Source organism: Ammospiza nelsoni, chromosome 28, assembly GCF_027579445.1.
Source record: "Ammospiza nelsoni isolate bAmmNel1 chromosome 28, bAmmNel1.pri, whole genome shotgun sequence".
Taxonomy (NCBI): Eukaryota; Metazoa; Chordata; class Aves; order Passeriformes; family Passerellidae; genus Ammospiza; species Ammospiza nelsoni.
In genome coordinates, this window is record NC_080660.1 from 5,522,297 (window position 1) to 5,593,657 (window position 71,361).

The 71,361-nt window shown below is 49.6% G+C and overlaps 2 pseudogenes; both read left to right on the forward strand.

Moving 5' to 3' along the window:
* The first annotated feature begins 18,434 nt into the window (after nucleotides 1–18,434).
* On the forward strand, nucleotides 18,435–23,276 carry LOC132084899 (olfactory receptor 14J1-like; annotated as a pseudogene).
* A 29,717-nt stretch (nucleotides 23,277–52,993) lies between these two features.
* Nucleotides 52,994–53,822, forward strand: LOC132084900 (olfactory receptor 14A16-like; annotated as a pseudogene).
* Nucleotides 53,823–71,361: the final 17,539 nt, after the last annotated feature.

A 71,361-nucleotide genomic window follows, 5' to 3' on the forward strand; every position in this document is an offset into this window, starting at 1 on the left:
GCCCAGCACCACGCTTGGAGCATGCCACGGAGCATCCCTGGCTTCCCTGCCCTTTATTCTCCTGCAGGTGTTCCGGAAATTCCTGCGCATCCGACGACGTAGAAAGTGCGGCACCACAGCAGCTGAGGGCCCAGCCCAGCCTGACTCAGGGCTGACCGAGCTCCAGTCAGAGCCTGATGTCAGCCCAGATTCGGCTGAGTGCTCACAAAACTCTGAGGCTGCAATGAATGAGGACAGGGCAAAGGCGGATAAGGCAGTGACTGAGGATGTGGCCGTCATAAACACCAACACTGCAGAGACTGAGGACATCTCAAATACTGGCACCAGGCCCACTCTCACTGGGATTCATGCTCCCACTAAGAATTTTTTAGAGGAGAATGCTGTTCCTTCTCAGCAGCAGGTAAGCAGCCTGGGGCCAGGCCTGGAGGATTGCCAGGATTGTGTGTCCCCTCAAGGCATGGTCACTGGGCCCCCTCAGCCTTTGAGGCCAGCACAGTGTCGCAGGAAGGGAAGCACTTTTTGGGGGAAGCTGAGCAAGTTGCTCCCAAGGAGAGCACTCAAAATCTACCCCATGCCTCCTCCAGGTGCCAGCCATCGTAAGAAACATCCACCAGACTCTACTGTCCCAGGGCACTGTGGATGCCAGGCTGCAAAGGGACATTGTGAGGCTGGCAGAAGAACAGCCTGCTGACGTGGTGCTCACCCTCCTGCGCTGTGCCCCAACATGTGACAGGTACGGGGCCCACGTGCCTGGAGAGCTCAGGGCTCACCAGCCTTTACGGCCCATGGCCCTGCACAGCCTGTGCTATGGGCTCTGCCAGACACGCACAGAGGTCCAGGACCCTCGGGCCCTTCTGTTTCCCAAGCCTGATGCCAATGCTCCCCTCCTGCCCCTCAGGGCACTGGGGTTCTTTCACCTGCACTCCCACAGCTGCACAGGGCAAGGTACTGTGACTGAGATGCCCCTGACACAGAGATCTGATCCCACAGGGCTGCTGCAATCATATGGAGAACCATTGGCTCGTCACAACTAACAATGGAGAGAGTGCGTCCAACACTGGTCCGTGTAATGGAGGATTGGCCACTGCACAGCGAATGCACCTCTGATGGGGACGACAGCGACGTTTTTGCCCTGGCTGTGAGTTTCTGGGCCCATGCTCACCCCCAGGTCGCCTCTCCAGTAGCTCTCAGTCCTTTCGGTGCCAGAGTCACTGGGCTGAAACCTGGTCTAGGGGCAGGCTCAGGGGGCACCAAGCCTGCTGCCCCTCCTGCATCTGCCGTTGGGCCCTGCCCCATGGATGCCTTGGCACTGAGCGCTGTCTTGGGCTGCTTCTTTTGCAGGCAGCTCTGGTGCTCTGGGTGACTGTCCAGGTGCCTGAGTGCAAAAAGGCCATGATCCCTTATTCTGAGCAACTGTTTGTGGCACTGCTCTTTCATATTGTCATCACTACACAGCAGATGCCACCAGAGGAAGTTGATACCTTCTGGAGAGCATGCCAGGAGGAACACCACCTTCCCATCAAGCTTAACAGGTCCCAGTCCTCCTGTCCTTTCCATGCCCTTGTGGCCAGTGCCAGCGCTCCCAGTGTGACCTGGCCTTTGCTCTGCACACAGGTTTGCAGTGCAGGCCATGAAGGTTCTGCTCTACATGCTGCAGTGTGACCACGTGGTGATGTCTATGGAGCGCAAGTGTGGCTGGGACACGCTGCTGTGTGCTGACACCCAGCACTATGCCATGGGTCTGCTGGCCAGGTGAGACCCCCTTCTCCCCACTGCCCCCGGCATTTGTGCCCTGTGCTCCACACAGTCCCTGCGGTCATGGGCCACGGAGCCTCGTCACTGAGGGACGGCCAAGGAGCCTGAAAAAGGCTGGGAGAGGAGAGTGCCCAGAAGGGGCCACTTCCCAGAGCACCCACTTCCATTCCAGGGATGCGGGGGAAAGACCAGACCTCTCTGAGTCAGTCCTGGGAGAGGTTTGCCCCCCACCTCAGGGTCTCCTTTTTTCCCCCTGCCAGGGAGATGCGTTATGACTTGACCCCCCTGTGTTCCCATGTCGCATATTGCCTTCTCCTGCTGCTCAGCAGTGAAAAGCCAAGGTGGGATCTGCCCTTGCTGGCATTCCTTGTGGAGGTGAGCCTGGCGGCCAGCGCTGCCTCGCTGAGCTGCCTCCCAGCTCTGTGCCCTCTCACAGCCACAGCTGCCTGGGACGGTGCCCATGCCCTGTGCTGCTGCCTGGGCCCGGCCCTGTGCTCCTGCTGGATGGCTCCCCTGTCACTGCCCTGTGCCTTTCAGGTCCTTGAGTGCCTGGACATGAGGGAATGTGCTCGCACTCTTGTGAAGATCATGTCAAGTTGCCTGCAGATGGAGTGCAGGGAGCGGTGTCACCTGGCACTCAGAGGACTCGTGGTGCTCAGCAAGGATCCCGCGATGGTGAGAAGGGGGCTGTGGCTGAAGCTGCGCTGGGGAAAGCAGCCCCTTGGGCGTGCAGGGCTTCAGGAGCTGAGGCAGCTGCTCTCAGCTGTCCTGCCTCACCTGCCCCAGTGCTTGGCATCAGGCCTTTGTGGGCCCTGCAGCAGCAGGGTGGGCTTGCAGTGCCAGGGCAGTGTTGGCGGTGCAGCCCTCCATGGCTTTGCAGCACAGCCTTGTGTTCCACACAGGCCAGCAGAATGTGCAGTCTGTCTCCAAGCCTTCTGGAGCTGCTGGGTGATGCCGATGGAGAGGTGGTCAGCATGTCCATCCATGTGTTCACAAATGTGCTCCAGGCAGACATCCTGGTATCCAGCACCACTGCCCCAAAACTGGCTGAGGCACTGCTGCTGCTCTTTGACCATGTAAGGCTCTGTGTCCCCAGTTGCAGGCGCTGGCTGCTGCCCAGAAACTTTGCCTAGGTGAGCCTGGAGTAATTGTTCTAAAGGCCCCATCCTCTTCCATTCCTCCAGGACAACAGCTATGTGCAAGTGCTCTCCCTTCAGCTCTTCATCAGGGTGATGGACTTGGTAGTGGATGAGGGAAAAAAGCCCCTTGCAAAGATTTTGAGCCAAAGCCTCCTTCCACTCTTCTTCCACTGCCATGATGAGAACCAGTGTGTGGCAAAGGTGAGGTTTTGTGTGATGCTGGTGGATCTCGGGGAGGGGGCTCGGCTGCCTCCTGCCCTGGCACCTCATGGACTGCAGCCTCCTGCAGGACTTGGCACAGGGATGTGGGTCCTGTGCCTTGGCCTGTGGGGCCATCTCTGGGTCTCTGCTGCCCTCCAGGCCTCTTGGGAAACGCTGCTTCGTGTGGCAAGGTTCCTGAAGAGGAGGAAGCTCAAGCAGCTGGTGAAGAAGGGGCAGCTGTCAGAGTTCACCGAGGTCCTGGTAAGGAGGGCAGGAAGCCCCAGGCTCAGCCTGGAGAAGGTCCCTGAGGGCGGTGCTCAGTGTGCGGGGCTGGCAGTTGTGCCCGCTGCTGCACCCAGAGGCCGCGCGGGCTCTTCTCCAGGCTCCCGTGGGCCTGAGTCGGGTGCCCATGGAGCCCCGGCCCGGCGGGGCTGCGGGCCGGCACCGCGGCTCCCCGGGCAGCAGCCGGCCCTCTGCCCCCTCCCTTCGGGAGCCCTTGGCCAGCGGCTGCTGGCCGCGCCTCAGGGCTGTGCGGGCAGGTGAGGCTGGCGATGGGCGCAGGCAGCGCCCGGCCCAGGAGCTGAGCCCGCGCCAACCCTTCCCTCCTGCCGCTCTCTCCAGCTGGCAGAGGACAGGAGCCGAGCGGCCGACCACCTGCGCCGGGCACTGCACTACCTGGATAGCCCACAGGAGCCCCTGCGAGCGGCGGCCGTCAGGATCATGGGTGAGTCCTGAGCCCGGGCTCCTCCCCGGCCCGCCGCAGCTCGGCCCCGGCCCCGCCTGCTGCCCCGGCAGCGCCAGCCCGGCCCGGCGCCGTGGAGCCCCGCCTGGCCTGGGCATTGCTGCTGCCGCCCTCTGGCAGCCGTGCCCTGGGGCGGCAGCGTGCGGCAAGGGCCCGGGCTGAGCCCTGCCTGGCCAGCAGCCCGTGTGGCCACAGCGCCGGCAGCGCCGCTGGCAGGGAGCTGTGCCGCTGGCGCCGTGACAGGCTCTGTGTTCACAGGCATGGCCGGGATGGTCACGATGGGCTGGAAGGAAGAGCTCCAGCTCCTCAATGAGGGTGAGTGCGGGCAGCGGGCTGACAGCGGGGGCTGCCACTGGGGGAACTGCAAGTCCTGCCCTGGCTGCGACAGGCTTAGCTCCCTGTGTGGACAAGCACAGAGAGATCTCAGGGACAGGACCTGTGTGGGGGACATTTGTGGCCAGCACCTTCTGGCTGATCCCATTGTCTCCTGCTGCCTCCTGTCCATGGCAAGATGTGGGAGGTATGGCCCTGGCAGGAAGGCCTCCTTGGCTACCTGCAGATCCAGGCTCTGACTGTGCCTCTGCTCATCTCTCTTCCAGCCCTTCAAGGCCTGAGAAGAGATGACAGTCCTTCCCAAATGAACATAGTCGTTCAGCAGAGAATCACTGAGAGATCTGCAGAACTACGTTTATCTGGTGGCTCAGAAGGACCATTGCTCCTAAAAGTCCTAAAAACACCATGGAAGAGGAGAGCAACTTGAGAGGCCAGAAGAGACAGAAGAGACCAGCTGGAGCTTCAAGCACAGCTGATGATTGGCACAGCTGAGCCTATGGGAAGCTCCAATAGCTCCTGCCTTCTCCCTGCCTGTTGACAACTCCGTGCCTCCCCGCAGCCCTCAGACCCTGCCCGTCCCCTTTCTTCCCTCCCCACTCCTCCCTTTGCTTCGCCTTCCATTAATAAACAGTTTGGCTTCTTCACTTTGCCTGCATCCCTGTGGAGCTGAAGCACATCCGGGGCCCTGGGACACACTGGCCCCTGCTGCCATTCTCTCCCACAGACCCAGAGGAACGAGGGCAGGTCAGGCTGGAAAGGTTCCTGTGCTGAAGGCGCAGCTCCACAGCACTGTGCAGTTCCACAATCTTGTTGAGCACACTAAAGGCCAGCAGAGGGACAAGGAGCCTGTGTGCCAGGACCAAAGTCCTGTCTAAGGCCCTGCCATATTTGGTCCACTGTTGTGCACGTCAACAAGATCATGAAGAGCAGACAATGAAGGAAACTTTATGGTTTAACTGGTGGGAATTTGACTGTAACTGGAAAAACTCCACCCCAGAAGAGGAGATGTCAGGCCTGGTTATGGGCTGGAGGGATGAAAAGGACAAAATGCCCATCCTTTTGATGCAGGGGATGCCCTGAATGTGGGTGGCCAGCCTGCTCCTCCCACTGGAGCACCATGCTGAGATACCCTGAGAGCAGCCCAGTGCTCCTTGCTCCTCTCTGCTGACCCATGAGCATTTGTCAGCTTTCGGGATGGCCCTGGCTGTGTCAGGACTGCTCCGTGGACACGAGACAGCCAGTCCTGTCCTGCTGGGTCCCAGCAGTGCCTGGCAGCAGCCCTGCATCCACATCAGGATGCTGGCCAAGAGAGGCCCCGGAAGCTGGGGCGGCTGATTTGAAGCTTTTGCAGATACACACAGGGGATGGCCAGTGTTCCCTCAGGATTCAGCAGTCCTGAGGGGTCTCCCTAATTCAAAGAAATCAGCAGACAAATGCATTGCCTTGTAAAAGCCCTTTTATTGAGCTAGCAGGAGGGCGGGGGTCTGCACTCCACTAAAATGCTTCTCTGCCACATGCAAATTTCAGTGGGTTGATATAGGAATTATCTCAAAATTACAATCCATCTTTTCTCTTCTGAGGTGATTTTAATAGGCAGCAGGTTAGAAATACATTCTGTCAGATTCCTGTACTTGAATCTAATGTCCAGTGCTGGTCAGGAGCAGTCTCCATGCCGTATAGGAGTCAGTAGTCAGTGTCCAATGACAGGCAAGGACATTGTTCCCTTGGTGCAACAGCAGGATAGGGGAGAACAGCTTTGGCAGAAATATGAAGAAAAGTTTCAATAAAATATCCACAAGAACGCAGAAGTAGGCGTACTTGGCTGATAAGTAACTAACCAATAGTGAGCTCGCCTTTGCAATATGTATGAGCCTCATTAACACCAACATAAAGATGTGTACCTATCAATAAAGTTTGAGATTTGCTGATCACTCATATTGCATACTGCATTTCTCCCGCAACAACATGGTGACCCCAACGACGTGATATCGGTAACGGCGACCACGGGGGATCGGTGAAGGTGTTTGGGTCCTGTCACAGCAAGGACGGTGAAAAAGCACCGCTGAAAACGGGGGAGGTGCCGCTCCCTGAGTGACTTCAAAGGAAAGCCCGGCCGATACGTGCTGCCTCGACCTTGTGGGGCTGCAACAGCGCTGATGTTTAAAATGGAAAGGCAAGCAGCATATGATTTATTTACTTGCTTTTTAAAAAAGCAACAGGTTAAGGGCATAGATTTGCAGAAAGAGCTTCATGGGTTATTAACTTACGGGTATGCACAGGGATTTTTTCAAAATCCTCATACAGTCCATAAATTAAGTGAGTGGCAAAAGTTTGGAGATAAGCTGTGGGAGGTGGTTTTAGATGATGATAAAACTCCAAAGAAGTTAGGAAAGTTATGGCGAGTGGTGCATAATGAGTTAGTACAATATCAGGTAGAAAAGAAGGCTGCACAGCAAGCTACTGCGGCTCATGGTAAGAATAAAAGTTATGGGGAATTGTCAGATCTGCCCATTACCCCCTGCCACATCCACAGTTATCTTGCCACCAACAATGGCTCCTGCTTCAAGCAGCAACTCACCCCCCATAACAGCACCATCCGCACTGCCTGTGCCCTGGCCAGACCCTCCACTCCCTCTCCTAGCAATGAGCCGATCCCTGGGGCAGAGAGGGACCTAGCGGGGGCCATTGCACAAGAGCGGAGGAAGGCATGGGCAGCGGTAGCAAAAGAGATCACGGATTTGGGGGATAGTGAGGCTATGGCAGCAGCTATGGAAGTGGCTTGCCCTGTGGTGTATACTCTTCTGGACGGGGGTGGGTTACAGGCAGCAATTACTGCCCTAGATTGGAAACTGTTGTCACAGTTACGGACCACAGTTAGTCAGTTTGGGGTGACCCCTGAGCCCACAAAGCAAATGTTTGGCTATATTTGGGGGACCCAGGTGTTATTGCCAGCCGATTGTAGAGGAATAGCAACTCTTATTTTTACTCAACATCAGCAGCTTCTGTTTAATGCACATTGGCAAGCACTCTGCCAGGAGTGCATAGCAGTGGTACGGCAACCAGGTGACCCTTTACAGGGGATAACCTTAGATGAATTATTTGGCACAGGGGCTTTTGCTCAAACAGAAGCACAAGCGTTAATCGGTCCTGATAAATGCCGAGAGGCTATGCGACTGGTGAGGCTAGCTATAGACAGGATAAAAGAACCAGGCAGGGTTCCCTCATACATGGTATAAAGCAAGGAAGGGGTGAATCGTTTGGATCTTCTGTAGATAAGGTGGCCGCTGCTATCGAGCGATCTGGAGTGGCAGATTTTATGAAAGGGGCCCTATTGAAGCAGTGTTCGCTTCAAAATAGCAACCAGGCTACGAAAAGTGTGTTAAATAGCCTAGGAGCTAATTGGACTATAGAAGAAGCTTTAGAACGCATGGCAAATGTGCCCGTAGGGACTCAGGTGATGTTAGTAGAAGCTATTAAAGAGCTAGGGACAGGACTGAAGGAGCAGGCAGCGGCATCGCAGAGTCAAGTCCTTGCCAACCTTGCACCCCTACAAGTAGCAGCAACAAGTAGTCCACGATCTTCATCTACTGGCCAATTTAAATGTTACTGGTGCGGAGGCATGGGACATACCCGGTGAGCCTGCCAAGCAGCTGGGATCTGGTGTCACAGCTGTCACCCGGATACCCACAATACCGGAGCCTGCCAACGCCGCTCGGGAACCGGGAGGCCCAGCGCAAACAGCCACCGCACCCAGACACAAGTAGCAGCTGTCAACACCTCAGCCCAGCCCCCCTTCAACCAGCCACCGTCGGGAGCCTCGGGCTGGACGTGGCAGCCTCAGTAGCGGTAACATTGATGACCACCCAACCAGAAAAGGTCCCGACTGGAATAAAGGGACCAATCATCATTGATGGACAGCGTGTGGGAGCTTGTGTTCTGGGGTGATCACCAGCCACCATGATGGGATTATTTGTTTTAACGGAGGTAATAGACGCTGATTTTACTGGGGAAATTTTGTTATGGTACATACTCCTTTTCCACCGATACGAATCAAAAAAGGACAGAGGATAGCTCAATTAGTTCCATTGGAACAAATGACTAAAACATTGCCCCCTCATCAATCACAGTCCAGAGGGGAACGGGCTTTGGCTCCACTGGAGGACTTACTCTGTTAACAATGAATTTAAACAATCGGCCAAAACGTGCTGTATTGATAGAGTATCACGGTGACAGGCAAACCTTTATTAGATACTGGTGCAGACTCCAGCATTATCAGCCCGGATTGCTGGCCCCACAACTGGCCGTTACAGCCAACCACAGTAGCAGTTACCGGGGTTGGAGGCTTAACACTTGGAAGAAAATCACCCATGTTATCAGAAATTATCAACAGAAAAATTTTACGGAGTGTTTTCTCAGTCATGCCTTTGCCCCCTACTGTGCAGTGCCTCACTGATCGGGACATTTTGGCTCAAATGGGGGTAGTGCTGACAAATGAGTACCCTTTGGGCTAATGGCCATTGCATGGACTTTCCCAATCCCACTCATTTGGAACACGGACACACCAGTGTGGGTTAAGCAATGGCCATTAAAAAGGGAAAGTCTGGAACAAGCACATGTACTAGTACAAGAACAATATGAGCAGGGTCATTTACAGTTGTCAGTAAGCCCCTGGAATACCCCTATTTTTGTTATTAAAAAGAAGTCGGGAAAGTATTGTTTACTACAAGATTTACAGGCTGTAAATGAACAAATGGAGCCTATGGGTGCCTTACAAACAGGTTTGCCTAACCCAGTCATGTTGCCAAAGGACTGGCCACTGTTAATTGTGGATCATTAGGACTGCTTTTTTACTATTGCTCTTCACCCTCGAGACACTCGGAGGTTTGCATTTACCTTATCAGCTTTAAATAGGGAAGAAGACTCAGACAAGAGATTTGAATGGCTTACTCTCCCACAGGGCATGCGCAACAGCGCCCCCTTGTGTCAGCTGTATGTTGACAATGCTTTACAACCTTTGCGACAGGCCTGGGCCAAAACGACCATTTATCATTACATGGATGATCTTTTATTTGCGCAGCCGCAACCTTTCACAGGTCAACAAATTCAAGAAATACATAAGGCCCTGGAACTACATGGCTTGGTTGTAGCTCCTGAAAAAATCCAGTTATCTGCACCCTGGAAATATTTGGGATGGACACTTACTGATCAGGTTGTTACCCCCCAGAAATTGCAATTGAATATTAAAATACATACATTGCATGATGCTCAAAAGTTACTTGGTGATCTGCAATGGCTGCGCCCTATTGTGGGCATCCCAAATGAGTTGTTAGATGAACTTCGACCTTTACTAAAAGGGACTGACCCAGCACAACCTGTCCATATAACCTCTGAGTAGGTTAAGACACTTCAGCAGATATTGGACTGTGTGACACAGGGCAGTGCCCGGAGACGAGATCTTAACCTCCCCATACAGCTGACAGTTTGGTGTGGAACTAAATTTTTACTGGGTTCATTTATTCAGAAAAACAGAAAAACGGGGGAGGCGTGGGCCTTAGAATGGGTATGTCCTCCACTTCAACAGCATAAAACCCTTCTTCAAAAAATCAAAATTTTTGCTGACCTGCTAAAGAAGGGTTGTGAACGGGCATTACAGATTACGGGAAAGGAGCCTGATCAGATATGGATACCAATGAAGAAAGATACATTGACCTGGTACCTGATAAACAGTATGGAATTACAAGAGATGCTGCTGGGAGCTGGAAGCGTGATTGCCACTGGTGATATTCCCAATATACCATTGAACTGGGTAGGGCAGTGGGGTTGGATTCAATGCCCAAAAAGATCACAGAAGCCCCTGTCAGATGCTATAACAGCCTACACGGATGCAGGAAGAAAATCAAGAACTGCTGCAGTGACCTGGCAGGAAAAGGGACAATGGCACCATCAGATTCTCCAGGCTTCCGAGTTGGATACTTTACAAACAATGGAGCTATTGGCTGTTCTATGGGCCATGATGCATTTTTTGGGGCCCCTCAACATAGTGACAGATTCTTTGTATGTTGCAGGAGTGTGTGAGCAAATAGAGGATGCCTCTATAAAAGATGTTCAAAACAGGAGGTTACATGAGCTGTTTATTCAATTACAGAGGGCGATTAAGCTGAGAAAACATCCCTTTTCTGTTATCCATATCAGAAGTCACAAATGGGATATTGGTCTACGAGAGGGTAATGCACGAGCAGATAAGCTAGTCTCAGTCACACAAATGACTCCAATTCCCAGACAGACTATGGCCAGAGAGTCACATTCCATGTTTCACCAAAATGCAAAAGGTCTCCATAGAGAATTTCAGATATCTATGAACGAGGCATGGGCAATAGTCAAAACCTGTCCCATATGTAGTCATCATAATGGGGGCTGCAGGTTAGGTCTGGGAGTTAACACAAGAGGGTTGAGTACAAATGAGACCTGGCAAATGGATGTCACACATTGGCCCCCACCGACACGAAAGGACACAAGCACACACCGCTTTCAGGTGAAAGGATAAAAGGGAAGTTTTATTCTCTGACTGCACTATTTATAGTTTTACAAGGGTGACAGTGGATTGGAAGGTGACAGTGACACTTCTGCAATGCCACAGGTCAAACCAACAGTCCATCAAATCTCTCCTCCTCCAAAAAGGAATGAAAAAACAATGAGTTGTTTACAGTAAGTGTGTGGGAAAGTTTACTACAAGAATGTCAACATCAGAAGGCTTAGAAATCCTAGAAAACCAGGGCGACAACACATGTTGCTGAGTTTGATAGGATGAAGTATGTGGGGGTTGGGGGTTGCAATGCCCCAGTGGCGAGGGGGAGGTGACTCCCCGGAGTTCTTCCTCTGATCCCCAGTCCAGAGGGGGTTGAGGTGCTGCCGAGGGGCAGGAAGCAGGAACACTGACATTTGCATTGCAGAGGCAGGGGAACCAGCAGAAAGTGACCATTGCTTGCTTGCTGTGGGGACAAAACATCCCTAGATCTGAGATGACGATTCTTGGGAAATCTTCTCTTCCACAGGTGCTGGTCTCTTCTGGTAGTCAAGGGAGGAGAAAGCGTTTGGTCACTTGTGCTGCCCAGGCATTGGCAGCAGGGTGCTGGGTTGTGAGAACACAGAGGCTGCTTGGTGGGCCAGGTCTGGGCTGTTTGGCTCGGTTCCCTGAGCCAGGGCCACCGCCCGGCCGGCTGTTGGGTTTGGGGGCTTTGCTTCTCCCATCAGGATCTGGGCCGATGTTCTGTGGGCCAGGTCTGGGGTTCCTGATCCTTCCATGTGGGCCAGGGAACCCCAGGGCCTCTCAGGCTCCTCTGCTGCTGCTGCTACTCTTTCCGGGGGAAAAAAATAAAATAAAATAAAATGAGTGGAAAGAGCTAGTAGCAGCTCAAAAGCATTGAAGGGCCAAAGATAAGCCTTAGCTCAAGTGGTTCAATAAAGGGCTGTGGCCAAGACATTCTAGAAATTTTCTCAAAACTGTATGATAACTGCCAATGGATTTTTGATAATCATTGATGATTTTTATTAAGCAGTTCTTTGTTTCAGGATTCTGCAAGCCTGTTTCAGGACCAAAAGAGACTTCCAGAGATGTCAAAGAGGAACATCTTCAGTCCATGGACTTTCTCCTGAAACTCAGCTGTCTAGACTTGGAGCAATGACTTTTCTTTGCATTGTTTTGCATTTTCTTATATTGTAAGATTGCTTTAGTGATATGATAGAATTTTATGTTCTACAGGTGAAGAATTTCCCTGATCATTCCACATCAGCACTTGATTGAGGTTTTGATTGGCAACAAGATTTTCCTCTGCATGGGTACAGCAGACAAAATTACAAACACTTATCTTTTTAATGTAACTAAAATTAAAAAAGGTGACATGTCACAGACATCTTTTATGAAAAATCCTTTCCTTAGGATTTTTCCTCCTGACAAGCTGAGAGGCCTCAGTAACAAAATGCAAACAATGGTTATTTGCTGCTGTGGAATGCAACAGGTGCATGTTTGATTGGCCCACCTTGGACGTTTGTAATTAATGGCCAATCATAGCCCAGCTTGCTTGGACAGAGAGGCAGGCCACAAACCTTTGTTATACTTTCTTTGCTATTCCATTCTTAGCCAGCCTTCTGATGAAACCTTCTCTTTTGTTTTTTTAGTATAGTTTTAATGTAATATATATAATAAAAAAACAAATCAAGCCTGAGTCAGATCCTCGTCTCTTCCCCAGTCCAAAAACTCCTGTGAACACCATCACAGAGGAACATTGACACCCTGCAGGGTACCATGGATCCAAGGGGCCACTGTGACACTGTGGGGCCTTGTGGAACCAAGAACATCTTTGTGGATCTGTTGGGCTGCATGGTCACAAGGGGCCTGTGTGAAGCAGCAGGGCTTTGTCAAACCAAGAGGCCATTGCTGCATTTCAGGGCCTCGTGGAGCCAAAGGGCCGTTGTGATCCTGCAAGGCGCCGTGGATCCATAGAGACCATTGTGGCATTGCAAGGCCCCATGGAGTCAGGGAGACCATTGTGACCCTGCCTCGGGGAAGGAAGGGTCCATTGTGACACTAAGGCAACTTGTGGAACCAAGGGAGTCATTGTTGCACTACTGGGCCCCAATGGAACCAAGGGGCCATTGGACATAGCAAGCCTTCATGGAACAAATAGATCATTATGACACTGTGGGGCCTTGTGGAACCATGGAGACCATTAAGATCCTTAAGGACTTGTGTAATCAAGGGGACATTATGACACCTGAGGGCATCATGGAAGCAAGAGAATCATTGTGGCACTGCAAGGCCTCATGGAAGCAAGAGAACCATTGTGACACTGCAGGCCCCTGTGGAACCAACGGAACACAAAATAGGTGTGGCTGCCTTGGTCTCCCAGGAGTCACCTGACAGGTCTGGCTGATCTTGGAATGTGGAAGGCCACTCCCATCTGCCCCTGAAACACTGGGGCTCTGGGCTTTCCTTTGTATGGAAAAGAACGGTCTACCTTTTCCAGTCATCCATGGCCAAAATTAGGATTCCACCTCCAAATTTCTGTGTATTAAAGGATTGCTGCCAGACAAAAGCTGTCAGGACAGACAAGTCTGGCTGGTCTTTGACTCCTGAGTGCCAGCACTCACCTGTTTTCCAAACACTGGAAAGGGCTCTGTGCTTTTCTTTTTATGGAAAAAAATAATCCCTCTTCTCCAGGCAGAAATGTTTCAAATTAGGACTCTGCATTCATAATTTCAAATATCCAAGGATTGGTTCAAGCAAACATGCCAGGACAGACAGGTCAGGCTTGCCTTGGCCTCTGGTGGCAGCTGTTCATCAGCTCCTGAAACATGGGGCTCCATGGTTTTCTTCCTATGGAGACCAATGTGACACTTGGGAGCCTTGTGAAATGAAGGGGCCATTGTGACACTGCAGAGCACCATGGATCCAAGGCACCATTGTGACACTGTGGAGCCTCATGGAACCCAGGACACCATTGTGGCTCTGTTTGGCCACATGGTCCCAAGGGACCAGAGCAAAGCAGCAATGTGGGAGTCAGCCCAGCTGTAACTCATAGTCAGATTTTACCCAGAAGAACTGGGCATGAGGTTTCAAGCCATTGGAATCATTTGTTTAACTTAGGGGGAGTTTGAGAGTTCCTCCATAAGCCTTTAGTGTTGTTATGATAAGTTGTCCAAGTTCTCCTCCCCTACTGGTTACTTGTTTCCCCTATAGGGTTATTGTTCTAGCTTTCCATCCGCAAGTGTCTATATTGTTCCTTTGCCTTTGTCTCAGGTCTTTGAATCCTACCCCTCATCCTGTGCTCGACTTTTCTATGTTTATTGTTTTCCCTCTGTTACTAAACTTCTTTTTGGGCAACTCCGTTGATCCTGCTTGTAGGAGCTCTGGGGGCTAGGATGGTTGGGATGGACAGAGACAAGAGATGTCTGAAGCCAGGTCTTGGAACTTGTGGTTTATTGCAAAGGGTGTGGGTGCAGGGGCCTTGTTTGAAACTGCCAGCCACAGCTTGGAGCAGGCCCGAAAGAGGAGCTTGAAAGAGGCACCCAAAATGGATGCCTGAAAGAGGAGGGGAGTTCCCTTTACAATACAATAAATCTTCCTCTGTTCTGCATATTCTAATTTTCACTAACCAATCTAGCACAAGATACAAATCTTATAGCATTTATATAAAGTCTATAAGAATCATTACATTAACATACTGTGTTACATTTTAAACCCTAAAAACTACTCTTTGGACCCCTTCTGCCAAGCTAGTAGGGTCTGCTCTGACCCTTGGACTTGTCTGCAAGCAGAGGTTATTGTTTCATCAAAAGAGGATTACCTTCAGCCAGTCATTGTTTTCCATTTGTTCAGTAACTAAGACTTGGTGTCTCAAAGCTTGCTTTCATTTCAATCTCACTTATAGTTTCCATATTCTCAAAATCTTTTGCCAGGCAATCATATTTATGAGGCTTTCCTGTTTCATCTTTCCCAGCATCTGCTCCTTTTCATTTTCACCACCCTTGCCCTGAAGCTGGGGAACCAGAAAGATTTGTCACAGCCACCCTCATTGCGACAATTGGGGCCTGAACAGGGACTCTGACATTCAGTCATGTCAGCTGGGTTAGCTGATGGATAGGCCAGCGCTCCCCGGGATTTTGGATTGTACCAGGCTGGCAGATTCATCATTTCTTCAAGGGACCTCAGCCAGGATCCACAGGGACAACGACAGTTTCACTTGTGTAGCATTGCAGGTGGGTTTGGGGAAGCACAGGACAATTATTGCCTATTTTGCCACTGTGTTTTTACAATATGCTTCCACATCCCATAACTGATTTGGGGTATTCCAGTGGCTGTTCCACCTAAGGAGGAGAAAAAAAAAATGGGCAGCCAGAGGTCCAAAGTAAAAAGGTATGTATATTGATGCTTTAAGTTAATTCTCACTGATCATGACCAAATGTCTTCAAAGAACAAATTAAAATCAATCATGAAGTGGATCATTAAAAATTTTCCAGATACCCCTGACCCTGACCATCCTCCCTCCATCTTGGCTCCTCCACTTCCTTCTACCACAACTATCTCTTCTGCCCTGAATGAAGCTCCAGACTCCACCCCACGACTGCGGGTCATGCCCCGCCTTTCAATCATTCCATCTCCATCCTGGGCCATGCCTCCAGAAGGCCAGCCTGGAAGTCTGGCATCCTAGATAAAGTCCCTTCCTCCCCAACACCTGACAAAATGGCAGTGCCCTTTGCCTCACCCTCCGTCAACAATACACCCCATAATCAAAAACATTAAGCCCAACTGTCACACTATTTCTAATCCAAATGTTTCTGCTCCAAGTTATTCTTCCTCCCCAGAAGACAGTTTGGATTCCCCAGAGCCACCTCACCCCTCAACCCCAGAAGATCCCTTGGAAAGGATCCGAAAAGAAACAGTTAAGGAAGGAGACTGGCAAATAGTCTCGAAATTACACCTGTTATGAAAGAAAGGGGCATAATCCCAGATATAGGCCACTGGTTTGCGGGGAAATCAAGGAGCTGTGTAGGGCAGCTAAAGACCATAGGAAGGACTTACCTTGTTTTAATGGCCTAATGAGGGCCATGTTTACAGCACATGTCTTAACCCCCTATGATTTAAATGTATTATGACCATGTTGTAGTTGACTACAGAATACACCCTGTGCGAAGGGGGATGGAAGTGTTTACTAAATTAATTAATAGAAGACTATGCTAATAATGAGGCAAGGGCAGAACTGACCATCAACCATCCAGCTGGAGAAGGACAACACAGCCTACCAGATGACCAAGCAGCAGGTATGCCCGAAGAAGTATTGGATGATATGAAAGAGATGGCTTTGAAAGCTTTAATCCAGGTATGGGATGGTAGCACCCCCAGTTTGGACTACCTTGGGCGGCTGCAGCTAAAGCTTTAGGACAATTAGACCATCTTGGATGCCTGTTAAGTAAACAAACCAATGCTACCTCCCTCACATTGAGTGGCCTGCTCTCAGACATAGAGTCCATCAGACATGCCACCTTGCAGAACAGCGATAGAGTTTTTACTCTGGGCACATGGACATGGCTGTGTAGACTCTGAGGCATGTGTTGCATGAACCTCTCCAGTCACAGCGAGTCAATCCACAAGAGCATTCAGGTACTGAAGGAAGGGTTCAAGAAGCCTCAAGTGGAACACAAAGACTGGGTCAATAAACTCTTCCAATCCAAAGGACTAAAGGGCTGGATGAGGTCTAACTAAAACCAGACTATTAATTCTCTTAGTGGTGGTTGTTGTATTGTTAATTGTCCCATATTTGTCTGGATGGTTTTAGAAAGTCTTACAAAATTCTTTCAGTTCCATCTTTGTTGCAAAACAGAAAGGGGCAAGATACCCAACACAGGCACCTCATGGACTCATTAGAGGAGAGAACTGGAGGCCAGGATGGCACAAAAACCTCTCAGAGACTCAGTGTGGAAAGGAAAATCCTTAAATTATCTAAAAGAATACTTAAATCCATAAAATACCTTAAAATCCTTGAGTATCTCAAGGAACTAATGAGCCCCACTGAGTGTCAGTACAAAGCTCTCCAGGGACTCATTAAAGAAGATAATTGGGATCATGATTGCACAAAAATCTAATAGAGTCTTTATCAAAACAGAAACACCAATGTTGGAGAATTTTGCTCAGAAATGGCTTATAGAGTTTTGTTCAGACATGCCATAATCATATACAACTGATGGAAAAGTAAAAGGCAGCTGTGAGGAGCAAATTCTCACAGCCTGTTTCTGTAAACAACAAAGTTCTCAGGCACATTTTTATAAACAGCAGGGTTCTCAGGCTGTTTTTCTCTGTCCTTGGCTGTTTTGGGAAAGTAAAAGTGGCAGACAGGGATGCCTTGAGAACCATTCATATCAGGGTGAGAAAGCAAATCTTGGTTTCAATAACAAACTACAGGCATTGAAAACAAAAAGAGGGATTAGTGTTTAATCTGTAGCCTATGATGAGCTTGGGTTTTGCAATATGTATGAGCTTAATTAACACTGTTATAAAATGTGCCTGGTGGATCAATAAATTGGAGTTCGATGCTGATCAGAGGATGGGTCGTCTCCCTTCGCTTTCTACAAATGGTGACACCTGATCGTGATACGGCAATGCACAACGAAGGAGCGAAGAAACAAGTCAGGTCCTAGCAGTGGGACGGCAGTAAACGCGACAAAAGGGATAAAAAAGAAGCTGATATGCGTCATGCCTTGAGGGTCATACAGGCGAGCCCGACTGATACATGCTGCACGGGCCTTGAAGAGGCTGCAATCAGCGCTGACGATTTTAGGTATGGAAAGGCAAGCAGCATATTATTGGAATATGAATCCCAATATTACCAGTTAGATTGTGCCTGGGCCAGTCTGACCCTTGCTGCTGGGCCAAAGGCACCAACTGCGGTGTATCACCCCAGAGATACCTTGGCTTGCTGGAGATTGCAGCCGGGCACTGAACAACAGGCTTGTTAGGAACTCCGTTTACCTCAGGAGAAAGATTTCAGGTGATGGTGAAGAGAAAAAGGAGAGGATTCTGCTGGAGGGTTTAATGTCCAGAGGTTTATTCCATGGTTACAGAGGTCTGAATGTGGGCAACTGCTCCAACAGAATCCCGGCCGCATGGTCTGATTCATCTTTTTAAGCTCAGGGACAGGGGGAGGGGAGGTACAGGTGAGCCACCAACCAGGTGAGAGGGGCAGGGTCTCAGAGGAAGATGACACCCAGACAGGCCAATGACCCCTGGGCCTGAGGGGCATCCTTTGAACTTGACCAACCACACGACGCCTTGCTGGAATGTTAAGCCTGATTGACAGGACTCACTCAGCATGGGGGCAAGGGGGAAGGGAGAGAGGTATAGGCACACCTGGGGAAGTGACCTGGAAGTCTAAAATGGGACATTACAGCACACCACAACAGCATATTTACAAAAAAGGCAGGTTAAGGGGGTAGATTTGCAAAAGGATTTACAAGGACTTTGGACTTACCGCTATGCTAGGGGAGTTTTTATTAACCCCCATAGGGTTTACGAGTTAACGGAGTGGCGTGAATTCGGTGATTTATTATGGGAGGCTACTTTAGAGAGTGATAAAACTGCCAAGAAGTTAAGTAAGCTATGGCGGGTAGTGCACAATAGACTGCTTCAGCATGTCTCTGAGTGCAAGGCAGCAGCCGCAGCTCGGGGCGTCTGCGGGGCTGTGCCGCTCCGAACTCGGCGTGGGCGCTGCGCCATGGAGAGCAGCCGCGGCGAGCGACCGCCTGAAATGCTGCGCTACAGCGGCGGGAGCCGAGCCGCCGCAGGGGGAGCGACCCACGCCGCTGCGGGGGGAGCCACGGGTGCAGTGCACACAGTGAGTCAGCCTGCCGGCGAGTTTTGCAAAACAAAGAGCCCAGTGCGGGGATGTTCGCCCGCTCCGACACACGCGCCGCGGGATTGGAGTGCTTTTCCAGCGCCGGTGTTTCTCCCTCCGTCCCGCGGCTGGCAAAAATCTTCGGTTTTAGACCTAACAGCCGTAATAAATGTGATTCTTGTCAACAAAAAGAAAAGATCCCTACTGCAATTAAGAGACCAGTGATGGTGAACAAGCGACACCAGAGACCATTGCTGTTGGGACGTCTCTCACCTGGGTTGGAGGGACTTTTTGTTCTTCCTAGCAGAGACTGTGAAACAGAAATCAGCAGTGAATGTGTGGGTCAAATTTCGGCCGATTTGGCTCAGCATTCGTTATGCTGTCTTAAAATCACCTGTATTAACAGAGACTTTAGATATCAGAAGCCCAAATAACTCAGTCGGTAGAACATCAGACTCCAAAACTGTACTTTGAAAAATTTAAAAATGTTAAAGATGTTGGAGTGATTGTATGAGTGAGATGTTATGAGTGTGCTTTTTGGTATAAATGCTGCAGCAAACACATGAAAAAAGTTGTTTTAGCTTAGTATTTTAGAATCAGGCCTGTAAGTAAGTTATAGTAAATGCTATATTCTATTTTTATAGTAAGTTTAATTTGTTATTAAGTAGCTTAAGTTAAATTATCTATAAGGTATTATTAAGTTTAAGTGAAGTTAGATTCTGTTCAGATTAAATTATATTTGGTTTAAGTTATGTAGAATTTAAAGTCAGTTAAGTTCTGTTAAAGTTAAGTTTGGGTGATGTTGAGTTCTGTTAAGTTTAAATATTTTAAGTGCTTTAAGTTTGGGTGCTGTTGGGTTTGAGTGATGTTAGATGGATTTATGCTAAATGTTTATTTTATGATCTGCATTTGTTGGGACTATTTGTTTTGCCTGGCATCATTGATATGGACCATATGGTGATGGCATATACCCCTTTTTCTCCCACTTCATTTGAGCCAAATGACTAAGGGATTACAGACTGTAAAAGGACAAGAGAGGGGGAAATGGCTTTGAATCCACCGGAGGACTTACCTTACTGACTTTGAACTTTTCTGAGAAACCCAAGAAAAGGGTGGACGTGGAATTTCAAGGGCAGAAGGATAATTTTCAAGCTTGTTGGACACTGGGGTTGATTCCAGCATTATTAGCCCTAGCTGTTCGCCTCCTCTCCGGGTTCCCATGAATGACAAAAACTAACAGCCTTCTTTTCTTAGTCCAATTACCACCTACCTTGCAATGCCTGATAAGGGAGGACATTATGGTTCAGTTGGGGGTGGTTTTAACCCTTTGGGGTAAAAACCATTGCTCGGACTGTGGCTGGGGAACCTTATAGAGATACTGAGTGTGCTTTTAAATGCTTTTGCTTGTTTTGCCTTGTGCTTTTGATTGTGTTCAAGATATGGTCAGTAGAATAATAGAAAAACCCTAGCAGACTAACCTCCATAAAAATAAAAAGGGGAAATTTGTTGGAGAATTTTGCTCAGAAATGGCTTATAGAGTTTTGTTCAGACATGCCATAATCATATACAACTGATGGAAAAGTAAAAGGCAGCTGTGAGGAGCAAATTCTCACAGCCTGTTTCTGTAAACAACAAAGTTCTCAGGCACATTTTTATAAACAGCAGGGTTCTCAGGCTGTTTTTCTCTGTCCTTGGCTGTTTTGGGAAAGTAAAAGTGGCAGACAGGGATGCCTTGAGAACCATTCATATCAGGGTGAGAAAGCAAATCTTGGTTTCAATAACAAACTACAGGTATTGAAAACAAAAGGAGGGATTAGTGTTTAATCTGTAGCCTATGATGAGCTTGGGTTTTGCAATATGTATGAGCTTAATTAACACTGTTATAAAATGTGCCTGGTGGATCAATAAATTGGAGTTCGATGCTGATCAGAGGATGGGTCATCTCCCTTTGCTTTCTTCACACCAAGTACCAAAAATAACTGAAGTACCTTGAAGCATTAATGAGCCCCACTAAGTGTTGTTACTGACAAAGCCTCTCCAGGGACTAATTAAAGCAGATAATTGGAGGCCATGATTACACAAACCTCTCAGAGACTCCAAGGCAAAAGCAAAACCCAAAGTCCTTTGAAAAACCTGCAGTCCCTGCAGGGAGCATGAAGGAGCCCCCAGGGCCATTCCTGACCAAGGCTCCCCAGGGACTCCTTCCAGCAGATCCTTGAGGCCACTGGGCTGTGGGCTAGGGGGGGATGCTGAGGGCAGGACAAGGGGCTGACAGTGCCCAGCCTGGCTGGGGCTGTGCCAGGAGGCTCCAGTGCCTCAGGACAAGGTGTCTCCTCACAGCCCTTGGTGGCACAGACCCTGCTGTGGCCCAGAGCACCAAGACTTGGCTTCTCTTTGTCCCCACCTGTCATCACTGCCTGCAGTTCTCTGCTCTGCCTGGGGCCTGGGGACACTTTCTCAGTGGTGTCCCTCAGTGGTGTCCCTCAGTGGGACCCATTAAAAGTCCAAGAAACTTTGGAGTTGGATTCTGACTTGGAGTTCTGGAGAGGTTTCTTCAGCTCCCTCTCAGGGACTGATGTTCAGGCCTCAGCACAAAGCCCCAGAGGGTCATTAAAGTCCTTGTGCTGTGTCTGTGCTGATGAGATGGGCTGGGCACCTGGCACAGAGGCAGCTCCCGGTAGCCAAGCAAAGCTTCAAAAGCACATTTCTCTTGATGAGCAGCTCTTCTGCCAGCCCAGCAGGGCTGGGGCACTGCCTGCAGCCACCCCGGGCACAGCACAGAGGCACAGAGAGTTTCACTCAGTCAGGGCTGGGAAGGTGCTGAGAAGTGCCTGGGGCAGAATCACTGCCAACCCTTGGCACAGGAACCTCTGGCTGCAGGACAATGCAGCTGCAGCTCCTGGAGTGATCTCCTACAGCTGGAACATCCCAATGCCTACAGACCCTGTGAGTACGTTCTCTGATTGTCTCCTGGGCAGATCAGCCAGGAGTGCCCAGGGCTGTCCTGCAGAGCAGGGTCCTGCAGCCCAGGGCGCTGTGCTGGGGCAGGGACTCTGCTGCCTGCCAGGGACAGCTCTCAGCCAGCCCTGGCAGCTGCTCCCAGCACTGGGGGACAAGATCTGGGTGGGAGGAGACAGCTGGTAAGGCTCAGAAGTGTTCTCGTTGTGTGGTGCGGATGTTGCATTGTTCAGGACTGCTCCCAGCATGGCATTTAACTGCAGAACATTTCCAAGTAGATCATACAGGGAGCAGAGATAGGCAGGGGTTTCATAAATGGGAAAATCCTGGTTTTTTATTCTACTGCTCTGTTTTGCCTGAATGGGAAATTGCATATAGATATTCATCTCTCAGTTCAGGTGAAGAATAAATAAAAAAAAAAAACCTATAGACCTGAATAAACCAGGCAGTGACAGAAATCAGCACAGGGCCCCTCAGAGGGCGGCATCTTTGTTGCTTTTCCAGCCTCCTCAGGGTTGCTCTGACTTTGACATCAGAGCCTGCAGAGCCAGAGCACTGTCCCTGGGCAGTGCCTGAGCTGGGAGGGGTCTGCAGGGCAGAGCTGAGCCCCCAGGGCTGGGCAGGGCTCTGGCAGCACTGGCAGGGCCCAGCCCTGGGCACAGGGAAGCAGCTGCTGGCAGGACAGTTCCAGGCAGCAGAGGCCTGGGCAGGCAGTGAGGGGAAAGTTCCCTCAAGCTGTGCTGGGATATTTGAGGTCCAAACCCAGCTATTCCATGATTACTTTTCTTACAGATCTCCATGCCAAGACATTGCAAATGTCCAACAGCAGCTCCATCAGTCACTTCCTCCTGCTGGCACTGGCAGACACGCGGCAGCTGCAGCTCCTGCACTTCTGCCTCTTGCTGGGCATCTCCCTGGCTGCCCTCCTGGGCAACGGCCTCATCATCAGTGCTGTAGCCTGCGGCCACCACCTGCACACACCCATGTTCTTCTTCCTGCTCAACCTGGCCCTCAGCGACCTGGGCTCCATCTGCACCACTGTCCCCAAAGCCATGCACAATTCCCTCTGGGACACCAGCAACATCTCCTACTCAGGATGTGCTACACAGGTCTTTTTCTTTCTCTTCTTTATTGTAGCAGAGCTTTCCCTTTTGACCATCATGTGCTACGACCACTACGTGTCCATCTGCAAACCCCTGCAGATGGACACGTAGAAACTACGGGACCGTCCTGGGCAGCAGAGCTTGTGCCCACATGGCAGCAGCTGCCTGGGCCAGTGCCTTTCTCTATTCACTGCTGCACACAGCCAATACATTTTCCCTGCCCCTGTGCCATGGCAATGCCCTGGACCAGTTCTTTTGTGAAATCCCCCAGATCCTCAAGCTCTCCTGCTCCCACTCCAACCTCAGGGAACTTTGCCTCATTGCTGTCAGTGCCCATTTAGCATTTGGCTGTTTTGTGTTCATTGTTTTCTCGTATGGGCAGATCTTCAGGGCTGTGCTGAGGATCCCCTCTGAGCAGGGACAGCACAAAGCCTTTTCCACCTGCCTCCCTCACCTGGCTGTCGTCTCTCTGTTCATCAGCACAGCAGTGTTTGCCTACCTGAAGCCTCCCTCTATCTCCTTCCCATCCCTGGATCTGGCCCTGTCAGTTCTTTACTCAGTGGTGCCTCCAGCCCTTAACCCCCTCATCTACAGCCTGAGGAACCAGGAGCTCAAGGTTGCAGTGAGGAGACTGATGATTGGATGGTATCAGAAACATTAAACTGCTGGCCAATTTCTACAAATCACTTGTAATAGAAGTTATCTTTGTGAATTCTTGTTTTTTTCATTTTGAAAGTTTTTTTCTGTGTTTTAGTTTCTTCATCTTCTCCACAAAAATATCTCATTTTTTGTGCCATTTCTCATTTTGCTTCCCTCCACCTCTCCTGTGGCCACAGACTGTCTCAATGAGGGACTGCGCTCTTTGTGGCTTTAAAGGAAATAAAGGATCTCCCAGCAAAGTTTTAACCAGAGTTCCCCCTCTTGTTGCCCTCTCTGAAGCTGCAGCAGCAATGTCTGCAGACAGAGCTGGGGCAGATCAGTGCTGGCCCAGCAGCTGTGCCCAGCAGCAGCAGCACTTGGTGTTGCCAGTGCTGCTGCCCTGGCCCTGCCCTGCTGCCCTGGTGGCCCTGGTGTTGCTGCAGGGCCTGAGTGCTCTCAGGGCCGGGCACAGCCCTGGGGGTGGCAGTGCCGGGGCTGCAGCAGGGACAGGCCATGGGCACTGCTGGGGCAGCGCTGACGCCTCAGGCCAGGGCCTGGGGGCTCCAGGCTCCTTGCCCAGGCTCTCTCCAGAACACGGCCAGGCCAATGCTCAGCACAGAAAACCCCCATGAGCAGCCTCAGGCTGGCCGTGGGCAGGCTGGCGGCAAACAGCATGGCTGGGGCTCTGCAAGGGCCCTGGGGCAGACGGGAAGGAGCAGCAGAGCAGGGGCTGATCCATCCCCAGTGCGCTGGACAGCCCAGGGCAGCGTCCCAGAGCATCCTGATGGAGCTGTGTGGTAGCTAGGGAAGAGGCGCTGCGGAAGATGACCGGATGTGACGGAAAGGCAGGACCCTCGGTTTCCCGTAGATAAGACCCCCAGGTACTCATAGATAAGAAACTAACAATAGGAATGTGGCCCCAACTAACAATAAGAGCGCTGTCCCACTGAAGTCAGCAACTTTCTATCCCTTACCCAGCACTTTTCCACTCCTTATCCAGTACTTTTCCACTCCTTATCCAGTACTTTTCCATTCCCTACTAACCATAGATAAGAAAGACAAACCCCTTTTTGACGTAGAGACCCCCAAGACTATAAGATCCCAGAAGAAGAAGTAATAAACGCCATTTGACCGTCCACCACATTGGTGTCTGCGTGTGTCATTGGCCCGAATGGCCCTAGAGAGAGAGGGCTGTCGAGCTGTACCTCAGAACCAGGTCGCCTGCCTTGGAATAGAAGGCAACAGAGCTGCCAACCACATCACCTCTCTGCAGCCCTGGCCTCTCCCCCAGCTCACACAGGTGCCCCATCCTTGCAGGCACAGCCACGGCAGCACTGGCTCAGCAGCCCCTGTTTGCATTGCACACAGCAGGCAGGAGCACCCCATGCTGGTGCTGTGGGGACATGAACCTGAGGGAGCACAAATGCCATCAGCCCCTGGGGCCAGCAAGGGCTGGGGGACACCAGGGAAACCACTCAGCTTTGTCCTGGCCTCTGCACTCAGCCAGAAAGTTTGTTCCCATCAGCTGGGAGTTTCCTGTGCCACTGCAGACGCTGTTGCTCAGAGCCAGGGCTGCCTGGCAGCCACCCCTAACCTGCCCTGAGCAATTCCTTGGCTTCAGCTTTGCTTTCTTTACTCTCCCTGCTACAAATTTCTTTCTATTGCCCACCCAAGGGGGCCTAGAATCGGACAGCACTCGAGGTGCTGAGCACAGGGGAAGATTCACTGCCCTGCTCCTGCTGGCCACACTATTCTTGATCCATAGGAATGCCAGGGGTTGGATGAGGGAAATGGTGGAGCGGGGGTAGGGACAAAGTCTGATTGATTGTCAGCCATGAAGAAGTTTGATTTTCCTATCTCTTCAGGCTGCGTTAGAAGGTGCTGGGGTCAATATCAATTGGACATTGCTGATATCAATCTATAAACAGGAAAATAAAGAGGACAAAACAGTTCTCTTTGCATTGTTCTCAATAGTGTATATTCACTTTGAATACACTTCTGAAATTTTTTTAGTTAACCACAGTAGAATTGAACATTTAGATTACTCCTTGGGGCTTTTATTCTTCGGGTGTTTTAGAACAAACGTTTATGACCCTTTTTTACTGAATTCCATAACTGAAGATCTCAAGAAAGAAGAGGCCTCTAGAGTATTAAAATTCATCATCAACCTCCAAGTGGCTGAGGATCCATCCCCATCAGAGCAGCAATTTACAGAAATGGGCACAGCTTTGTGGCTGCCCCAGCTTTGGCATGGGCCCTGGGCCTGGAGCAGGAGCAGCTCTTGAGGGCCCCAAGGCCGGAGCTCTTGTGCTGCCCTGGGCAGATGGGATGGCAGCAGGGGCTGTAGAGCTCTCAGCACCTCAGCCCGAGGGGACCAGGGCAGCCAGGGAGCCTCCTTTGGCCTTGGCCAAGCACCTTCCCCCATGGCTGGGGCTGAATGGGGCTTCCCCCATTGCTGTGGCAGCTGCAGCTGCTGCTGTGCCCTTGCCAGGGGCTGAGGCTGTGGGGCAGTGCCCAGAGCAGCCTGGCCTGAGCAGAGCTGTGGGGCCAGAGGTGGCTGGGCTGGGCTGGGCTGGGGAGAGGCCCTTGGTGCTGCCCAGAGCTCAGGGCAGCTGGCAGAGCTTGCAGGGAGCTGGGCTGGGCTCAGAGAGGCTGGCCCAGAAACCATCAGTGTCCATCTCAGCCTGGCTGAGTGTGCCGGGGCAGGACTCAGGCCAGGCCTTGTGGGGCAGGGCCAGCGCATGTGCAAGGCATTGCAAACAGGCAAGTGGCCCAGAGAGGAGGCTGCTCTGTGCCCTTGGTGGCATGGACAGAGCAGGGAGGGGGCCCAGGACATTTGTCACTGCCAGCCTCTGTGCCCAGTCCTTGGCAGCTCTGGCTGCTGAGCCCAGCTTTGTCCTGGGCTGAGTTTGGCTGTGGCCCAGCTCCATCCTCCTGCAGGGCTCAGGGCCTGTTCCTGGCCATGGCCAGCCCTGGCTGCCTCTCTGCTGGCCCAGGGGCCGGCAGAGCCCGGGGCAGGGCTGTCTGTGCAGCCCCACAGGTGCCCTGGGCTCTGCAGGAGCTGGCAGAGGCTGCCCAGCAGGGAGGCCATGGGGCACAGAGCCCCAAGGCTGTCGTGGGCACCACGGCACAGGGGCCGTTCCCAGCCACAATGCTCCTGGCCTGGGCTGGGCCTGCACAGGGGCTGGGCCACCATGGCTGGGCCAGCACAGGGCCACAAAGGGGCCCCGCAGCCGCTGCCGGGGCTGACAGCAAGGCCAGGCACACACAGGGAATTGCTGAGCAGGGCCTGTGCTGGCCAGGCCTGACTGTGCCAAAGGCAGAGCTCAGCTGCCCTTGGGGGCTGCAGGAACAGTCCAGAGCCCAAAGAGCCTCCATGGCTGTGCTGGAGACCAAGGCTGCAGGAGGGAAATGCAGCGCTGCTGCGGGATGGGGAGGGCATTGAATTCCAGCACACACCTCAGCTCTCTGATGATCCCAGCACCATGCTGGGCCCTGTTTCAGACTGGAGCAGAGCAGATGCTGATGGGACAGGAGCCCTGCGGGGCTGTCAGGGACCTGCAGCTTGCAAGGTGCTCTGCTCTCCCTCAGGTGCCCTCAGAGAGATCCAATCCCAGCTGGGCACCTCAGGGCACAAGTGGCACTGCCTGTTAATGGGCACACAACTGATGTCTGCCTGGAAATGGCCTAGGTGCTAATCCTTGGTAGTTTCATAATATATAAGCAAGTCATTATTACCTAGGTCATTTGAGTGCTTTCAAGAAATGACGGAATTTTCCTGCAGGAACAGGAATTTCTGCATGTACTGGATTCTTCTACTGATGGTAGGAGAAGAATACTGATCTTCCTCTCTACCATTCCCACCAACATTAAGTCTAATATTTCATGACCCTCTTCTTTCAGGTGTTTCCAGCTCTCCTGTTTAAATGGCTGTCTCAGGATGTGTCTTTATTTAGACCAGCTGGATCTATGTCCTTCCCCCTCCTCCCAGATTTCCTCTGGTTCAGCTTTTCTCTGGTCATTGCAATGAGTCTCCCATGAGTGGCTTCATGCTTTGACTTCAGGGAGTTTCCAAATCTTTTAGAAGATTCAATAAAATCTTTGTCAGCATTTTACTTTTACTTTTACCTTATATATCACCTCTTCTTAAGTATTTGTCTAAAATTCTTCCTGTATGGCTATCTCTTGTGGATGGTGGACATGTCAGATGTTGCTGGGATGTCACAAGGAGCTCAGTGAAGTGTTTTGATGTTTATTAAATCTAATCATTTCACATTTTTTATGTGTGACGTGAAGAGAATCCTTTCTGTGCCTCTGAGTCTCACCAGTTCCTGGTCCCTTAAAGGACACAAACCTGATGAGTTGTGGCTCCCGCTCCAGTGGCTGCACTTGGACCTCCCTCCATAGCCAGAGCAGAGCTCCCTTGTCCCACAAAGTCCCTGACAAAGGAGGGATAAAGGAAACAGGACAGGTGTGGAGATCAGGGCAGGGCAGGGCCCGGGAGAAGAATGACTTTTGCATTGATGGAGCTGTGCCTTCCCTTGGCTTTGTTGGCTGACAAGAAATGAACATCCCTCTGTGTCTCGGGCAGCTCCTTCTCCAAAGAAAGCAGGTGGGAGTTGGAGCCAAGGAGCTGAAAGCTGCAGGTGCAGCCTGGGCTGGAGGGGGCTCAGGTTTGCACAAGGCTGCTCTGAGTGCCAGGGCTTGGATGGGGGAAATGGTGGAGTGGGGGTAGGGACAGAGTCTGATTGATTGTCAGCCATGAAGGATCTTGATTTTCCTATCTCTTCAAACTGCATGAGGAGGTACTTGGATTCAGTGTCAATTGGAGATTGCATATATAATTGAATTAACAGGAAAAAGAAATCTAAACAGGACCTAAAAAATCTTTTCTCGCTCTCTTTTTAAATAGTATACATTCAGTTTGAACACACTTCTGAAATCTGTCAAATTAACCACAGATTATTTGGAAACTGAAATCAAATTATTCCCACAGGCTTAGCTTGTTGAGGTGTTCAGGATGTTAATGAGCCCTGGGACACTGAATTCCTGCACTGAAGAGCTGAAGGCTGAACAAGCCTCTGGAGCAGTAAAATTCAGCAGCAGCCTCCAAGCTGCAGCCCAGGGCTGGGACAGGAGCACTCTGTGCTGGGCCCAGAACTGGCTGGATGGGCCCAGAGAGTGGTGGTGAGCAGTGCTGCATCCAGCTGGCAGCCAGGCACCAGGGGTGTCCCCAGGGCTCTGTGCTGGGGCCAGCTCTGTTCAATATTTTTATTGATGACATGGATGAGGGGATTGAGCCCTTCATTTGTAAATCTGCAGATGACACTAAGCTGAGAGCGTGTGTCCGTCTGCTAGAAGATAGGAGGGCTCTGCAGGGAGACCTGGAATGGTTGGATGGATGGGCAGATTCCAATAAGATGAAGTTTATTCAGTCCAAGTGTCAAGTCCTGCATTTTGGCCACAATAACCCCCTGCAGAGATGTAGGCTGCAGCCTGTGTGGCTGGACAGTGCTCAGGCAGAAAGGGACCTTGGAGTACTGGTCAACAGCAGCTGAACATGAGGCAGCAGTGTGCCCTTGTGGCCAAGCAGGCCAAGGGCTCCTGGCCTGGATCAGGAATGGTGTGGCCAGCAGGAGCAGGGAGGTCATTCTTCCCTTGCACTTGGAACTGGTGTACCTGGCATTCTTCCCCTGTATTGTATCTTGAGTGCTGTGTCCAGTTCTGGGCCCCCCAATTTGGGAGGGAAACTGAGGGGCTGGAGCGTGTCCAGAGAAGAGCAACAAAGCTGGTGAGGGGTCTGGAGCACAAGTCCTGTGAGGAGTGGCTGGGGGAGCTGGGGTTAATTAGCCTGGAGAAAAGGAGACTCAGAGGTGACCTTATCCCTCTCTACAACTTCCTGAAAGGTGGTTGTAGCCAAGTGGCGGTCGGTCTCTTTCTCCAGGTAACAACTGACAGAACAAGAGGACAGAATTTTAAGTTGTGCCAAAGGAAATTTAGGTTGTACATTAGGAAAAAGTTTTCAACACAAAGGGTGATAAAGTATTAGATTGGTTTGCCTGGGGAGATGGTAGAGTCACCATCCCTGGATGTGTTTAAAAAAAGACAGGATGTGGCACTGGGTGCCATGGTCTAGTTGAGCTGGTGTTGGGGCTGGGTTGGACTTGATCATATTGAAGGTCTCTTCTAACCCAGTAATTCTGTGATTCTGTGACTCAATGATTGTAATGGGTCCCTCCCTACTCAGCCCCTCCTGCAATTCTCACCCTTTGGCTCAGCCTTTGAGTCCCCTCGAGGTGCTGGCAGAGCTGTTGGGGACACGGCAGGAGCGAGGCAGCCCCAGAGTTCCCCTGTGTGTGACACCCCAGTGGTGACAGCCCCAGTGTTCCCTGTGTGTGACACCCCAGCAGTGACAGCCCCATTGTTGCCCTGTGTGTGACACCCCAGCGGTGACAGCCCCATTGTTGCCCTGTGTGTGACACCCCAGCGGTGACAGCCCCATTGTTGCCCTGTGTGTGACACCCCAGCAGTGACAGCCCCATTGTTGCCCTGTGTGTGACACCCCAGCAGTGACAGCCCCAGTGTCTCCTGTGTGTGACACCCCAGCAGTGACAGCCCCATTGTTGCCCTGTGTGTGACACCCCAGTGGTGACAGCCCCAGCATTCCCCGTCTGTGTGTGACACCCCAGCGGTGACAGCCCCAGTGTCTCCTGTGTGTGACACCCCAGCAGTGACAGCCCCATTGTTGCCCTGTGTGTGACACCCCAGCAGTGACAGCCCCAGCACTGCCCTGTGTGTGACACCCCAGTCGTGACAGCCCCAGTGTCCCCTGTGTGTGACACCCCAACGGTGACAGCCCCAGTGTTCTTTCCCTGCCGTCGCTCCAAGGGAAGTGTCCAGAGCTGCGTCCAGTCCATGGAACTGAGAGGCCACTGCCCACCCTGGCCTGGGCTGATGTGAATTCTGTTATAAATGAGACTAGGCCAATATTCAAGCAGCAATCAATTCATTAATTAATATGGTAAAGTATGAGCAATACAGTGCTGGGTACAGTGGGGGAAGTTTTCCCTCCAACTGCACACTGATAGTTGAGGCTTACAGGTATTTATAGGGGTACTCATCAGCTTTCTCAGCAGTTTCTATTCCCAATTTTTATTCATCAGCAGTTTCTATTCACAATTTTGATGTCACAATTCTATTCACTACTGTGATTTAGTTTTTCTCAGGATGTATCCCAGAAATGAGTATCCCCAGACGCCGATGGTTTGGTTTCTAAAAGAAGGAAAAAATCTCCCAGATGGTGTGGTCCAGAATCCAGATGTGGGTCCACCTTTTAATTGCAGAGACTATAAATCTCATAACAGTGATGTCCAGCTTCCCTTGGTCAAAACTAATAATCCTTGAGTTGATGTTCATCTTCCTTTCTCAAGCTGCTTTTCACTGTTTTGTTAAGGTGTGAGATAAGCACGTTTCCATTATATATATTCTAAAGCTATAGTTTCAAAGATCCTTACTACAAGCAATATTCTAAAATTATACTTCAAAAGGTTATTATTGCAAAACTCTTTAAGGCTTAGCTACAAGCAGAAAGTTCCTGTCAAAAAGCAACATCCTTAAAGCTTTAATTCAAAAGCTCCTAAATAAACTTAAGACTTATAAAGGTTAATTATGAACAAAGGATAGGTTTTACTTTACTTTACTTTCCTCAATAATTATTAGAATTCATCTTTATAACTGTCCCATGGTCGGTTTCCACACATATCACAATCACAAATACACACGTTACCTGTATGTACCTGACACGAAACACAGCTTTGTATTTCACAGGGGGGCACAGGGATGGCTCCTGTTAGAAGCTGCTGGAAGCTTCCACCGTCTCTGGCACAGCCAATTCCTGGTGGCTTCAAAGATGGACCTGCTGCTGGCAAAGGCTGGGCCAGTTACAAATGGTGGCAATGCCTCTGCGATAACACATTTAAAAATAAATCAAAATAGAGATTGTGGTGCAGTTTTAACTCCACTCAGAGGAGAGCAGAGGGAGAACATGTGAGAAGAACAACTCTGCAGACATCCAGGTCAGTGCAGATGGAGGGGCAGGAGGTGCTCCAGGCCCTGGAGACCCAGGCACCCTGCAGGAGAGCCATGGAGAGAGGGGCCCTGCTCCCAGGCTGGAGCAGCCTGTCCCTGGAGGAATGCACCCCCTGGAAGAGTGACCCATGCTGCAGCAGTTTGGGAAGGACTGTTGTCCCTGGCATGGACTCACACTGCAGCAGTTTGCAGAGGGCTGCTGCCCCTGAAATGGACTCATGTTGGAGAAGCTTCTGCAGAACTGTCTCCCTTGGGAGGGACCCACGGTGCAGCAGGGGAACCACTCCTCTCCCTGAGCAGGGGCAGAAGCCATGGGTGATGAACTGACCATAACCCCCATTCCCTGTCTCCCTGCACTGCTGGGGTAGGAGGTAGAGCTGGAAGGAGGGAGGTGAGTGGCTTATTTTATTTCCCCTTTTCCTGCTCTGACCTTGTTAGTAATAAATGAATTTCACATCTCTAAGCTAAGCCTGTTTCTCCAGGACAATATTCGATGAGTGACCTCGCCCAGTCCTTATCTCAACCCATGAACCCTTTATTAAATTCTCTTTGTCCAGCTGCAGAGGGGAGTGAGTGAGCAGCCCACATGGATGCCTGGCATTTGGCCTGGGTCAACCCACGACACCTTCGTACCACAGGGTCACACTGGACCCATGGTTCTACGGGGTCTCATTGGTTCCATCAGGGCCTGCAGGGCCACTTAATTCAACAAGGCCCCAAAGTTTCACAGTGGTCTCCAGGAGTCCATGAGGCCCTGAAATGTCAAAATGGACCTTTGGATCCATGAGGGCCCACAGTGTCACAATGGGCTCTTTTGGTTCTACAGCTTCACAATGGCCCCTCGGTTCCATGTGTCCTGCATTGTTCCATGAATCCTTAGTTCCATGGGGTCCTGTAGGGTCACAATGTTCTCCTTGGTTTCATGGTGCCACAGTTGCCATAATTTCCATGGTATCACAACTGCCCTTGGATCCCAAGAGGCCCCAGAGTGTGACAATGGCCCCTTGCTTGCATGACGCCCTGTAGTGTCACCATGGTGCCCATGATTCCATCAGGCCCTGCAGTGTCACCGTGGACAGTTGGTTCAGTGACACTCCACAATGTCACCACGGCCCCTTGGTTCCACAGAGCCCCACTGTGTCACTGTGGTCCCTTTGCTTCCAAGGCTCAGAAGTGCCAGAATGACCCTTTGGTTCCATCAGGCCTTGAAGTTTCAAAATGGTTTCTATGGTTTCATGAGCACCTTCCCCTGTGTCACAAGAGACTCTTGGTTCCCTGAAGTTCTTCAGTGCCACAATGGGCCCTTGGTTCCATGAGGTTTGGTAGAGTCACAATTGACTCCTTGGTTCCATGAAGCCCTGCTGTGTCACAATGCCCATGGTTCCATGAGTGTCCATGGTGTCACCATGGTCTCCTTGGCACCATCCAGACCTTGTAACAAGAGAGAGGGAGCCATTTTGTGCCTTAGATGAAAGGCTGCAGAACTCATGGTTGTGAGGCTGTGTCACTGATAAGAAACAAAAACCACCTGAATCTGAACATGAAATATCATCTCATGTACCTTCAATCCCAGCCTCGACAGAGGTAGAAAATACAAACAGAGATTCCACAGTAAATCAAAAACAGGGACCATATTTTGAATGCAGGCAAAATGCATTCAGTGCATTCAAATGCACTCGATATGCTGGGGAGGTGATGATCCCCTATTCCAAGAGTGAACTTAAGAAGGGCTGACTATTGAAGGAACTGCACAGAACCACAATATAAGAAAAGCCGGTGGCAAAGGTGATTCTGGGATAGGCAGACCAGAAAGCAAGAGCAGATGAAGCAGTGCAGTCCCCACCAAGAAGATCACATTCACACGCTGTGGGCAGCAACCCCCTCAGGCCGTGTCACCATCCCCTGGTACAAGGGCAGTCACGATGGTTCATTTCACTGATCTCAGGGTGCAAGGACACACAGCAGGGCACTTTCAGTATTAACCAAAACAAATGCACCTTTTATTGAGTGCCCACAGCAGATGCAACAGAAGCATTAGAAAGGAGATGAAGGATAGAGAGACAGAGAAAAGGAGGGGGGGAATAGCTGCCAACAGAGAGATGAAATCCTCGTGGTCCGGCCAATAGATCCATCTGGTCACGTCGGGGAGAGTCTCAAAGCCTTTGGTTAACTCAGGGCTCTTTTATAATCTACCACCGGGAGGGGAGCAGGATGACACATGGAGGGAACAGTGGAGAATAAATCCATTGGGAACAGGTACAGACAGTCCAGTTCTGAACAGCACAAACCGGTGCCAGCAGTGAGCGGGGCCCGTTGTTTCAGGACTGGTTCCTATGGGAAACATCCCGCTTCCCATGGCAGACATCCCGCTCCAGTCAGGCCAGCACCCCTGGGTTAGAATTTGAAGGGTCTCAGTCTCAGTCCTTGGGGAGGGCTCCAATCTCCGTCCTTGATGGCGGTTGTGAGGCAGATGAGGGATCTTTGGACCGTCTCTTACAGACTGACATCCCAAAACATAAAAATAATTATGCACTTCCCCTTAAAAATGAAATTTACCGAATAATTACATTTATAATTATTTTTCTTATTTATAAAATAATTATTCTATATTTGTATTACCAAATTTTAATATTTATATTATAAAGTCCATACCTTTTTAGCAGGCAACAAATTTATTGGTCATTAGTTCTAAGTAACACAATTCCCAATATTAATTCATTGAGCAGTGTGGCTATTGATTTCCCCTTCTTTATGCTAATTAGTCCTATTTTCAATCCTTTTGTCATCTTTTTCATCATTTTCACAGACAGGGTAAAAGGGGTCACTTCGGGGTCCCTGGAGAACTTTCTGGGGCACATTTGGGGCAGTTCTGGGTCTGGGGAGGGAATTCAGAGAGAACTTGAGGGTCTGGAGGACACTTGGGGAGCCAGGTGGGCACTTGGAGGGGCACTCAGGGATTCCGAGGGACAGTTCGGGGTCCGGGGCAGCACTTGGGGGTCCAGGGGGGCCCTTGGAGGTCAGGGAGGGGAATTTGGGGCCCTTCGGGGTCTGGGCGGGCCCTTGAGGGGCTCTGACTGGGCTCTCTGGGGCGCGGGGGGTGATGGGAGTTGTAGGCGCGAGGCTTATCCAGTTTAACATGGCTACGGGGCATCACGGGACTTCGAGGCACAGCTGCAATGGCTCTCAGTGGGGCGTGGGGCATGACGGGAGATGAAGTCCCGACTAGAACAGCACTGGACATGCGCCGCGGAGCATGATGGGAGCTGTAGTCCCGGAAGTGGCTCGAACGCTTTGTTTGGGGGTCCGGGGAGGCTCCTGGGGAACAGTTCTGCGTCCGAGCCGCGACTTGAGGTCCTCGGGGGAACGTAAACGGTTCGGGAGAACTTGTGAGGGGCACTAATCGGGCTCTTTAGGGCAGGGGCATGGCAGGAGTTTTAGGCGCAGGACTGTTCTGAGGGGCTCTGTGGCAGCGGAGGATGAGAGGAGATGAACTCCCAGAAGTGGCTGTACCGGGAAACTGTGGGGTTGGGAGCACTCAGGGGGTCCGGGGACGCTTTTAGGGGGTCTCGAATGGGCGCTGAAGGGGCACTGAGGGATCCTGGAGGGTCTGAGGGACACTTAAGGGACAAAGAGGGGGCGGATCCCGGGGTTCTGTGGAGCGCGGGGCATGACGGGCGTCGTGGCTACCATAGGCACCGGCCCCGGGTCTCCGATCTCTGGCGCTGATTGGCTTCAGGCGGTGATGGGCGGGAGTCTCGGCAAATGGGGTGCGGCGGAGGCGGGAACAGCCCATTCAACCTCTCCAGTCCCTCCCAGTACAGCCCAGTTCATCCCCAGTACAGACCAGTTCATCCCCAGTACAGACCAGTTCATCCCAAGTAGAACCCAGTTCAACCCCAGTGCCCCTACAGACTCTTCCCAGTACAGCCCAGTCCCTTCCAATTACCCTGAGTTTACTCCCAGTCCCTTCCAATTCCCCCCAGTGTCATCCATACGATGCCCCAGTGTCCCCAGTCTTCCCTGCAATATCCCAGTGTCCCCAGTATGTCCCAGTCCTCCCCAGTGTCACTCCCAGTATGTCCCAGTGTCTCCCACAGTGTTCCCAGTGTTCCCAGTATGTCCCAGTCCTCCGCAGTGTTTCCAAGGACAGTTTAATTTCTCACGGTGGCCGTGGCAGCCAAACCCAGCAGTGGGGTCAGTGCAGTGCCCATGGCCACAGCCCCTTGCAGGGGCCCAGTGCAGCTTGGGCTGATGATCCACCCTTACAGCTGGCCCAGGGCAGCTCTGCAGTGCCTTTGGTGGCACCTGGGCTGGCACACACCTGAGCAGTGTGTCTGTTTGCATTGGGGAAACTCAGCAGTTTGAGATGGCTGCAAAAAGTACAGAAAGGGAAAACCCCTCAGGCTGGGTGCAGCCAGCTCTGCAAGCACAGCAGGGCCCAGGGGAGTGAGGACAGACAGGACGGGGCTGGGCTATGTGGAGCAAGGTTGTCCACGCTGGGTCAGAGCTCAAGGTGCAGCTTCTGTGAGCAGGGCAGAGCTGCTGAGGAGAGACCCTGGGTCAATATCAATCACAGACTGCTGCAATCACCTCTGTTCTACAGGGAAATTTAATAACAGACACCCTTTAAAACAGGAATGTATCTTTTATTACTGCTCTTTGAAATCTTTCTGCATAACTGGACTAGGAAAACTTTAATGACCCTCTCAGGGCTTTGGTGTTGTTTACATCAGACTCAGTCCTTGAGAGTATCTTCAAAAATCTTCTCAAGCACTCAAAGTAAAATTTAGACTCCAAATTTTCTTGAAGTTTTAATGGGTCCCATTGAGGGACACGACTGAGAAAATGTCCCCAGGTTCCAGTTAGAGCAGAACACTGGAGGCAGTGATGCCAGGGGGGGATAAACAAGGCCAAGGTGTCTCTGGTGCTGAGCACACCTGGATGTGTTTGAGGAATGCAAAGGGCCAAGCCCTGAGCCCCAGCCCCTGGCCAGGCAGATCCTGTCCCTCCCTCCTTGCTCAGGGCTCTTCCCGGGATGGGCACTGGCATGTGGGGATGTGCAATGCCAGGGACAGGAGCATGGGGCGGCCCCTGCCAGGCTGCTGAGCAGGGACAAGGAGGCAATGAGGCCCCAGCCCTGCAAGGGTCACTTGTCCCCTCGTGGCCTCAGGCCCAGGCCCAGCAGCCACGGCCAAAGTGCTGCCCAAGGTGGCTCTGGCAGGGCTGTCTTGCAGCTGCTGCCCATCCCTGTGCCCTGTGCAGCCCAGGCTGTCCCACGGTGTCCCTGCCCTGCGCCTCTGTCCCTGCAGGCTGTCGGCATCCCCCGGCTGCTCCACCTGGCTGGGCCCTTCGTTTGCTGACAGCTCTGCCTCCTGCCTGCCTCTGCCTGCCCACACAGAGCCTGGGGCTGATACCAAAAGGGTTCATTCCATTTTTCCCCTGCCTGTGATCTTTTCAGCGCAGGAACAAGGCATGCAGGGGCTGCTTTCCCAGCAAGGATGGTTGGAAGATAAGACATCTGGCTCAAGGGTGCAGGGATTGAGAAAACAAGGAGTGAATCTGGGAACTTGGGGTGGGTTTTATGGAAATGGGTAAATTGTAATTCACATTTAGTGACTGGATAAAAGCAACACACTGGAAGAATTACATGTCCACATAAGGTTAGGAGTTATCCCCTGTTGGACCTTAAGCCTGAATAAATGATTCTCTCTGAAATAGAAAATGAGTGTTAAGGAGCCTTATTCTGATATATCAGAGATTTGGTGACAGCAGGGCCTCACAGAACCAAGGAGTCAGCTGTGACACTGTGCAAACTCATGGAACAAAGGGTCCATGGTGACCCAGTAGAACCCCATGGGGCCAAAATTCATTTTGGCACATTGGGACCACATTGAACCAATGCTCCATTGTGATAGTGCAGATCCAAGGAGACCATGGTGACCCTGAGAAACCTCTTGGAACCAAGGGGCCATTGTGACACAGCAAGGCCTGGTGGAACCATGGGTCCATTGTGACACTGCAGAACCTCACGGAACCAAGGTGACCGTGTTCTACTGTGGAACCTCATGGAACAAAGGGACCATGGTGACACTGTGTCATGATTTTAGCCTGGCACAGAGCCAGTGCCCCATGAGAATACCCTCTCCCTGGTGTCTGCTCTGAGATGTGACCAGGAATAAGCAAAGCAGGCTCCAGCTTGGAAATAAAGAAAACTTTATTAACTAAACTACAAGAAAAGAAGGGAAAAACTACAAGGGGAAAATTGAAAACCTTACAAAAAGCACTTTCCTCCTCCTCCCCACCAAATTTTCTGATGTAATACATTCCCCCAAATCACCAACTCTCAGTCCAGCACCCTTCAGAATACTCAATCTTCAGTTCATGAAGAGGAGAGGAGTCCTTCTTGCACCATAGGCTTCCCCTGGAAACACGCTGAAACCTCGCATGCTTCCATGTCACTCAGCACTGCCCGGAAAGTACTTTGCCATTATGACATCTTTCCTTCCATGCCCAGTGCTCTCACCACTGTGCATGGACCAGAGCTGCTTTTAGGGTTGTCTTTTAAGGATGCCTTGTCTCACTCCAAAAGAGGCACAGTCTCTCCTTCGGGAAATCTGTCCCCCCCATTTTTTCACCCCCTGGGGCCGAGGCGTGCCCACAATGAACCCTCCCGGTTCTGAGGCACTGCCTCCCCCTAAATGCAGTCTCTGTGTCACAGGAATAAAAAATGGTTCAGTCTATGGCCACACATGGAAAGTCCAGCCAAAAGGCCACTCCATCTCTTCCCTCACTCAGCCAATCTTCTCCACTTTCCTCGGGCCTAGTCCTCGTTATCTCTTATCTCTCTTCTTATTCAGCTCCAAGGAGGATCAGCATTTTTGCAAGGTCCCAATCATGTAAGAAAAGGGTTAAAAATTTCTCTGCCTGTCCCAGAGCTCCGGCACTCCCACGCTGCTCTGGCCCTTGCTCTGGCCGGGCACTTTCTTGCCGCACTCCCTCCTTCTCCTCCTCGGCTGGCTGCTATCACATTCTGTCGCCAGCTCTCCCTCTCTCTCTCTTGGGGGGGGTGGGGTGGCTCAATGGCTCTTAGTGCTTCCACCCTTCCATCCTCAAGGGCCTCCTCACCCCCCACCTCTGTCCAGGCCCAGGCCCCTCCCCCGCCCAGCAGCAGCAGCGGGACGGAGGAGGGAGATCCGACCTCTTTGCCTCAAAGTCCCAAGAGAGAACTCCCAGGGCCGAAGCTCTGGTTTTTAACCCCTGTGTGATCTCAGGGGTGTGTCCAAACCCCACTGGCCACATCAGGTACCAGTACCAAAATCTGAGCACCCATTGGTTTGACCACAGCATCCCAGAATTCCCACTTCTTCCTGGTCAAACCAGCACACACTGCAGAACCAAGGAGACTGCTGCTGGCAGCGTGAGAGCTCATGGAACCAGAAGTCCATTGTGACACAGGATGGCCTGATGTACACCAAGGGTCCCTTGTTAAACTGTGTGGCCTCATGGAACCATGAGCCATTGTGACACAGCAGGGCCTCATAGAACCTGGAGGCCATTATTAAAATTGGTGGCCTTGAGAAACCAAAGGGCCTTTGTGGCACTTCAGAGCCTTGTGGAGCCAAGGGAACACTGTGACACTGTGAGGCTCCATGAAACCAATGGCCTGTTGTGACACTGCAAGGCCTTATGGGATCATGGAGACCATTGTGACGCTGCAGGGCCCCATGGAACTAAGGATCCATAAACAGTACAGGACCCCATGGAACCAAAGGTCCATTGTGACATTGCGGGGCCTCATGGAATCCTGGAGGCCATGATGACACTTGGAGGCCTTGTTGGATCAAGGGGCTCTGCAGGGCCTCATGGAGCCAAGGAGACCCTTCTGACATTGTGAGTCCCCATGGAACCAAATGTCCATTGTGACACTGCAGCACCAAGGAGACCCCTGTGACACTGCAAGGCCTCATGGAAGCAAGGGACCATGTGACACTGGAGCCCCATGGAAACAAGAGGCCAGTGTGAGACATCTGGGCCTGATGAAACCAAGGATCCAATATGACAACACCACTGTGACACTGCAGGGCCCCATGGATCCCAGGGAACAGGGAACAGGCCTGCTTGGCTTGGCCTGACTGGTCCAACTGCCCTTGGCATGTCGAGGGTCTCTTCTCATGTACCCCTGAAACCCTGGGGTCTGGGCTTTCCTTCAATTGGAAAAGAGCTGCCTTTCTCATTCAAGCATCTATGGCCAAAATGGGATTCCCCCTCCAAATTTCCCAATATCCAGGGATTTCTCCCACATAAAAGCTTCCATTACCAACACGTCTGGCTGACCTTGTCTTCCTGAGGGCTGGCTCTCACCTGCCTTCAAACAGTGAGGCTCTGTGCTTTCCTTCCTATGGAAAAGAACTGTCCCTCCTGCACAGGCACCCATGGCCAAAACTGGTACTTGTCCTCCAAAATTCCTACATTCAAGGGTTTTTTCTCCCAGACAAGATCTCCCAGTACAGACAGGTTGTGCTGGCCTTGCCTTCTGGTGGTTGCCTGAATTCTGCCCTGAAACACTGGGGCTCTGCCCTTTCTTTTCCTTTCCAAGGGAAAAGAACCATCCTTCTTCTCCAGGTGCCCATGGTCAAAATTGGGATTCCGCCTTCAAAAGTCCTATGTCCAATGATGGCTCCTACACAAAAGCTGCCATTACAGACAGGTCTGGCTGGCCTTGGTCTCTGGTGCCTGCAGTTCATCAGCCCCTGAAGCACTGGGGTTCTGTGCTTTCCTTCCTATGGAAAAGAATCTTCTTATTCCTCAACGGCCAAAATTGCTACTCCTCCTAAAATATTCACGATATGAAGGGTTTCTCCCAGACAAAACCTGCCAGCTCTCTCTGGCACTGTGGGCTCTGATGGCCACCTGTCATCTACCCCGGAAACACTGGGGCTCTCTGCCTTCCTTGTGATGGAAGTAGAACAGTCTCCTCGTCCAGGGGCTGTGGCCAAATTTGAGATTTGGCCCCTAAATTTCATATATCCAAGGATAGGTCCCAAGCAAAAGCTGCCAGGAGAGATGAGTTTGGCTGGCTTGGCCTCCCAGGGGCTGCTTCTCATCTACCATCAAACTCTGGGGCTCTCTGCTTTCCTTCAGATGGAAAAGAAATGGCCTTTTCATCAAGGGACCAGTGGCCAAAAGTTGTATTCTACCTTCAAAATTATGTGTATCCAAGGATTTCTCTCAGGCACAAGCTGCAATTCCAGAAAGGTCTGGCTCACCTTGGCCCTTGGTGGCTGCTGCTCATCTGCCCCTGAAACACTGGGCCTCTGTTTTCCTTCCAATGGAAGAGAATCGTTGTTCACATCAAAGTGCCCATGGGCAAAACTGAAATTCGGCCTAAAAAATTCGATCTATCCAAGGATTGCTCCAAGGCAAAAGTAGCCAGGACACACAGGTCTGACTGGTGTTGTCCTGAGGTGATTTTCTTAGACTATGAGCAGAATGATTTCATTTGCCAATACCTTGGACAGGGCCCAGATATCTCCCAAGGTGGGGTTTGGAGGCCTCAAGCACATGAGCACTGTACAGGGACAGAGGAGCTCTGTGCTCAGTTGAGTGGGGTCTGAGGACAGCAGAGGTGAGCCCTGGAAGGGACTGAACGGTGGTGGATCTTTTTTACATAGTAGAGAACAGACAGAGAAAGAAAGAATTAATGCAAAGGACAGATAGGGAGGGCCAGACAGAACCCAAAGAGAAAGGAATTTCCCTCTCAGAGCAGGATTGTGGTGCAACATGGCCCCCAGAAGGGGTCTGGGTCATCCCTAGGCTCTGTGTGGGCAGGCAGAGGCAGGCGGGAGGCAGAGCTGTCAGCAAAGGAAGGGCCCAGCCAGGTGGGGCAGCCGGGGGATGCTGACAGCCTGCAGGGACAGAGGCGCAGGGCAGGGACACCGTGGGACAGCCTGGGCTGCACAGGGCACAGGGATGGGCAGCAGCTGCAAGACAGCCCTGCCAGAGCCAACTTGGGCAGCACTTTGGCCATGGCTGCTGGGCCTGGGCCTGAGGCCACGAGGAGGGGACAAGTGACCCTTGCAGGGCTGGGGCCTCATTGCCTCCTTGTCCCTGCTCAGCAGCCTGGCAGGGGCCGCCCCATGCTCCTGTCCCTGGCATTGCACATCCCCACATGCCAGTGCCCATCCCGGGAAGAGCCCTGAGCAAGGAGGGAGGGACAGGATCTGCCTGGCCAGGGGCTGGGGCTCAGGCCTCGGCCCTTGGCATTCCTCAAACACATCCAGGTGTGCTCAGCAGCAGAGACACCTTGGCCTTGTTTGTCCCCAGCTGCCATCACTGCCTCCAGTGTTCTGCTCTAACCGGAACTAACTGGGGACACTTTCTCAGTCATGTCCCTTAGTGGGAACCATAAAACCTTCAAGAAACTTCAGACTTTCAATTTAAGTTTGAATTCTTGAGAACTTTTTGGAACACTCTCTCAGGGACTGAGTTTGATGTAAACAACACCAAAGCCCCAGAGGCTCATTAAAGTCCTTGTGCTGTGTCTGTGCTGCTGAGTTGGGCTGGGCTCCTGGCACAGAAGCAGCTCCTGGCAAACCAAGAAGACCTTCAAAAAGACATTTCTCCTGAGGAGCAGCTCCTCTCCCAGCCCAGCAGGGCTGGGGCACTGCCTGCAGCTGTCGAAGGAAGGAGACCCAGACATCCGTTGATCATCATAGGCCCAATTTTATTGATCAGTACGGCGGGTTAAATACAGTTAATAATAAGCTTCATACATATTGCAAAAGTTGAGCTCAGGATTGGTCAGCTTACATATCAGCATCTACGCCTACTTCTACATTCCTATGGTTCTACTTTTGATACTTTCTACATATTCTCAGGATATATTCAGGAATATCTCTACTCCCTTTCCTCATGTTGCAGCAAGGTCACTGCTGACCTTTCCTTTTAGCTTGCTGACTGCTGGCTTTTCTCTTTCAGCTTAACCAGCGGCATTATTTCAGCGTGGCCTTTCTCAGCTAACCAATTATTAATAAATCTCTCCACATTTCCCCCGTTTTCTTCTTGCGCAAGGAGATTAGTTTGCCATGTTTTTGCTATTGTACGGCTGACCATGTTTTGAATACAGTTAAAGATACAAGGCAAAATAAGCAAAAACAGTAAGATTACACCCAGCAGGCCTATAGCACAGATCACAAGGTTCCTCAGCCACGGTCCAAGTCCTAAGCCTTTAAGCCATTCGTCAATTCCTAAACCGTCTTCTTCCTTAAGTTTGTGAAGTCCCTGTTGCAATTCTTTTATCTTAGTGTGAATGGACACCGAATGATCAGACAGATTCATGCAACACATTCCCTCAAACTCTTCACATCCATGCCCTTGTGCTAAGAGCAAAAAATCTACAGCAGCTCTATTCTGCAAAACAGCATGGTTAACACTTTGCACATCTGCAGTTAACATGTCTAGAATTTGTGATGTCTTGTTCAACTCATCCCTTGCCCAGCATCCTAATTGTTTTGCTAAATTCATGGCTTTATTGGCAGATCCTCCTGGCAAGATAGTTGAAACCACCACCTGTTTGAATGTGCCCCAAAACCGTGGATCTCCTATCTTGCTGCAGTCTAAGTCATGTATGCTGCGTTTTTTCCTGTTTGAATTTTGACTCAGCTGCATTAGCAAGGACACATTAGGATGAAACAGTGACAATTTTCCCAAATAACAGGGTCCACCCTGTGGTTTAGCTGGTATACCATTCCATGCCCTGTCTCCACAAATCAAAAATATTCCTGTGGGTAATTTCATTGGTGCTGTGATATTTGTGCCGTTACATTGATTGTAATGCTGTGGAGAGAATTCACTCACATTCAGGGATGAATCTAGGGTGGCCCATGTTTCTTTAGGTTGGTTTAAATTCTGAGCACCCAAAAGTCTGAAGCTAAACCATCCACCAGCTGTAGTGTCAGATATGCTGGCATTTGTACTTCCAAAAAGATCCAGTTCCTCAGGAGGAGAATGCAAAGAGGTGTTAAGTGATTGGATTAGTAAGCATTGACGATAGCCATCACTCTGACCTGCAGTATACCCTTGTTGCACTGGCAATGTGATGTTTGACATGTTAGACATACATAAGGTTTGGTTGTTTATCAAACTGCAAAATTCTCCAGGAGACCACACCGGAAATCCCACCAGGCATGTTCGAAATGGGTTAGTGACTCCTCCAAGACTAAGACAAAGTGATGATTGGTTAGTTTGATTAGCAAGTGTCACCCATAAATTTTCCCTTGGTTGACTAAAGTGTGTTATTCCTACTGCTTCACTTGCTACAGCATTGAGCAGTATAACAAGAACAAACCTCATTTTTCTTTCTGCTTGCTTTGCTTCTCCCTTTCTTCCTTCTGCTTGCGTTGTTTTTCCTTTCTTCGCTGTCTTTTCCCTGGTTTGTTAGATTGTCTATTGTAAGGCTGAGTTAATTTTTGAATATACTGATCTAATTCTAAATCAGCATCCTTGCTCACAGGTATAGCATGAGATAAGTTTGAAGGCAAATCAGCTTTACAGCGAGCTGCTATGATGCGTGAGGCTTTAGTAATTTCAAATACTCTAAGGTTTTCCTGCAACTTCCACCTAAGATATGCTATAATCACTTGTTCTGCGCTCTCAAAAAGCTGTAATCCTGTCCGTCCTGGCAGGCCAGTACTTTGTTCAAGAGCTCTAACCCAGAAATAATTTCGAATCCACTTTCCAGAACAAGGTTTACACCATAAATAATCTACTGACCTCTGTGAATACCAATAAACCTGATTACAATCTGCACAATGCAAAGCTACCCACGCATAGCATTTATCATTATCCCTTTTGCAAACGTAACAAGGAAGTGAATATAAGTAAGGACCAGTATGAAATTGTGGTTCTTCAATCCAAAGCAACCAATTCAATGGTGGTGATCGCAAAGCCTCTTCTGCCTTTTTACTGTATGAGGCTAACAGCTCAAGGTCTCTCTTTAACACAAGGTGTATCTTATTTCGTAATCGTAGTTCTTGTTCCGTTATCCTCCTCAACAACTATATCTTCCCGAGGGTCCCACAATTGTAGAAGTGTTCTAATCATAGAAAATTAATTAGCAATCACTGATACCCTTATTCAAATGAGACCCTTCCCCTTTTGCCTTCTTTTTCTTATCTGTCTTTAATCTTGCTGCTCCTGATCTCACTGGTCCTGCCACTTGCAAACTCAATTTTTGCAATTTGTCAATGCAGCAATCTAATGCTCTATCAGGATCCCCTTTGAAGGGTCCTACAATTGAATGCTGTGTTAAAGGCACTAATTTCCTACACCTTATAGAAACTATACGTGATTTACTTTGAACCTTAATTCTATTTACAATACATTGTAGTTCCCATCGATAATAAGCAAGAATTTTCTGTTCAGGAGACTCATAAAGATTTAAAGCTATATATGCATTTTGCCCTGTTTGTCTCCTTAATTCATCTTGCCAACTTTTACCCCACGTGTGCTCTTGTTCACAAGTATGACACCACAAATCCCACAATAGTGATTGTTCTATCCAAAAAGTTCTTTCACAACCCCCACAACGTAGAGCTATCCAGGCAGCACAATGTGGATTGTAACAGTCAAGACAATGTAGTTTCGCTGGATTCGTTAAATGAAAAGTTGATAATGAGTCAATAAAACCAATCAGCTCCTGGGCTGTCCAATAGTGACGTGTCAGTGCTCTGTCCACCGCTTCCGAGTACCCCTTCAATTGTAACAGTAGTGGTTGTAGGACTAGAAGCAGTTTCTTCCCCAGTCGCTCCCTGTCCTCCTCCGTGAGGCGATCCACCAGAGGCTGCATCAAAAACAGGTTTAGTCCACTTAGCAGGCACCCACAAAGGCCCTGTAGGTGAGGAAACACAAAGATACCCCCGACCCCAATATAATACTTTTGCAGGTTTTTCCCATAATCCTGTACTCGGGTTCTTATACTTAACCCAGACCTCTGTTTCCTTAGTATTTTCCTGACCTGACCTCGGATGATGTTTCATTGCAGGGGGGGTATCATCTTCCCCAAAAATGCATAAATGGTTAATCACATACAAAACCTTAGACAAACATGCCTGTGGATCTGCCAAATCTTGATGTTTTTCAATATACTGCTTAAGGGTACCGTTTGCTCTTTCCACTATTGCCTGTCCAGTAGGAGAGTGTGGAATATCTGTCACGTGCTTAACAGACCACTGATTCAAAAATTTCCGAACCCTAGCACTTACATAAGCTGGACCATTATCGGTTTTAATACTCTTTGGAACTCCCATAACAGCGAAACAACTTAACAGGTGTCTGATAACATGTGTAGCTTTCTCTCCTGCCTGAGCCGTAGCCCATATGTAATGACTATATGTATCTATGGTGACGTGCACATGCTTGACTTTACCAAATCTGGCTATGTGTGTAACATCCATTTGCCATTTCTCATTTATTTCTATACCTCGAGGATTAACCCCGATGCCTAGACCTATCCCACCATTATGATAACTACATGTTGGACATGCTCTGACAATGGCCTTGGCTTCTGACAAACTCAGCTCAAAGTGTTTTGCTAAACCTCTTGCATTTTGATGATATCTACTATGTGCTTCTCTGGCCAATGTGTGCTTGTCAATAGGACAAGAATTATCAATGGGTAGGGTAACCAATTTATCTGCACGTTCATTCCCTTCTCCTAAACCTTCAGACCATTTATGACTCCTAATATGAATCACAGAATATGCTGCATTTCTTTCTCGTAAAGCCTTCCTTAACTGTATCAGTAACTCATACAATCGTTTATTATTCACTTCCTTAATTGTTGCTTCCTCTATTCGTTTGGCTACTCCTGCAACATACATAGAGTCTGTGACCACATTTAAAGGGTCCTGTAAGTTGGATACCGCCCATACTACTGCTAGCAATTCCAAAGTTTGTAAGCTATCTGCAGGGTCTGCTGTGAGGAGTTGATGCTTCCATTGTCCCTTTTCTTGCCAGGTAACAGCAGCACGCCTTGATTTCTTTCCTGCATCTGTAAAAGCTGTAATAGCTCCTTCTATGGGGCATTCTTCTCTCAAAGGTCGAGTAATCCAGTTCCATTCTGTCATCCATTGCAAAACTCTAGGCACTAATTTACTAGTCTCTACTTTAGCAGATGACATCAATAATGCTTCTTGTAAATTCTTTGAATTAATCAGGTACCAGTCCAAGGTTTCTTTTTCCATAGGCAATCTAATAGTAGCAGGTTCTCTACCATCCACTTCAAGAATTCTGAGACGCCCCTTTTTGATTAATGCAGCCAATTGTTCAATTTTTGAAGATATTGTTTTCTTATGCTGTAGTGGTGGTGATAACCATTCCAACACCCGTATCTCCCCCGTTTTCTTTTGCAACTGAGAGAGAGCACCAAGCAAGTGGCAAGGGCTATTCCAGATAGTAAGGTCAATGGGGTGGTCGAGTTGTCGACGAGACACATACCCTTGCTGTACACAGTTACTAATTTGCTGCAAGGCAAGATGATGCTCCTTTGTCAGGTGTACAGGAGTAGTAGGGTCCACGCCTTTTAACAAAGGCCGTAGGGCTTCTAGTAAATGATTTGGTATTCGCACAATAGGCTTCAGCCACTGTAAGTCTCCCAGCAACTTCTGTGCATCATGTAAAGTTTTAATGTCCAATTGTAATTCCAATTTTTGTGGTATTACTATTTGATCCATCAGAGTCCATCCCAAATATTTCCAGGGCTTTGTAGCCTGAATTTTCTCTGTAGCAATAACAAGTGAATATGCAGCAAGAGTATTTTTAATGGTTTCAATCTGTAAAGAGGAGAATGGCTGTTGCTGTGCAAACAAAATATCGTCCATGTAATGATATATTATAGTTGCTGGCCATTTGCGACGTAGTGGCTGTAAAGCAGCATCAACATAAAGCTGACATAAAGTGGGAGAGTTGCGCATGCCCTGCGGAAGAGACATCCATTCAAATCTTTTATCCGGTTCTCCACGATTTATTGCTGGTAAAGTGAAAGCAAATCTCTTCATGTCATCAGGATGTAGGCCAATAGTGAAAAAACAATCCTTTAGGTCAATAATTAAAAGTGGCCAGTGTTCTGGAATCATAGCTGGATTTGGAAGACCAGGCTGTAAAGCTCCCATTGGTTCCATTTGGTCATTCACAGCCCTCAAATCGTGTATCAAACGATATTTCCCTGATTTCTTTTTGATTACAAAAATAGGTGTATTCCAAGGGCTTGTAGATAGTCGTAGGTGCCCTTTTGTATATTGTTCCTGTACCAGTTCATGGGCATGCATAAGACTCTCCCCTTTTAATGGCCATTGCTTAACCATCACCGGTGTATCTGTTTTCCAGGTGAGTGGAATGGGGAAAGTCCAAGCAATGGCAATTACCCCAAAGGGTGTTGATTAGTTAACACCACTCCCAATTGTGTTAAAACGTCCCTTCCAATTAAACAAGAAACTGTAGGAGGCAGTTGAACAATTGAAAACACAGCAGATATTTGTTGATTCTCAACACACACAGACAAAGACGGTGACCTGCTTGCCAGTGTAAATCCTCCCACTCCTGTGAGCATGTTTGATGAGGGAAATAGAGGCCAGTGTTGTGGCCATGCTTCTGGAGAAATGATGCTAGTATCTGCTCCTGTATCCAATAATCCATAAAGGGTAATGCTTTGATGCCCATAAGTAATTCCAACCTTTTGCTTTGGTCTATTTTGTAAATCCACAGTTAAAAGTGTAACACCAGTAGAGCCAAAACCTTTTTCATCCCGTGTTTGTCCAGTAAGTGATTGTATTCCTGATGTCATTTGTGACAGTGGTACCAATTGTGCAATGCGTTGTCCTTTTGTAATTTTAATCGGAGGATAAAGGGTGTAAGCCATGATTTGTATTTCCCCAGTAAAGTCTGCATCGATAACACCAGGCAAAACAAATAATCCCAACATAGTTATAGAAGAACGTCCCAGCAATAATGCTCCACATGTTTGTCCATTTAATATAAGAGGGCCCTTTACTCCAGTGGGTATCCTCTCAGGCCGGTTCGTCCTTAGTGTGACGTCTACTGATGCTGATAAGTCCAAGCCGAGGCTCCCTGTTGTTGCGGGTTGCAGACAGGAGGTAGTAACGATGTTACGGCAGCAGCTGGTGTCTCCGATGACACGGCGGCAACTTGTGTCTGTCCCTCATTGCCGCATCGGTAACCCTTGATGAATGGTCTCGAGCCTCCTTACGTGACCACCAGAGAGCCGCTTCGGAGAGGAGCAAGAGCAGCTAACACCTGATTTTGAGTAGACTATGCTTTTGCAACCCTAATCCTAATTCCTTTTTAAGGCTTCTACTATAAATGCCTGTGAAGCTGTTGGCATTAATGCCATTCACTCTAATGCTTCCTCAATAGCCCAATTTGCCCCTAAAGTAGCTAGCACTCTTTGGGTTGCTGGATTGCTATTTTGCAAGGCACACTACTTCAATAGGGCCCTGCAACACCAGCCCGATCTATAGCAGTAGCTGCTCTATCGATAAAATTTCCAAATGATTCTTCTCTACCTTGTTTAATGCCCATATAAACCGGTAACCCTCCTGGCTCTTTAACCATGTCAATTGCAGCACTCACTAACCACATAGACTCCCTAAGTTTATCTTCTCCCGATATCATCTGTGCCTCTGTACGTAAAAATGCCTCTAAGCCCATCAGCTCCTTTACTGTTACTCCATGTAATGGGTCATGTGCATTAAACAATAACTGCTGATGCTGAGTGAATATCAACCGAACTATTCCTCTTAAATCATTAGGACATAAAACCTGAGTATTAAAAAGATAATCTAGCATTTGCTTAACAGGTTCACTTTTTACTCCAAACTGACTAACCGTAGAACGTAGCTGAGTTAACAGCTTCCAATCTAAGGGAGTATATTCTGCTATATTATGCGTAAGGTTCCCCTGTGCATCATAGTGTGGTGTGTATGTAACTGGGCATGCAAGACTAGAAGCTATTTCCAGCGCCTCACCATCCCCCATTTGCATTACTTCTTTCGCCAAAGCAGCCCAAGCTTCCCTCCTCTGTTTAGCCATCTCCCCCCATGGATCACGGTGTGCCCCTGGGATGGGATCTGGCTCTTTAAGGGTGCTATGCTGCTGGCGCTTCGGTGCAGACACCGAGTTTTCGCACGGGGAAGGCAGTGAAGCAGAGGCTGGCTCGCGCGGGGGAAGCAGGGGAAGCAGCCCCCCCGCTGGAGCTGACAGTGAAACCGGAGCCGGCTCAGGCTGAGACGGCTCGCGCGGGGGATGCAGCCCCCCCGCCGAAGCTGTAACCGGAGCCGGCTCATTGAGGGGAAGCGGCGGAGGCAAGGCTGATGGCGGAGGCGAAGCTGGCTCGCTCCCACTCCCACCGTCCGACCCGCCCGAAGCCGGTAGCGGAGGCAAAGCTGGTTTGCTCTTACCCCCACCATCCGACTCGCCCGAAGCCGGTAGCGGAGGCAAAGCTGGTTTGCTCTTACCCCCACCATCCGACTCGCCCTCCCCCTCAGACAGGAAAGGTGCAGACGGTTCCACTGCGCCTATAGGAAAATCTTCCACACGACTTTCCTGGGGACCCTTAGGCATAAGTATCTTAGTTACAGAAGGTGCCAGGGGATCATCCTCACGACCATACCCTATATTCCTCCTATGAGCTTCTGTTGCCCTTTCTGCTGCCTTTCTCTCAGAGACCTGCTGCAGTAACGTGTTATACACCACCCGCCATAACTTCCCAAATTTCTTTGCTGACTTATCATCGTCCAACACTGTATCCCACAATATTTCCCCAAACTTCTTCCACTCTGCTAGCTCATGAACTGTATGAGGGTTAGAAAAAATACCCTTAGCATGGCCATAGGCTAATAACCCTGGTAACTCCTTTTTTAAATCTATCCCCTTTATCCCACGCCGCTCTAAATAGGCGGTAAATAAATCATATGCCGCTTGCCTATCCATACCTATTAATCAGCGCGCGCTGTTGCAGCTCTCCAGGCTCCCGCGGCACGTATTGGCTTAAGTCCACCGTTGTGAACCTTAAGGGTGCTTCAAATTCCGGCACCATCCCTGCTGCAGGGGGACCCAAACCCAACTTCCCGACCGTGGCGTAATCCCTTTTTCTTTTAATCCGAGAAAAAGGGTAGAGATTCGGTTATGCCCGCATTCTCCACCATTTGTCGAAGGAAGGAGACCCAGACATCCGTTGATCATCATAGGCCCAATTTTATTGATCAGTACGGCGGGTTAAATACAGTTAATAATAAGCTTCATACATATTGCAAAAGTTGAGCTCAGGATTGGTCAGCTTACATATCAGCATCTACGCCTACTTCTACATTCCTATGGTTCTACTTTTGATACTTTCTACATATTCTCAGGATATATTCAGGAATATCTCTACTCCCTTTCCTCATGTTGCAGCAAGGTCACTGCTGACCTTTCCTTTTAGCTTGCTGACTGCTGGCTTTTCTCTTTCAGCTTAACCAGCGGCATTATTTCAGCGTGGCCTTTCTCAGCTAACCAATTATTAATAAATCTCTCCACATGCAGCCACCCCGGGCACAGCACAGAGGCACAGAGAGCTTCAATCAGTCAGGGCTAGGAAGGTGCTGAGAAGTGCCTGGGGCAGAATCACTGCCAGCATTTGCCACAGGAACCTCTGGCTGCAGGACAGTGCAGCTGCAGCTCCTGGAGTGATCTCCTACACCTGGAACATCTCAATGTCTACAGACCCTGTGAGTACAACTCTGAGTATTTCTGGTGCAGGGGAGGTGAAATGCTCATGAAGCTTTGACATGCTGAGAAATGCTGGTCAGTCATAAAATATTTCCAATACAAGGATTTCATTAAAAATTAGGACATTTCCAAAGACTTCAGATTCCTAATATCGGAGAATGGCAGGGAGTGGGGGGATTAATATTAAAGATTGATTATGAATTTTTAATTACAAAATTTTAAAAGTTCCTGAGACATTGGAACTGTTATTTTTGTGTTCTGTAGATTCACAGGAGATCCCTAATGTACTTTCAGCCACTCTGCCCATGAACAGCACCAGCATCCCCTTTGCTGAACCTATCTGAGCTGTCCTTTGTCCCATCTGCAAACAGAACCTGCCCCAGCCAGTGCCCTGCAAACAGGCATGGTTCTGTCAGGCCAAGGAGAGTGCACAGAGATTTGGGGTCTGTGAGTGCTGGCAGGGAGAGATCAGGCACTGGGAAACACCTGCAGGAGGGAAATCTGCAGGAAGCAGAGAGAAGATCAGGGAATGAGAGAAAACAAAACCCAGCAATGCTGTGGCAGGGAGAGTTTAGAGATGTCCACAGGAGCCCCTCCAGTGCAGCCCCTCCCTCTGAACAAGCCTCCTCCCTCCTGTTCCCCAGCCCAGCCTCTGCCCTCAGGGCTGGGGCTCCAAGGCGTGCAGCCCCTCCTGTGCAGGCAGAGCTGCAGCAGAGCCGTGGGGCAGCTCTGCAGCCCCGGGCCCAGTTCCCTCTGCAGAGCACAGGGCTGGGCGCAGCTGCCCAGCACTGGGGGCTCTGGAGGGGGCACAGCTGGCTCAGGGTGACGCTGTCCCCAGTGCCCGGCTCTGGGCAATGCTGTCAGTGCAGCCAGGGAAGGAGCTGCATCTCCCTTCATCCAATGCCATCATAAGGACACCTGGAATCTCCCTGAGATTTCCGTCCAAGCTTTGAACTTCCCTCCAGGATACAAACCTGTCCTGTAGCATCTCTGTGTTATCTAAAACCCCCACAGTGAGACACAGAAGGTCTATGATGAGAAAATGCTGTTGGATTGGTGAAATGAGCCCTGTCCTGGGTACAAATGTGGGGCTGAGACCTTGAAAAGGGGATGGATATTTGGTGGACTGTGGGGATCCATCTGCTCTCAGCAATGTCAAGATGGTTTTTAAGGGAAACATGGGAAGGTGATCCTCCTCTGTCTGGGAAAGGTGAAAGCCCAGAGAATCCTGGAACTGGACAGGGTGACAGACGTCCTCCCCTTCTTCTCCACTTACCACCTTGCCTCAGAGAACTCACTGTTCTCCCTGAGGGCAGCAGAAATGCAGAGAGTTTCTGTCATCCAAAAATAATCAGCAGGGGAGATGAAGAAAAGCTGTAAATAACACTAGTACATTTAAACAGACTTTACCATTCCTGTTCTCTGGCAGTGAGAGGGCAGATGCTGACAGGGCTGTCTGTGTTAACAGAGACTCAGAGAGGAACATGAGGACAGCTCCCTGTCCCTCTCCTATATCTGCACAGCAAGGCTGAACTATAAAAACCTCTGTGTGTACCTGCCCTGAACCTGAAGTCCCAGTCAGGCAGCACCAGCCAGGGATCCAAACTTGGAGCTGAAGAAAAATCTTCTGGAAATTGAAAAGGGTGTCAGAGTGTTACAGGAGAAGGGTCTATTGAAAAAGGCTTTGATTTTGCTGGAAGAAGTTTCTCCTAACCGGTCACTGACTTTTCTCTATGAACAGCTCCCAAAGGCCAGTGAAATCAAATGTCCAACAGCAGCTCCATCAGGCACTTCCTCCTGCTGGCATTGGCAGACACACGGCAGCTGCAGCTCCTGCACTTCTGCCTCTTGCTGGGCATCTCCCTGGCTGCCCTCCTGGGCAACGGCCTCATCATCAGCGCCGTAGCCTGCGGCCACCACCTGCACACGCCCATGTTCTTCTTCCTGCTCAACCTGGCCCTCAGTGACCTGGGCTCCATCTGCACCACTGTCCCCAAAGCCATGCACAATTCCCTCTGGGACACCAGCAACATCTCCTACTCAGGATGTGCTACACAGCTCTTTTTTTTTTGTGTTTTTCATGTCATTAGAGGTTTCCCTTTTGACCATCATGTGCTATGACCGCTACGTGTCCATCTGCAAACCCCTGCACTATGGGACCCTCCTGGGCAGCAGAGCTTGTGCCCACATGGCAGCAGCTGCCTGGGGCAGTGCCTTTCTCTATTCACTGCTGCACACAGCCAATACATTTTCCCTGCCCCTGTGCCATGGCAATGCCCAGGGCCAGTTCTTTTGTGAAATCCCCCAGATCCTCAAGCTCTCCTGCTCCAATTCCTACCTCAGGGAACTTGGGCTTCTTGCTGTAAGTGTCTTTGTAGCCTCAAGCTGCTTTGTGTTCATTGTTTTCTCCTATGTGCAGATCTTCAGGGCTGTGCTGAGGATCCCCTCTGAGCAGGGACGGCACAAAGCCTTTTCCACCTGCCTCCCTCACCTGGCTGTTGTCTCCCTGTTTCTCAGCACTGGCTTTTTTGCCTACCTGAAGCCCCCCTCCATCTCCTCCCCATCCCTTGATCTGGCCCTGTCAGTTCTGTACTCAGTGGTGCCTCCGGCCCTGAACCCCCTCATCTACAGCCTGAGGAACCAAGAGCTCAAGGCTGCAGTGTGGAGATTGGTGACTGGACAATATCAGAAACATTAAACTGCTGGCCAATTTCTGCAAATCACTTGAAATCAATGTAATCTTTCATTGTTCTTGTTGGGTATGGTGGTTGGTTTATTATTCTCATTCTTTTTATTTTGTTTTAGTATTGTCCAAATGAAATGCTACTGGTTTTGCCATTTCTCATTTCGTTTGTCTCCACATTTGCTGTGGCCCAGACTGTGTCAATGAGGAGCTGTGCTCTCAGTGGCTCTAAAGGAGCTAAAGGATCTCCAAGCAAAGTTTTAACCAGAGTTCCCCCTCTTGTTGCCCTCTCTGAAGCTGCAGCAGCAATGTCTGCAGACAGAGCTGGGGGCAGATCAGTGCTGGCCCAGCAGCTGTGCCCAACAGCAGCAGCACTTGGTGTTCCCAGTGCTGCTGCCATAGCCCTGCCCCGCTGCCCTGGTGGCCCTGGTGTTGCTGCAGGGCCTGAGTGCTCTCAGGGCCGGGCACAGCCCTGGGGGTGGCAGTGCCGGGGCTGCAGCAGGGACAGGCCATGGGCACTGCTGGGGCAGCGCTGACGCCTCAGGCCAGGGCCTGGGGGCTCCAGGCTCCTTGCCCAGGTTCTCTCAAGAACACGCCCAGGCCAATGCTCAGCACAGAAAAGCCCTGTGAGGAGTCCCAGGCTGGCCGTGGGCAGGCTGGGGGCAAACAGCATGGCTGGGGCTCTGCAAAGGCCCTGGGGCAGACGGGAAGGAGCAGCAGAGCAGGGGCTGATCCATCCCCAGTGCGCTGGACAGCCCAGGGCAGCGTCCCAGAGCGTCCTCATGGAGCTGCCAACAACATCTGCAGCCCTGGCCTCTCCCCCAGCTCACACAGGTGCCCCATCCTTGCAGGCACAGCCACGGCAGCACTGGCTCAGCAGCCCCTGTTTGCATTGCACACAGCAGGCAGGAGCACCCCATGCTGGTGCTGTGGGGACATGAACCTGATGGAGCACAAATGCCATCAGCCCCTGGGGCCAGCAAGGGCTGGGGGACACCAGGGAAACCACTCAGCTTTGTCCTGGCCTCTGCACTCAGCCAGAAAGTTTGTTCCCATCAGCTGGGAGTTTCCTGTGCCCCTGCAGACGCTGTTGCTCAGAGCCAGGGCTGCCTGGCAGCCACCCCTAACCTGCCCTGAGCATTTTCTGAGCTTCACCTTTGCTTTCCTTCCTCTTTCCTGATCCAGATTTCCTCCAATTGCCCATTGCTGTTCCCTCCCCTGCAAACAGCCCTTCCCTATTTGCCCTTTCCTCTCTGGCCCCACTTCCCACTGCAGTTCCTGACTTGGCACCATGGGAACATCCCTTGGGCAGCAGGATCATCCTACAAGTGCTGCAGGAATTGTCTGCAGGCTCCTGCAGTGCCTGGTGCTGCTCCCTTGCCAGAGGCACCACAGGCCAGGGGGGCACATCTGGGCTGCTGTGTCTGGCTCTGGGGCTCCCTGTTCTGGGCAGTGAGGAGGGGCTGCAGAGGCTCTGCAGGACTGACAGGATGGGCTTTGGGGCTGGCAGGAGAAGCTGAGGGACCTGGGCTGCTGGAGCTTCTGAAGAGGAGGCCCAGGGCTCCTCCTGCAACTGCTCCAAGGGTGCTTTCAGAGAATCCCAGAATCAGCGAGGTTGGAACAGGCCATGGAGATCATCAATTCCAACCTGTGCCCCGACACTGCCTTGTGTCCCCTGGGCCTCCTCTCCTCCAGGATAAACAACCCCAGCTCCCTCAGCTGTGCTCCAGACCCCTCCCAGCATTGTGTCCCTTCTGTGGACACGCTCCAGCCCCTCCATGTCCTTCCTGAATTGGGGGCCCCAGAACTGCAAACAGCACTCGAGGTGCTGCCCAAGCAGTGCTGAGCACAGGGGAAGAATCCCTGCCCTGCTCCTGCTGGCCACACCATTCCTGATCCAGGCCAGGAGCCATTGGCCTGCTTGGCCACCTGGGCACACTGCTGGCTCATGTCCAGCCTGCTGTCCATCAGTCCCTGCAGGTCCCTTTCTGCCTGGCTGCTCTCCAGCCACTCTGTCCCCAGCCTGTAGAGCTGCAGGGGTTGTTGTGGCCAAAGTGCAGGACCCAGCACTTGGACTTGTTAAACCTCACCTTGTTGGGTTTGGCCCCTGCATCCATCCTGTCCAGGAGCCCTGCTCCCAGCATGAGCCCAGTTGTCGGCCCTGTGTGCTTCCAGTTTACTTGTCACTCCCAGGATGATCCTGCTCACTTCCCCTCACTCCTGGCAGGATCCCTCTTCTTCCCAGTATGAGCCCAGGCACTCCCAGCCATTCCTCATTATGATGCAATTTATACCCAACGCAGTCCCATTTGCTCCCAGTTGCTCCCACTTTCATCCAGTGTGTTCCCTATTCTCCCAGTTGGCCCTAGTATAGTCCCAGAAACTCCCAGTATGATCCCAGTCTCTCCCAGCAGGGCCCCACTCACTCACACTTGCCCCCAGTTCCCCCAGTATGATCCCAGTCACCCCCAGCACATTCCCAGTGGCTCCCAGTGTTGTCCCAGTCACCACCTGCATGGTCTCAGGCGCTCCCAGTATATCCCAGTTGCCCTGAACATTCTCGTAGTCATTGCCAGGCACTTCCAGTTACCTCAGAGTGGTTCAGCTGCCCCCAGTTTCATCCCAGTCACTGCCAGGACATCCCAGTTGTCACCAGCATGCATCCTGTCATTCCCAGTTTTTCCCAGTTCCTCCCAGTGTGTGCGCAGGCAGCTCCCAGCATGGGCCTGGTAGCTCTCAGGAACCCCAGTCAGGGTCTATTGACACCCACTATAATCCCAGTGTGATCCCAGTCACTCCCAGTATGATGCCAGTGACCCCCAGTGGGATCCCAGTTGTTCCCTGTCAATGCCAGCAGGACCCCAGTAGCCTCCAGTGTGATCCTCATGACTCCCAGTCTCTCCCAGTATATCCCAGTCACACTCAGCATGCTCCCAGTCACTGCCACTTCCTCCCAGTGGCTTTCAGCAGGATTCCAGTTGCTCACAGCCCCTCCCAGTCAATCCCAGTATGATTCCAGTCACCCTCATTGAGATCCCAGTCTCAGCCAACATGGACCCAGCTGCTCCCACTGTGATCCCAGTATGATCCCAGATGCTGCCAGAATAGTCCCAGTTGTTCCCAGTTCCTCCCAGTATGATCCCAGTTGTCCCTTGAATAGTCCCAGTCCCTCTCAGCATGGTCCCACTCACTGCCAGTTGCCCCCAGCATGGTCCCAGCTGTTTGCAGTGTGGTTCCAGTCCACCCGGTATGGTCACAGACACTCCCAGTATATCCCAGTGTGCCCAGTAATGTTCTGGTTAGCACAGAATTATCCCTGTCTTTCCCAGTTCCTCCCAGTTTCTTCCAGTATGATTTCAGTTTCTGGCAGTTTCCTGAAGTAAGGTCCTAGTTGCTCCAAATATAATCCCAGTTATAGTCTCAGTCCCCTCAGCATGGTTTCAGTACCTTCCAGATGATCCCAGTTGCTCCCACTGTGCCACATTTTCCTCCCAGCATGGGCCCAGTAGCTCCCAGTACCCCTCAGTTAGGATCCATTCTCATCTGCAGTAATCTCAGTGGTTCCCAGGATGATCCCAGTTGCACCCAGTCACTCCCAGTATGGTTACAACCACCCCAGTATGATCCCAGTCACTCCCAGATCCTCCCAGTGTTATTCCAGTCATGCCCAGAGTGACTCCCTGTCACTCCCAGTGTGGGCCCAGTTGCTCCCAGTCACCTCCAGCATGGTTCCAGTCACAGCCAGCACCTTTCCAGTCACTCCCAGTTTGGTTCCAATATGAACCCAGCCACTCTCAGATACTCCCAGTACTATTCCTGTCAATCCCAGTATGATGCCTGTCAGTTCCAGTATCACCCCAGCATGGGCACAGCTGCTCCCATTATCATCCAGTGTGGTTCCAGTTGCTCCCATTTACCCCAGTGTGGTTTCAGTCTCTCCCAGTGTCTCCCAGTTGTCCCCACTATGTTCCCAGTTAGTCCCAGTTGTCCTCAGTTGCTTCCAGCCTGATGCCAGTTGCTCACAGCCTCAAAAGAGCCTCAAAATTTACCAAAAATTACAAAAAATGACCAAAATTGACCCAAAATTTTAAAAAATTACCCCAAACTGAGCGTTTGTGCTGCGATTGCTTTATTGAGCTGCGTGAGGTGGTGAGAGGCCTGAAACCTCCCCAAAATTCCCTAAAAAAACCCCAAAAAACCCCCCAAAATCCAAAATTTTCCCCAAAAGACTCCCACAATTTTCTCAAAAAAAATCCAAAAAACGCCCCAAAAATTCCCTCACCAAAACCCCAAAATTTTCTAAAAAAAATTGAAAAAATTCCCAAAATTCTCCCCCCAAATTTTGTAAAATAAAAATCTCCACAATTCCCTCGCAAAAAAACCCAAAAAACCCCAAAATTTTCCCCCCAAAAAACCCAAAATTTTTCTAAAAAACCAAATTTCCAAATCCCCAAAATTTCCCCTCCAAACACCAAAAAATAATTCCCAAAACCCCAAATTTCACCCCAAAATTTTCTAAAAAAATCCCCAAAATTTCTTCACAAAAAAGCCCCAAAATTTTGCCCCCACAAAACCAAAAAGAACCCAGAAAAATCCCCAAAAATTCCCCAAATCCCCCAAATTTGCCAGATTTTGGGGGGAATTTTAGGATTTTTTTTTTTTTAAATATTTTTTCCTTTTTACCCCCTTTGTTTTTTCCGTTCTTTTGCTCCTTTATTTTTTTGCAATTTTTGCCGTTTTCTATCCAATTCAGGATTTTTTTCCTTTTACTTTTGTAATTTTTTCCCCTTTTTTTCTGTGATTTTTGTCTTTTTTCCCACCTTTCCCTTGGCAATTTTGGGGAGAATTTCAGGGATTTTGTTGCTTTTTAAAATTTTTTTCCCTTTTTACCCCTTTTTTATATTTTTAGGGGAAATTTCAGGAATTTTTCCCTTTTTCCCCCCTTTTTTTTGCATTTTTTCCCATTTCCAGGGATTTTTTGGGCAGAATTTGAGGATTTTGGGGCTCCGCCCCCTTTCTATGAATGACGTCATTGTGTTGGTTTAGCCCCGCCCCCAGGCTGGCCCCTCCTCCCGGAAGTGACGCCGGCAGACCGGAGCCCCGCGGGAAGGAGCAGTTGCAATCCTGAGGGGAAAACCGGAAAATTTGGTTAAAAATGGGGAAAAAATGAGAAAATTTAGGTAAAAATGGGAAATTTGGGGTTAAAAAAAGAAATTGGGAGAAACTTGGGGAAAAAATGAGGAAATTCTGGTTCAAAATGCCCCAAAATACGTCCAGAAATCTCATTTTAAAAGTGCAAAAATGCCCCACAATTTGGGGCAAAAATGAGAAAAATTGGGAAAATTGGGGTTGAAAATGGGAGAATTGGAGAAAAAATGGAAAATGGGAAAATTTGGGGGGAAAAAATGAAATGTTGGGGAAATTTGGGTTGAAAATGGGAAAATTGGAGAATAAAATTGAGAATTTTGCGTAAAAAGAAAGGAATTTTTGGACTTTTAAAATGGGATGTTTGGTGGAGTTTTTGGGATATTTTAGGATGATTTTGGGTTTTTTGGGGGGGTTTTTTAGGGCATTTTTGGACCTTGTTTGAATGGGATTTTTGGGCCATTTTGGGGGGCATTTTTTGGGGCATTTTTAACTTATTTGAATGGGATTTTTGGGGATGTTTTTGACTTTTCAATGGGAGTTTTTGGGACGTTTTGGGGACATTTTTGGCCATTTTTGGGCCTTCTTTGGACTTTTTAATTGGAATTTTTGGGGGCATTTTTTGACTTTTTAATGGGATTTTTTGGGTATTTTTGGGCACATTTTGGGCCATTTTTGGGGTGATTTTGGGGGTATGTTTGGGGCATATTCTGACTTTTAAAATGGGATTTTTGGGGTGGTTTGGGGCCACTTTGGGCCATTTTGGGGCAGTTTTATGGGGGTGTTTTGGGATTTTTGGGGGCATTTTTGGACTATTTAAATGGCATTTTTGGGGGTAGTTTTTGAATTTTTAAATTAGATATTTTTGGGGTTTTTAAATGGGATTTTGGGGGATTTTTGAGGACATTTTTTGACTTTTAAATGGGATTTTTTGGGGCATTTTTTGACTATTTAAATGGGATTCTTTGGGCCATTTTGTGGTGGTTTTGGGCCATTTTTTGGAGCGATTTTGGACTTTTTTTAATGGGATTTTTTGGGATCTATTTAGGGACATTTTTCGACTTTTTAATGGGATTTTTTGGGACATTTTTGAGTGTTTTTGGGAGTATTTTTGGACTATTTAAATGGGATGTTTTGGGGACATTTTTTGACTTTTGGAATGGGATTTTTGGTGGGGTTTTTGGAGTATTTTTAGGATGTTTTTGGAGCATATTTGGGGGTTTTTGGGTGGTTTTGGGGATTTTTTTAGGGCATTTTTGGACCTTTTTTGAATGGGATTTTTGGGCCATTTTGGGGTGGTTTTGGGGCATTTTTGGGGCATTTTTGGGGCATTTCTGAGCAATTTTTTGACATTTTAAATGGGATTTTTTTATTTTGAGGATTTTGGGGGGAATTTTCTGATTTTTAGGATATTTTTGGGGCAGTTTTAGACATTCTAATGGGATTTTTGGGCTGATTTTTGGGGCATTTTGGGGGTATTAACTCCAATTTTTGCCCTTTTTTGTGGGATTTTTTTTATTTTGGGGATTTTCTGGGGGAGTTTTTACATTTTTGGGATATTTTGGGGTTCTCACCTGGCAGACGAAGCACAGGGGGTGCCAGAGCCCCCCCAGGGCCACCACGAATTCCTCGAGCACGGGGCCAAAAAGGGAATTTTGGGGGCGGTTTTGGGGCATTTTTTGACTTTTTCATTGGAATTTTTGGGGGCATTTTTTGACTTTTTAATGGGATTTTTTGGATGCATTTTTGGACTATTGAAATGGGATTTTTGAGGGTGTTTTTGGGCCATTTCTGGGGACCTTTTGGGCCATTTTTTGGATGTTTTTGGGGAGATTTTGATTCATTTTAATGTGATTTTTGGGGTGTCTTTGGGGCAGTTTTTGGGGCAGTTTTTGACTTTTTAATGGGAGTTTTTGGGGCGGTTTTGGGACATTTTTGGGGGCTATTTTGGGGGGTATTTTTGGGGCATTTCTGGACTTTTTAAATGGGAGGTTTTGGGGCATTTTTGGGGCATTTTTGGGTTTTTTTGGGATGGTTTTTGGGGTGGTTTTGGGACCATTTTGGACTTTTCAAATGGGATTATTTGGGACATTAATTGACTTTTTTAAAACGGGATTTTTTGGGGCCACTTTTGACGTTTCTAATGGGACTTTTGGATGAGGTTTTGGGCTGGTTTGGGGCATTTTTGAGACATTTTGGGGGCATTTCTGCCCCATTTTTTGGCCTTTTATGATGGGATTTTTTTTCTTTTGGGGATTTTTTGGTGATTTTGGGATATTTTGGGTTTCTCACCCGGAAAGGGAATTTTGGGGGCATTTTTGGGCCATTTCTGAACCAATTTTTGCCCTTTTCTTACAGAATTTTTGGGGACATTTTTGGGGCATTTTTGGACTTTTTAATTGGGATTCTGGGGGTGTTTTTGGGGCATTTTTGGACGTTTAAAATGGGACTTTTTGGGGTGTTTCAGGCTGGTTTTGGGGCATTTTTGAGGGTATTTTTGGGGCATTTTTGGGGGCGTTTTTGGTCTTTTAAAATGCGATTTTCAGAAGTATTTCGGGGGCATTTTGGGGGCATTTTTAGGTGGTTTTTGGGGTGTTTTTTGTGGCATTTTTAGAGTTTTTTTTAATGGGAGTTTTTGGGAAATCTTTGGAGCATTTTTGACTTTTGAAATGGAATTTTGGGGGCGTTTTTGGGGCATTTCTGCCCCATTTTTGGGCCTCTTTTAATGGGATTTTTTTTTCTTTTTTGGGATTTTTTTGGGGATTTTTACGTTTTTGCCCTTTTTTGTGGGATTTTTTTTATTTTGGGGATTTTCTGGGGGAGTTTTTACATTTTTGGGATATTTTGGGGTTCTCACCTGGCAGACGAAGCACCGGGGGTGCCACAGCCCCCCCAGGGCCGACACAAAGGCCTCGAGCGCGGGGCCAAAAAGGGAATTTTGGGGCCTTTTTGGGACACTTTTGGGGCATTTTTGGGACATTTTTGGGGTGGTTTTTGGGTGGTTTTGGGGATATTTTTGGGATGTTTTTGGGGTTTCTTTGGGGGTATTTTTGGGGTGGATTTTAGGGCTTTTCTTGACTTTAAAATGGGATTTTTGGGGATATTTTTGGAGCGTTTTTGGGGCGGTTTTGGGACATTTTTCAACTTTTTAAAATGGGAGTTTTGGGACATTAATTGACTTTTAAAATGGAATTTTGGGGGATATTTTGGGGTCAGTTTTTGGCATTTTTAGTGGGATTTTTGGGCTGTTTTGGGGACATTTTTGGGGCGTTTCTCAGCCATTTTTTGCCCCCTTTTAACGGGATTTTTTAATATTTTTTGGGATATTTTGGTGATTTTGGGATATTTTGGGGTTCTCACCTGGCAGACGAAGCACCGGGGTGCCACAGCCCCCCCAGGGCCGACACAAAGGCCTCGAGCGCGGGGTCCCCCGAGCAGCGCCCCGAAATCCCGGCGGCAGAAGGGGCGCCCGGCCCGCTCCAGGAGCCTGACATTGGGAAATTTTGGGGGTTTTGGGAAAATTGGGGAAATTTGGGGGTTTTTTGGGGGGATTTTGGAAAAAAATTGGGATTTTTTTGGGGGGGATTTTGGGGGTATTTGAGGAAAAAAATGGGGGTTTTTGGGATTTTTTGGGGAACAAAGGGAGTTTTGGGAGAAATTTGGAATTTTGGGCATTTTTTAGGGGTATTTTGGGGTTTTGGGGGGAATTTTGGGTTTTTTTGGGCAAAAATTCAGGATTTTTGGGGAGATTTTTGGGAAAAAATGGGAAGGTTTTGGAGGGAAATCCGGGAGAATTTGGGGATTTTTGGTGGGATTTTGGGGGTGTTTGGGGAAAAAAATTGGGATTTTCTGGGGAATTTTTGGGGTTTTTTTTCCGGATATTTGGGGTAAAAGGGAGTTTTGGGAGAAATTTGGGGGAATTTGGGAATTTTGGGGGTTTTTTTAGGGGGAATTTTTGGGGGTTTTGGGCAAAATTTGGGATTTTGGGGGGAGAATTTTGGGGAAAAAATGGGAAAGTTTTGGAAGGAAATTCGGGAGAGTTTGGGGAGTTTTGGGGTTTTTTGGGGGAAATTTTGGGATTTTGGGGGGAATTTTTGGGATTTTTTGGGGAGAATTTTGGGGGGCAATTTTGGGAAGTTTTTGGGGGAAAATTTTGGGGGGATTTTTTGGGGAACATTTTAGGGAATGTTAGGAGGAATTTTTGGGGAATTTTTGGGAGAATTTTGAGGGATATTTGGGGGGAATTTAGGGAAAATTTGGGGATTTTGGGGGGAATTTTTTGAGGAAATTTGGGGGGAATTTTTTGTGAATTTTTGGGGGAATTTTTTTGAATTTTGGGGAATTTTTTTGGGTTGATTTTGCTGTATTTTGGGGCTCACCCTGGTCCCCCAGCATGTCCCCACAGTGGGAGCAGCAGAAATGCTCCGGGTGCCACGTCTGGCCTGGGGACAACAAAAACCAAAAAATTTAACCCAAAATCGCCTTTTTTCAACCCACAATTCCCTTTTCCCCCTTAAAATTCCCTTCCCCCCCAAAAATTCCCATTTTTCCATCCCAAATTCCCTTTTTCCACCCCAAAAATCCCATTTATTTCCCCCCAAATTCCCATTTTTCTCCATTTTTTCCCCCAAAATCTCTTCCTTCCCCATTTCTCCCCAAAAATCCCAATTTTTTTCCCCATTTTTTTCCTAAAATCCCCATTTTTTCATCCAAAAATCCCTTTCTTTATCTTTTCTCCCCAAACCCCAATTCCACACCCCAAAATTCCCCATTTTCCCCCCACCAAAAATCCCATTTTCCTCCCACTTTCCCCCCAAAAATCCCTTTTTTTCCCCATTTCTCCCCCAAAAATCCCATTTTCCCCCTAAAAATCCCATTTTTTCCCCGTTTTTTCCAAAATCCCCATTTTTTCACCCCAAACCCAAACTCCCTTCCAGACCCCAATTTCCCCCCCTAAAAAATCACATTTTTTCCCCATTTTCCCCCCTGCGAATCCCATTTTGTCATGTAAAAACTCCATTTTTTCACCTAAAAATCCCATTTTTTCCCCAAAATCCCCATTTTTCTCCCCAAACCTCACCCCCATGATGGGTTTTTGGCATTGTTGGCATTTTGGGGCGCAGCAGGGGGGGCACAGGGGGACCCCGAACCCCAAATATCCCCATTTTAACCCCCCAAAAAATCCCAATTTTTTCCCTGTTTTCTTAACCCCAAATTCCCATTTTTTCACGCAAAATCCCTTTTTGATTTTCCCCCCATTTTCCTCCCAAAAATCCCAATTTTTCTCCCCGTTTCTTCACCAAAACCCCCATTTTTTTCTCCCCAAAATCCCATTTTTCCCCAAAAAATCCCTATTTTTTCCCCCAAAAATCCCTTTTTTTTTGGCATTTTTTCACCCAAAATCTTTTCCCCCAAGACCCCATTTCCCCCCCCCCACCAAAAATCCCCATTTTCCCCCATTTCTGCCCCTAAACCCCCCAGGTTTCCCCAAAGCCCCGCTGTCCTCCCCAGCCCTCACCCCCAACGCTGCCGCTCGGGCACAGGGGGGGCACAGGGGGGGGCACAGGGGGGCACAGGGGGGCACAGGGGGGCACAGGGGGCACGGGGGGCACAGGGGGGGGCACAGGGGGGGCACAGGGGGCACAGGGGGCACAGGGGGCACAGGGGGGCACGGGGGGGCACAGGGGGGGCACAGGGGGCACGGGGGGCACAGGGGGCACAGGGGGGCACAGGGGGGGCACAGGGGGGGCACGGGGGGCACAGGGGGCACAGGGGGGGCACAGGGGGCACAGGGGGGGGCACAGGGGGCACAGGGGGCACAGGGGGGGCACAGGGGGGCACAGTGGGCACAGGGGGCACAGGGGGCACAGGGGGCACAGGGTGGGCACAGGGGGGCACAGGGGGCACAGGGGGGGCACAGGGTGGGCACAGGGGGCACAGGGGGGGCACAGGGGGGCACAAGGGGCACAGGGGGGGCACAGGGGGGCACAGGGGGCACAGGGGGGGCACAGGGGGCACAGGGGGGCACAGGGGGGGCACAGGGGGGGCACAGGGGGCACAGGGGGGCACAGGGGGGGCACAGGGGGGGCACAGGGGGGGCACGGGGGGCACAGGGGACACAGGGGGGGCACAGGGGGCACAGGGGGGCACAGGGGGGCACAGGGGGCACAGGGGGGGCACAGGGGGCACAGGGGGCACAGGGGGTACAGGGGGCACAGGGGGGGCACAGGGGGGCACAGGGGGCACAGGGTGGGCACAGGGTGGGCACAGGGGGGGCACGGGGGGCACAGGGGGCACAGGGGGGCACAGGGGGCACAGGGGGCACAGAGGCACTGAAATCTGGGGCCGAACCACGGGAGTGTGGGCAAAAATAACGGGATTTGGGGGAAAACGGCAATTCGGGAAAAAAACCGGGGATTTTGGGCAAAAAAACGGGGATTTTGGGGGGAAAAATGGGGAATTTTGGGAAAAAATAATGGGGGGTTTGAGGGAAAAACCCGGGAATTTTGGGGGCAAAATGGGGATTTTGGGGTGAAAAAATGGAGATTTGGGGCAAAAATAATGGGGATTTTGGGGTCAAAATAATGGGATTTTGAGGTGAAAAATGGGGGAAAAACCCGGGAATTTTGGGGTGAAAAAAAGGGAATTTTGGGGGCAAAAAACCGGGAATTAGGGAAAAAAACGGGGATTTGGGGCAAAATAATAGGAACTTTGAGCAGAAAAATGGGGATTTTGGGGTGAAAAAAGTGAATTTTGGGGGGAAAGAAATGGGGTTTGGGGGTGAAAAATGGGGAATTTGGGGCAAAAATAATGGGATTTGGGGGAAAAACGGGGAATTGGGGAAAAATAATGGGAATTTTGAGGTGAAAAATGGGGAAAAAACCCGGGAATTCTGGGGGCAAAATGGGGATTTTGATTAAAAAACGGGAGTTAGGGAAAAAAACCCGGGGATTTTGGGCAAAAAATAATGGGGGGCTGGGCAAAAATAATGGGGCTTGGGGGGGAAAATGGGGATTTTGGGGGGAAAGAAAATGGGGATTTTGGGGGAAAAATGGGGGTTTGGGGGGGAAAAAGAATGGGGATTTTGGGAAAAATAATGGGCAAAAAGTAATGGGGTTTGGGGGCAAAATAATGGAGGTTTTGGGGGAAAAATAATGGGAATTTTGGGAAAAAAATAATGGGGATTTTGGGAAAAAACCGGGAATTTGGGGGCAAAAAAAGGGAATTGGGGAAAAATAATGGGGAATTAGGGAAAAAACGGGGATTTGAGCAAAAATAATGGGAATTTTGGGCAAAAATAATGGGGTTGGGGGAAAAAATGGGGAATTAGGGAAAAAAATGGGGATTTTGGGCAAAAAATAATGGGGGGTTGGGCAAAAATAATGGGGTTTGGGGGGAATAAATGGGGAATTAGGGAAAAAAGGGAATTTTGGGGGAAAAAACAGGGGTTTGGGGGAAAGAAAATTGGGGTTCGGGAGGGAAAGTAAAGGAAAATGGGGAAGGAAAGGAGAAAAAGAAGAGAGTTCAATGGTGAGCAAAACCTTCCAAATCCACCCAAAATCTCCCCCAAATCGCCCCAAAATTTGTCCCTAAATCTCCCCCAAATCCATCCCAAAATCCCCCGAATTTCACCCCAAAACCTCCCCAACACTTCCCCAAAATCGCCCCCAAACCCCCCCTAAATCTGCCCCAAAATCCCACAAAAACCCCCTCAAATTTCCCAAATCCTCCCAAATTTCCCAATTTTTCCCAAATCCCCGAATTTCCCCCAATGTCTCCGCTCTCCCCGCGCGGCGCCCCCGCAGCCCCGGCAGCCGCCCCGGTTCCCCAAATCCTCCTCAAATCCCCCAAAATCCCCCTAAAATCCTCCTCAATGTCCCCCCAAATCCCCCTAAAATCCTCCTCAAATCCCCCAAAATCCCCCTAAAATCCTCCTCAAATCCCCCCAAATCCCCCTAAAATCCTCCTCAAATCCCCCCAAATCCCCCTAAAATCCTCCTCAATGTCCCCCAAAATCCCCCTAAAATCCTCCTCAATGTCCCCCAAAATTGCCGCAGCCCCCCCGAACTCCCCTCAAATTTCCCAAATTGCCCAAAATCCCCGAATCTCCCCCCAATCCCCGATTTCTCCGCTCTCCCCGCGCGTCGCCCCCGCAACGACTCCGAGTCCTCTCCCGGACCGGGGGCAGCCGATCTGGGGGAGTCTGGGCAGAATTTGGGGTGAATTTGGGATTTTTGGGGTTTTTAGGGTTTTTTTGGGGAGAATTTTGGGGGAATTTTAGGGGTTTTCAGGGGATTTTTAGTGGATTTTTGGGGTATTTAGGGAGGATTTATGAGGATTTTTAGGGTGTTTGGGGTGAATTGAGGGGGTTTTGGGGTTTTAGGTGTCTTTTGGGGATGATTTTGGGGTTTTTTTGGGAGATTTTAGAGGATTTTGGGGACGTCAGATGTGATTTTTAGGGGATTTAAGGGAGCAATTTTAGGGGAGTTTAAGGGAGTTTAGGGAGGTTTTTGGTGGATTTGGGCTGGACTTTGGGGAGGATTTGGGGTTTTTTAGAGGATTTTGGGGTTTTTTTAATGGGATTCAGAGGGTGTTTTAAGGGATTTTAGGGTTTTTTAAAGGGATTTTTGGGATTTTCTAGGATTTTTTGGAGGATTTTTAGGAGGTTTGGAAGCAATTTTAGGGAATTGGGATTTTAGGAAGTTCAGGGAGGTTTTTAGGGGATTTGGGGTGGATTTTAGGGAGGATTTGGGATTTTTGGGGGGATTTGGGGGTTTTTTTGGGATTTGGGGGAGATTTTGGGGTGATTTTAGGGGATTTCGGGTTATTTAGGAGGTTTAGGAGGGATTTTTGGGGTGATTTTGGGGGGTTTTGGGGACCCCCCCGGCCCCGCCTGCAGCAGCACCAGCAGCGACTCCAGGTCCTCTCCACAACCGGGGGGAGCCAATTTTGGGGGGCCTGGGGGAAATTTGGGGGATTTTGGTAAAATTTGGGCAAAATTTGTTTTTTTTCGGGGGAATTTTGGGGATTTTTTTGGGGATTTTAGAGGGGATTCCAGGGGATTTTAGTGGAGTTCAAGGAGGATTTGGGAGGGTTTTGGGGAGGATTTGGGGATTTTTAGAGGATTTTGGGGTGAATTTGGGGAATTTTGGGCAAAAATTGGGGTTTTTTGGGTTTTTTAAGGGTTTTTTTGGCGATTTTTAGTGGATTTTTTGGGGATTTTTGAGGGGATTTCAGGGGATCTTAGTGGAGCTCATAGAGGATTTTGGGGTGAATTTGGGGATTTTCAGAGGATTTTGGGGTGAATTTGGGGATTTTGGGGCAAATTTTAGGGGATTTTGGGGTTTTTTTAGGGATTTTTTTGAGGGTTTTTAGGGGATTTTTGGGGTTCTTTAGGGAGGATTTGAGGGGATTTTTAGGAGTCTTGGGGTGGATTTTGGGGAGATTTGGGCTGGACTTTAGGAGATCTGGGAGGATTTTGGGGTGAATTTGGGGTTTTTTGGGCAAATTTTGGGGCTTTTCAGGCGGGTTTTTAAAGGGATTTTTAGGGCTTTTCATTGGGTGATTTTAGGCGAGTTTTAGAGAGGTTTTCAGGGGATTTGGGGCATCTTGGGGGTATTTTTGGGGTGATTTTGGGCATTTTTTGGGGTGATTTGGGGTGACATTTGGGGTTTCTTTAAGAGTGATTCTGGGTATTTGATCGGGGCTGATTTGGGTTTTTCGGGGGATTAATTTGGGGTTTTTTTAGGGTTATTTTAGGGAGATTTTGGCAGGGTTTTTGGGTGATTTTGGAGGTTTTTGGGGGGTGATTTAGGTATTCTTTTGGGGTGAATTTTGGAGGTTTCTTTACGATTATTTTAGGGGGATTTTGGGGTGATTTTTGGGGTGATTTTGAGGGGATTTGGGGTGATTTTGAGGGGATTTGGGGTGATTTTGGGCTGGTTTTGGGGGGGTTTTGGGTGAATTTGGAGGTGATTTTTGGGGTGATTTTGGGAGTTTTTTGGGGGTGATTTTTGGATTTTGAGGGGTTATTTTTGCAGTGGTTTGGTGGTTTTTTTGCGGGTTATTTTGAGTTTATTTGGGGATTGTTTTGAGGTGATTTCAGGTTTTTTGTGATGATTTTGGAGTGATGTTTTTGGGTGATTTTGGGGTTTTTTGGGATGATATTTTGGGATTTTTGTTGTTGTTTTGGGGGTGATTTTGGGTTGATTTTAGGGTAATTTTGGGGTGATTTTGGGTCACTTTGGGCCCACCTGGGGCTGCTGCAGGTGGAACTCGGCCAGCGACGCCATCAGCCGCTCCAGCTCCTGCGTGGCCGCCGATTTCAGGGCCCCCTCCCCAAATTTGGGGGGTCCTGGGGGGGTCCCCGAGTCCCTGGGGGGAGAAAAAGCAAAAATTTGGGGGTCCCATCCCAAATTTGGGGAAAATTGGGGTTTTTGGAGGGTTTTTTTTGTTTTGTTTTTGGGGTGTCCCAACCAAAATTTTGAGGGATTTTGTGGGGTTTGTGGGGGTCCCATCCCAAATTTTGGGGGCCAGGGAAGAATTTTGGGGATTTTTGGGGATTCCATTCCCAAATTTGGGGGGCATTTGAGAGAATTTGGGTTTTTTTTTGGGGGGGTCCCATCCCAAATTTTGTATTTGGAGTTTTTTTGGGTTCCTAACCCAAATTTGGAGAGATTTGAGGAGATTTTTTGGGGTCCTACCCAAAATTTGGGGGATTTTAGGGGGTTTTTTTGGGGGTCCCAACCCAAATTTTGAGGAAATTTCAGGAGATTTTGGGGTTTTCTGGAGCCCCCTCCCCAAATTTGGGGGTCCCTGAGTCCCTGGGGGGAGAAAAGGCAAACATTTGGGGGTCCTACCCCAAATTTGGGAGAATTTTTGTGGCTTTTTTGGGTTTTCCCACTCCAAAATTTGGGGGAGTTTGGATTTTTTTGGGGGAATCCCAACCCAAATTTTGGGAGGATTTCAGGGAATTTTTGGGGTTCCATCCCAAATTTGGGGGAATTTCAGCAGATTTTGGGGTTCCCAACACAAATTAGGGGGGAATTTTTTTGGGTTTTTTGGGGAGGCCATCAAAAATTTGGGGGAATTTTAGGGAATTTTGGGGGTTTGGAGCCTCCAACCCAAATTTGGGGGGAATTTTGGGGGGTCCCAACACAAATTTTGGGAGATTTTGGGTTTTTTTTGGGGTCCCATCCCAAATTTGGAGGAATTTGGGGTTTTGGGGGGATTTTTAGGGGTCCCAATCCGAAATTTGGGGGAATTTGAGGAGATTTTGGGGTTCCCAACCCAAATTTTGAGAGATTTTTTGGAGTTTTTTTGGGGTTCCCACCCCAAATTTAAGGGAATTTCAGGATTATTTTGCGGCATCCCAACCTAAATTTGGGGAGATTTTGGGATTTTTTGGGGGGTCAGGGAAGAATTTTGGGGTTTTTTTTGAGTTCCCAACTCAAATTTGGGGGGAGAGTTTTTGATTTTTTTGGGGATTCCACCCCAAAATTTGGGGGAATTTTAGAGAACTTTGGGGTTTTTGGGGGTCCCAGTCTCAAATTTTGGGGAATTTTGGGGGGGTCCCCACTCACCTTTTTGGGGGCGATCCCCGAATTTCGGTTCCGTCCTCGGGGGGCGGGGCCAGGAGCTCATCTGGGCGGGGGAGGGGAAAGTTGGGGAATTTGGGGAATTTTAGGGAATTTTGGGGGATTTGGGGGGGAATATTGGGGAAATTTGGGGGATTTTGTGGTGGATTTGGGGAATTTTGGGAATTTAGGGGGAATTTTTGGGAATTTTCTGGTCCCCAAGCTGATTTTGGGGTCCCTGAGCTGATTTTGGGTGGAATTTGGGGGTTTTGGAGGTTTTTGGGGGGTTTTTTTTGACGTTTTTAGGGGGTTTTGATCTTCCCATTCACATTTTATGTGGAATTTCAGGGTTTTTGGGTGGAATTTGGGCTGATTTTTGAGTTTCTTTGGGGTATTTTGGGCATCTTTGGATTTTTAACACCCACAATCCAATTTTGGGTGGAATTTTGGGGGTTTTTGGGGGTTTTGGGGCTGATTTTCAGGGGTTTGGGGGGGGATTTTTGGAGATTTTTGACATCCCTGATCCAATTTTTGGGTGGAATTTTTGGGCGGTTTTTTTGAGATTTTTGGGGGTTTTTGATGCCTCCAAGTTGATTTTGGGTGGAATTTTTGGGTTTTTTTGGGGGTTTTTGACCTCCCCAAGTTGATTTCGGCTGGAATTTCACTGGTTTTGGGTTTCTTTTTGTGGGTTTTGGGGTTTTTGACACCCCCAAGCCGATTTTGGGTGGAATTTTGGTATTTTTGGGTTATTTTGGGGTTATTTTGGGTGGTTTTGGTGTATCCAAGTTGATTTTGAGTGGAATTTTTGGGGTTTATTTTTGAGTTTTGGGGAT